This window comes from Necator americanus, chromosome IV (genome assembly GCF_031761385.1).
Source record: "Necator americanus strain Aroian chromosome IV, whole genome shotgun sequence".
NCBI classification, from domain to species: Eukaryota; Metazoa; Nematoda; class Chromadorea; order Rhabditida; family Ancylostomatidae; genus Necator; species Necator americanus.
Genome location: NC_087374.1, coordinates 15,216,749 through 15,279,506, shown reverse-complemented (window position 1 = coordinate 15,279,506; position 62,758 = coordinate 15,216,749). Strand labels below are relative to the sequence as shown.

At 41.1% G+C, this 62,758-nt stretch overlaps 3 protein-coding genes across 3 annotated transcripts in view; 2 read left to right on the top strand and 1 right to left on the bottom strand.

Annotated features, from left to right (window-relative positions):
- The window catches only part of RB195_001350 (uncharacterized protein), a gene marked incomplete at both ends in the record, with an annotated part of 8,805 nt that extends 1,568 nt beyond the window's left edge, over positions 1-7,237 (bottom strand). Inside the window, 7 exons of the mRNA XM_064198096.1 lie at positions 216-340; positions 621-731; positions 797-941; positions 1,466-1,563; positions 1,627-1,741; positions 2,706-2,848; positions 7,166-7,237. Of these exons, the coding sequence (XP_064053977.1) occupies positions 216-340; positions 621-731; positions 797-941; positions 1,466-1,563; positions 1,627-1,741; positions 2,706-2,848; positions 7,166-7,237 (809 nt within the window). The remainder of the gene's footprint in view (positions 1-215; positions 341-620; positions 732-796; positions 942-1,465; positions 1,564-1,626; positions 1,742-2,705; positions 2,849-7,165) is intronic.
- An 11,244-nt stretch (positions 7,238-18,481) lies between these two features.
- Positions 18,482-24,574, top strand: RB195_001349 (uncharacterized protein; the record flags this gene model as incomplete). Its single annotated transcript, XM_064198095.1, has 2 exons — positions 18,482-18,664; positions 24,395-24,574. 2 exons carry the CDS (start codon positions 18,482-18,484, stop codon positions 24,572-24,574), a joined length of 363 nt encoding a protein of 120 aa, XP_064053976.1.
- A 5,170-nt stretch (positions 24,575-29,744) lies between these two features.
- RB195_001348 (uncharacterized protein) lies at positions 29,745-59,745 on the top strand (the record flags this gene model as incomplete). Its single annotated transcript, XM_064198094.1, has 34 exons — positions 29,745-29,917; positions 30,245-30,287; positions 31,754-31,862; positions 32,012-32,094; positions 33,386-33,449; positions 33,885-34,031; positions 39,398-39,483; positions 40,268-40,402; positions 41,861-42,058; positions 47,189-47,226; positions 47,903-48,056; positions 48,299-48,383; positions 49,340-49,467; positions 50,214-50,302; positions 50,431-50,572; positions 50,682-50,775; positions 50,887-51,045; positions 51,126-51,210; positions 51,554-51,650; positions 52,068-52,211; positions 52,834-53,020; positions 53,333-53,413; positions 53,734-53,907; positions 54,006-54,118; positions 54,234-54,464; positions 54,541-54,737; positions 55,474-55,629; positions 55,736-56,000; positions 56,058-56,132; positions 57,342-57,451; positions 57,835-57,937; positions 58,000-58,398; positions 58,457-58,679; positions 59,495-59,745. 34 exons carry the CDS (start codon positions 29,745-29,747, stop codon positions 59,743-59,745), a joined length of 4,818 nt encoding a protein of 1,605 aa, XP_064053975.1.
- Between the last annotated feature and the right edge of the window lie 3,013 nt (positions 59,746-62,758).

The following is a 62,758-nucleotide window of genomic DNA, read 5'->3' as shown; positions in this document are numbered from 1 at the left end:
GCGCTTTGGAACTGAAATCGTGCTTAAAAAAAACCCGGGAGTCTTCCATGCCGTCTTTTTACGATCAGACAGAGATAATCGGAACCATCCCGGATCCCGTATCAGAATCGTGGTATGCTGTCCTTAACGTGATACAGGATTCCCTATTGGTCTACCCAACCATTAGGCAGAAGTGTGATGAGGAGAGAAAGACGCAAAAGGATAGAATCCCATACCTGTTCCTGCTCTGCATGCTCATACGTCGTGCCTGATCGATCGTTCGGCTGACTTTTGACCGCCGTCGAATGGTGGAACCGATCTGCACGTAGGCATAGGCGAGCGCGAATAGCGGCAGCAAATACTGAAACATAGTAGATGAAGTGTGCATGTATGTATAGCATGAACCAGGATTTGGGAGACATCAGAAAAATCTGTAACTGATCACTGCAGCTTTCCGAAACTTATGATCAGAAGGAAAAAAAACTTGTTCTTACTGATTGTCTTCACAAGTTTTTTCTCTTTGGAAGAGAATTCGTTCCAAAAACAAAAACTTGTATTGCAATGATCGCTTGCGACGTGTTTGGCAACACTGTTGGACAGAAACAAATAATCATTGCAAGGACTCAAATTCACAAATTCACCTGGATAGCCAATACGGTAATTGTGAACGTAGTCTTCGAGATGTAAGCCCGATCCCATGTGTCCTGCATTTCCACACAAATTTCTGGATAGGAGCGACCACAAATGCTCAACTATAAGGAATTAATTGAATCTCAATAAATCTGTTCTCCAAACAATCGAATAACACAATGTTCACCATAGCAGGAGTCTGAATGTCGTTCCACGGCCCAAAAGTGTCGATTTTTTTGGATCTTACAGTAAGCGAGTACGGTAGCGCAACGACTATCGACACTATCCATACTATACAGTAGCAGACTATTGGTGCTGTCGCTGCTAGACGCCTGATAGTGGTGTTCATAACAAGTGAATGAACTGATGGGTTTAAAGACACGATATCACGAAATTGAGAGTATTGGGGTCTTTCAACGAGTACATGGGGTTAAGGGGGTAGTTCAGAAGTATGAGCCCGAGCACTTTCAATTTCTCCAAATTACCCGAGGAAAACATTTTGGAGAATGACCTTGTCGCCACGGATGCTCCGACGAGGCACCTCATAATGTGTCGTGTCTACGACAGCAGGTGTTCGCGTCGCGCCTGCGAACGCGCGGCCATGGACTGCAGAAGAGGTCTTCCCCAAACGCTGCACCTTATTAGGTGCTTCGTTGGGCGGCGCGACAAGACCGTTTCTCCAAGTAATTAGGGGGAATTGAGTGCGATCGCGCTCGTAATCGTGAACTACACCTCTAACCCTATTTATTCGTGACGAGTACCAAACATCCTCAGCTCCTCAATATTCTGCCTTTTAAATTTTTGATGACGTTAACATATTCGTATCGGTTGTTGATTTCTAGTGTAAAACCGTTACCATTTCACAGGACATGTCGTCAGCAACACGCGATCCATAGCAATCAGGGCAAGCGTTAGCGACGAGACAAAGGTGTTCACCGCTTGCACGGATGCAAGCTGCAATTGCAAAATGGCGAGTGCATTTCGATTACGGGGAGGCAATGATTGTTCGAGACTCACCACTTTGCAGGACAGATTCCCAAAAGGCCAGAACAAATTAGCGCTAAGATAGAGTGTCACTGGAGCAGTGACTACGCACAGGAGAAGGTCCGAGAATGCCAGGTTTACGATGAAACTGAAAAAGGATGGGTAAGGCACATCCATCAGGCTGAGAATCACAGCGCCCTGCTTTGAGCGCGATCGCAGGAGTTAGGCTGAAGACCGCGACTCCTTCCAACACAATTGTCGGATTTTATGCTGGAAGCAGTGTTACAGCTTTATACTATATATATATATATATATATATATATATATATATATATATATATATATATATATATATATATATATATATATATATATATAGATACATATAGTCGAGTCAAAACGACACGAAGCTCGGTGCAGTTGCGTAAGCGGCTGCACTTCGCGACGGGCCCACCTCCATTTCATGCTTCATGTCGTTTCGACCAGAGTATGCTTTTACTTGTCCACTACTTCAGGAGTAGAGCCTGCAGCTCATACGTCAACCCACGCCCCACGGATAACGAATAAGTCATTTTTTCTGCACAGCTTGACTACAGTCCTTGTTACACGTGGACGTATAAGACCGCAGCGGGACAAGAAACAGCTCCAAGTTTTTTTCTTTGAAAATTTGTGGAGGCTGTCCGATTTTAGTGTTTGACCTTGTTTTTCTAGCACTATTTCCCAATTTTTTGCCCTGATCAGTAGAGTTTGCTTTAAATCTTGATTGTTGATTTTAATAGCTAAGTTCCGAAACACCTTTCTCACATGAACCTCACAGAAAAAAAATCTCCTGGGGAACTGCAACTTTGTCGTGGAACATGAGCACGAGGTCTAAAGGAGGGTCTCGAGCATAGAACTATCATGTTCGCCTTCGCGATTTGTGATAGCGGTCCTGAGTGGAACGGACATGCGCCTTGGACGGCAGAAACCTGTTTCCCTCTGTGAACGCTAGCTGAGGCAACAGGAAGATGTCCAAAGGAGTAGTAGAACAGCGATGTTGTCTCTTAGGACCCACATAAAAGTGTATTTACTGGAATCCTACAGAAATACAAATGATTGCCAGCAGTACACACCTGTTTCTCAAATTCCGCAAGTTTGACGCGCGAATAAAGGCGAACAGCACAAGCAAGTTCGCCAACGCCCCAAAAGTGCACACGATTCCATAGAGAAATACGATCGGCGAACCTTCCAGCTGAGTCTTCCAGAATATATTGTTCTGGAAATAAAACGCTCATCATATGACACAGTTGCAGATGTAATAGTAATAATAGTAATAGTAATTAAATAATAACAAACATCAATAAATAATAATAAAATGAAAATAAGTAAAACAATGACAACAATTACGATAACAAATAGTTTTCCCCTTCAGTTCTAGGATTTCACGCCTATGTGGCTGTGCCGACCCTCTCCTGGCATAAGCATTGAGAAAAAGCAGTTCTTTTTTTATTTTCACGTGGTAATCATTGAACGTCTCAAGAGCTTACTACGTCGCTTCCGCATCATGGATTTGTAACGCTGCTCATCAAATTTTTCGCCTGAAACGATCTCCATGCTTATAATTACCGTACCCGACAATAACTGGGTGGCAATGCAATAGTTGTGGAAAGATTTAAAGGATGAATAGTCAAGTCGAGCAAATCAATATTTTCGCTTGAATACAGCGTATCACAAAATTGACGTGGTGTAGATACGAGATAAAATACATAGAGGTCAGGTTGCAGATTACGAATATGAGCGTGGCAACACTCACTTCCCCCAGTCGTCCGGAAAAACATTCTTAGTTCGAGCCGCGTTCTAACGCCGCCTTATTTCCTACGAGGTACCTTAGAACGCCGCTCCCTTGTACACGCTCCAGTCCCCTCAGCAGCCGATCCGTTGCTTTTACTTGGGCAGGCCGATGAACAGGCTTCATCAACCTTCGACCGCTCGTGCACAAGGGTGGAGCGTTTTCGTGTGCCTCGTAGGAAAAAACGCCATCATTTCCCACTGCTTTTTAGCACGATTACGAGAGAACTGTGCTGGCCACACTCGTGCTCCTAATCTACATACACCCCAAACTCAATGTTTTCCATCAGGTTACTGCATTACTTCAATGTCATGCTATACTGTCTTTAAATTGGTTGCCCAATTCGGGAATAGCTTACGACTAAACCCCTAGAGTTGTTGTTTGGCAAAGTTGAACAAGTCAACGAAGAAGGTGTACGGAAATCAATAAATGGTCAAAGTCGATATTCTCAAGCAAAAGTGTTGATTATTGCTGATCAACGTGCGGCAAAGCCTTACTCTGCGCGACCGTGAGGGCTCTGGAACAAAAATATCTCAAAATCAACAAAACCAACATAATCGATGAACGGTTCAATGCTTACACGAAACAGGAGACCCTAAAATCTGAGTGCAAGGTTTGGTACTGATCCATACATTGAGATTTATGTACGGAACGTACAGATGCTCGCCTACATACAGATCCAGATATTGTCAGCACTTCGGTGGCGGCTGACTCTAGTCGTAATATTTACCAGCCTGATGTTCCCACAAAAATTTTCCGCAGTGGAGAGTAAAGTAGGTCAGAGAGAAAAGAATCAATTTCATTTTCGAGAGCTTAGCTACTTCTCACCTTGTTGTAGGATAGGAAAGCTGTTTTTGTTTGAAGTGAAACAAATCACCTGTGACTTTAGTTTTTCACACTCTGAGAATGGGGATAAAGCCAAAACGTCGCTTGTAGCTGAAGATCCGCAGCAATTCTGACCGAAATCCACAGGCGAAGTAAGTTAATCGGAGCTAGAAATGAAAGAGGAACCCAGAAATCATAGGCTGGTCAACTGCGCAGTTGAATGATTTTTAAACATATAGCCGTCATCCGTTCAGACGGAATCGATGGAATCTACTCCAAAGGGTAAGGTAAGGTTCCTAGAATGTGACCCACTGAAACTTCAAAGAATAATTTTGCCATGCATTTGCTATTTTCAAGCCTGCCCCACAAACGTTTCCGGACGAGAGTAATGAACAGCGTTGACGTGCAAAGCAATTTACTACTCTTTCGGTTCCCTCGGTAGAGTTCCGTCGGAGTCAATTACGCCTCCGTCCCAGTTTCAGCTCTCGTTAGATACTAAAGCACGTAGGTTTATCAAGAAACAAAATCGGTCATGAGTACTCTTTTTCGAACGCAAACAACGGACCCCTTCTGTAGGTCATTAATGGCCTAGGAAAACGAACTAAGGTTTTTTTTTCTAAATAAAAAATATGCTAGACACTAGATGTGGGAGAATAATAAATAGATCCCCATTAAGTTGCTTGCATTGCCACGGATCACTGTTGAACAGTAAAGTTCCAACAGAAACACCGCATCAATCATAGCTCACATATATTTGCCTCGCTCGTCCTCCGAGACGAAAGACCAGAAAACCACGACGCGAAGGTTTTTGTTAGTGTTTCCATCTTTCCCATTCCCAGCAGCAATGATGTATGATGTCCTCCCCTAATTCATCTGGTTGTCCTTACAACCTGTTTGTATTCATAGGAAAACAGAAATGAAATTGGACAACACTGAAAAAAACGGGGGATTTCTTCCCCTGGCGCAATTTTTATCGTTCATTTATTTCTACCCTCGCATGCGTATCACCAATTATTAATGAATATCACCTAAATATGTACATATATCGGATCGTAAGGCTTATCAAGGCAAAAATTAAGGAAGTTCAGCGACAACTAATGGTAGGACGAAGGCATTGCTCTGCCTTTTCATTGAAAGCTATTAATTTGATACAAATCGATTGGGAGAGCTCGGAAAAATGATGTTAAATAATCAAGGACTGAAATGTGCCTGATGATGCTGCTAACATATGCTTCAATAAAATCTTCAAACCCATTTTTTCAAATTTTTACGTTTTTCAGGTGAGAAATCTGAAGGAGCAGGCAAGAAAAATCGGCTTCACAAGATCATTGGAAAATCCTACGTAATGGACTCAAGAAGTCAAAAATTGGATGAGCAACATCCGAGTTTGCTTTCGTACGTTCCAACTCTCATGCCTAGTCCTCCTAGGATGACAGAGAATACAAGTTCACATGTAATACCATGAGGAAATTAATTGGAAAATTTTGCTTGAGTGCATAAAAAATCCAAACAGATGTAGCAAAACGTGACTGTGCTTTTCTGTTCTCCACAATAATGAAAATTTCTTTGACCTCTAATGAAAAATCCCGAGAAATTTTCGACCGCTGTGATGAGCACAAAAGTTGAAAATGAATTGAATTCGTATTCTTGCAAAAATTTGCTGTGTGTTGTGAGGCTATCCATAGAGACAAGGAGTTCCAGTAAACATAAACACGAAAACAGATAAAGAGAATAATGGGTTGAATTGCTATTACTGGAACAAATGGATTGGATTTACATCATCGTGGTATTCATAAAAAGTCCTCTATTGCATCCTTCTTCCCAACCTTCAAAAATCCGCAAAACCAATTCCATTTCCTGCTGTCGTTACTACTTAACACAACACAATGGCGATTTGTGAGAGAATCCTTAAAAAATAAATCTGATAACATGACTGTCCAAAAGAATGGAATTCATAACAGGATTTCCGAGGAAATGAAACTGTGATGGATATCGAAACTAACAGCGTGCAACCCAAAACATATAAGGTGAATTGAAACTTTCGTGCATTGTATAGGAAGAGAAAGAGACTTTCCTCAAAATTTGCGAATTTTTGTGTTCTTTTAATCCGCCTTTCAAGAGGCCATCCGATCTGCAAATGCTTCCTAAGTCTCTTCTGTAAACGGTACTCCTGCTAAACGAATGTTTGAAAATTTTGCCTGCATAAAAAAGAATTCAACGATGCATACATGGATCCGTAAAAACAACACCTCTGTAAATCTAAGTCTACGTCTTTCAATTTACTCTCGAAATTAGTCTTTGAGAAAGAGACTCCATTATATCTGAGTGTCAAGTTAATGAATTACAGCATTTTGGAAGTAACGGTTGCTGTCTCTTAGAAGTCATTTGATGATGTCAGTGAACTTTAATTGAATATCGACTCCGAAGGGGTATGCTCGATCTAAGTGCATCGCTACCTCCGTGCCTCTATCTACAAAGCCTTTTTCTTTCAGTGATGCGAAGCAGATTGGAGAGCGTATTATTAGCTAGCACTCTTCCTGCGAAAATTAGTTGCACCCTGGTCCAATTCTATTAATAAAAAAATTCTATTCACCTTATGTGGCATTTACTTCGTTATCCATTACGCTAACAATAGAAATCCTAAAATAAAAATAGAACTCGAAACACACACGTCTTTTTTTCCATCTTCCAGGACTAGTAAGTAAAAATAGCAAAGTGATTTGCTGGAATTACCTTGTTTGAGGTAAAATCAAATATTGCCGCTTTTTGCTGAACCAGGCGTCTCTATATTTAATGAAAAAAATCAATGAGCAAACAATAATTGATAATTTACTGATTTAATTCAGAATTAATAATAATTAATTACAACATGAAGACAAAGAGCCTGAGCAGGCAATGATCCACCTTCAGTTACCGTACCTGCATAGATTTCACATGATCGAACCATTCACACTCAACGACCGTCCATTCACCAGAAGAATTTGGTCGCATACCTAAAAGCTTTGCATTCGGATTAATCTGATGAAAAAACAAACAAACAATATGTAAGGCTGCGTGACGTTCCATACAGCGACGTACTACATAATTTTTAGAATAGGAAACACAGCAAGAGAAGACCACACCGTCAAATTAGATGAAATGGAGAGTTGAATTAAGATAGGTGAGGTTGCTCAGCTGGAAGCTGCACCCCATATGTGCAGTGGCAGATGAAAACAATTAACACGATGGAAATTACGCAGAATGCGACAGTTTTGCCTGGTATGCGAAGCATTGCGAACTCTTCTCTGCATTGGAAATGTTGGAGAGTTTCGAGTCTCAATGATGCAGTTTAGTCCAAGAGGAAATTAGGCTTTTTGTGGTTAAGTCTAAATCTGACTGGCATAGATTTCGTCTCATCGTGATGCCTCCTCAGAAAACTTGAAAAACCATTTCGTAGCAAAGATCATAGTAACTTCGGAGCAAATTTTCCAGAATCTGTTGATCACGTTGCGGATGAACAACAAGAGACGTCTACAACATTTCACATCAGACTGGCAGACTAAAATGGCAGTGATCTCGAGTACGATGTACCCGGAGAAGTCCTGGACCACCCAAAACGGGAAAAACTTTGGTTAAGAGAGAGTACATTAAATGTAAACTCCACTTGCATCTGTGTCCCGAGATGCTAAACGTCCTCGAAAGAACCATCGAGGAACGGACATCTTTGCTGTCCGCCTGGAGCAGCTGAGAGCTCAGTCGGATACGACCCTTAGGAATCTCACGTCACTCACGAAACTTACCGCAACGAAGGAAAGGAACGACTGTAAACGATGCGGGGAGTCGCATGTTCACTGAAATTCGTCCTTCTAAGAAAGTATCGTGCATCTGCCATATTAATTCTCAAAATACAACACCGCTACTAAGGTAATATTCTCTAAAGTGCTAAGTAGAAGCAAACCCGTGTGGAAGTTGACTAAAATGCAGGAATATATGTCAGATTTCCTCAAGTTACGTTTTTCCGGATGCGATTCTACAGTATCACTCTGCAGGAAAACCAGGTTTCTCCACATTTTTTTCAGAAATGAGAGTGAATTGTTGTTGTTGCTTCATTCTAGCCTCAGTAATGCGAAGATCTGACCGAAATTAGCATTTAGTGTAGTACCGAACGTGAGCATCCTATCGAGAGCGACTTGATTTTCCGAATAACAATGAAATTGCAAGACAATCCATATGATCCATAACCCAAAACAACGCAGAAGTATATAAGCTCTATGGTTATATGGTTGGGTTGTGTTGCAGGGCTCTGTTAAGTAGGAGTTCATCGCTTTCGCAATTTTCCTTTCATCCTGTCCCCTGTTTTCTCCAATCTCGAATACACTAACGATATGGCGGATTTCGCGACAAATTGTGGGCTAAGGGGGGACGAGAAAGAATCAAAGAGAAGAAACGTAAATAACAACATTGACGAAAAAAGCAACAATGAGAACGACTTGACTTACTTGACTTAGTCGGTATTCTAGTCTCACGCGTTTACTCTCGTGTCTCGTACTTGAGCGTAGCTCCGCCCAACCTTCTCAATGAGGAGAAAAGCAAGAAAAAAGCCTAGCAGTGAGGCCGATCCAGGAAACTGTAGGTCAACTTCGCACAAAACCACCGCTGTGACCTGAGATAACGGAAATAAGGAATGAAGCAAAGGTGTTTCTCAATTCCTCTGCCGATGGAACGGGTGAGGGAACGTAACGCAGCGGTTAGAAGTTCGATTGCGACGTCTCGAATCCGCACTAGGCTGAACTTTCCCGGAGGTCCACAAATTGGTAACAGACTTTTCCGGGAGGATAAAAACAGTGACTTGACATATTGGTGTTTCTTTGCAAGCCACTGTTTAGGACAACGTTCATAAATCTCAAGCGATAACCGCTCTGAGGTGGCCAGATATTTCGCAGACGTGACTTTGTCGTCACATTCACTTGAAACCCTTATTTTTGCTCTCTGAACCAAATCTTCAGCCATATCCAACATTCATCTCGGAACTAAGCCTAGATATGGTTGCGTTTTCATCCGCCAACCTAATGCTGACCGGAAATAGCTTCCGTCATTCAAAATTCGAAGTAACGTGTCCCCGAAATGCTCTTCATAGGCGACGCCAAGAGGTTCCCACCAAAGATAGGAATTTTTACCTGCACTCTAGTAAATTATTGGCAAGGTCATAATTTTCAAGTACAACAGCACGAAGCAGCAGAGCCAAAAAATTTCCCTTGGTTCAATGCCTTACTTCAAACTTGATTCTCATAGTTAATGCGTCCAAGAGGTTCCTTCTAAAAAGTCAACATTTCCTCTTCAAAGTCATTCGCTTCGCAGTTTAAGCCTGCGCGAATGTGAAGACTTTGACCGGATCACTATCACTGCAGATGTGACAGTACAGATGGTGAAGATAACCCAGGATGATTACCAGAGAAAAAGAGAATCCTTAGCGATTAGGATGGATACGAGGGAGAATCCGGAAGTGAATAGGATGGATGCGAAGGAGATGTCAGCGACGAAAAAACAGCATCTTTATCTGCTGCTTTCGAGACAGCTTTGAGTTGAAAGAAAACTAATTTAAAGCTCATTGCACAGAGCGTAGTCAGGAAAAACATGCGAGATAAATTAGCCGCTAATTAGTGGCGCAATGTCGAACGAAACATGCACAAATAGATTCAAAAACCCGAAGCAAAACTTATACCTGAGATCAAAGCTTTCACGAATCGTTGTTAAAATCAAACGATTACGGTGTGAGCAAACAGAACCTGCTGCACGATCACGACAAAAGCAAAGAACAGCTCAGAATTTGTGCAGCTTTCCGGGTAGGGAGGCTAACTAACAGAATGGAAACTTCCACATACATGAAATGTTATTAAAGGGATTTTTTTCTACTCAGAACGTATATGTGAGGAGAGCATATGCATGCAGTTCTCTCAAATGTGAACAGTAGGAAAGGCGAAGAGAACAACGGGCGAGGAAAGTAAATTTACAATTCATTCACTTTGTTGAGAGTATTATGGATTGGCAAGGCAATTCATCTGCAAATTTTATGGAATTCCAGATGCATAATTTCATATGCAAATATTTTGCAAATCATTTGACATCCCAGGAATTTGGCATCAAGTTAGCGCTATCTTTGTGGAGGGACGAAGAGAGCAATCTGTTGAATTGTGAATGCTACAAAAATTTTAGCTATCCTAACTTTCACCCCTTTTTTGATTTTTGCAACTAGTTAGAAATAGATGGATGCTCCGAACACTCCATTTTTCAGATTCACCAAAACTTCACTCGTGTCTAGTTCTTCTTTCTCTCCAATTGTTCTGTGTCACCATGGTGACGAAAGCCTGGAAAACACGCTAAAATCACATCGTCACGATTTCATTCCACTCCTACATACACTGAAGCAAAAAAAAAATCCAGTTTTGGAACTGACCTCAAGACATTTCTGCACTCACCGCTTGCAATAATACCGAAAAGTTAGGTGTACAAGGACAGGAAGAATAGTTTAAGAAGAGAAAGTCAGTCGAGACATACGTACATTAAAAAACAGCATCATTCAGCTATGAAGTCACTCTCCGAACCCTCCGTTAAAGGCAGCATACCACGAATCTGAGGTGGTGCGGATTTGAGGGGGAGCATCCGTATACGAGGTCGTAGATTATGGAGACCGGGGTGGTTCCGCTCATCTCTCCCAGAATCACTGCAAGTAGCATGCCGGGCCCTGAATGCTGTTTTGTACGATGCCTTCTATTGCAACGCGCCACCCTTGCACGCGTACCGTCCCTTTCTGCCTATCGGGGCAGTCCGAATTAATTTCCGACGAATCGCAGGGCGGAGGGGCGCAAAGGGTGGAGCGTTGCAATAGATGACGTCGTACAAAGCAGCATTCTGGAGACGGCTGTTTGCAGTGATGCAAGGAGAGATGGCGGAACTACCCCGTCTCCATAATCTACGAACCCGTATACGGATGCTCCACCTTAAATCCGCACCACCTCAGATTCGTGCTATGCTGCCTTTAAAATATGAATGTGTTTTTCGCCTTTGATGTAAATTGCCACGGCTGGTTCAAGCAGACGAAGAAACCAAGAGTTTTTTTTTGCAATTTCATCTGATGCTGCTGAAACTATCCGTGTTATGAGAATCAAGAGAAGTATATGATAAGAATATAAGATACAAGAAGATATAAGATATGCGACTGATCTATATCAGCTAGGTTTTCATTTAAATATTATAACCTTTAGCTAAATTTAGAATTTAGAATTCTAATTAGCCATATATTGATTTGAGATTAATTTGAAACAATGGAAGAATACGGGAGAATGCCTCATTCCCAGTCATTAATCCAACGCGTTCATGAATCGTTAATAAAGCAACGACAGATATCATGAATACTGGATTGAAAAGAATGTCAGGGTGATTCCTGACAGTCGCCACCGCATACTGAGGAGATCGCTAGGATCCTTTCAGGATTTCATGCTTTCAATAGTATCACTTCGAGGCCAACAGTGCACCTCGAAACAATCCTTCTGCATCTCTCTATCTCCTACGAGGAGTAGGAATGAGCTTTCATTATACAACGCTTAAAGGCATCACCCTACGAATCTGAGGTGGCTCGCGTTTCAGGCGAGTGATGCCTATACGCTGTCGTACATTGTGATGAAGAGGATGATTCTGTTCTTCTCTACCTGTATCAATGTAAACGGACGACCCCGGAACGCTGCTCCTCCCCACAATCTACGAACCCGTATAGGCATTACCCGCCTGAATCCCGTACCACTCCAGATTCGTGAGGTGATGTCTTTAAACGCAGCATTCCAGGAAATTGACGATGTCGGGTTCCCTCCGCAAAAAGATAGGATTAGTTGCGTAGATTAAAAGTGAATGAGTGAGCTCAATTCCCCTTTACTGTCCCGGGAAACGCCTTAACAAAATAGATCAAATTTTCCCACGAAGCAACTTATAACGCTACCTTTGTATACGGGTCAAATCTCTCAGCAAGTTATCCACTGCTATTACTTGAGTAGAATGTTGGCAAAACCTCTTTGAGTATCGTCCAGCACAACAGAAATTCAGACATAGAATTCAGACGCGCACGGAGGTAATGCGTTATAAGGTGCTTCGTAGGAAAATTCGAACCCGAGGCCGTTCCTCACGCCATTTTCTAGGCTTACTTCGTTTAAGCATGAACATGCCCATATTCGTAATCTACATCACCGACGTCTCTTTTGAAAATCCCAACATCGTCAACTTCGTGGTGTTCTGCCTTGGACAATTAGTGCTTAAACTTTGGGAAGGACTCTGTGGAGGAAGACATAATAACGTGCTACTGAACTTTGTTTTTTTTTCGAAGAAAAAGAAAAAAAAAGTAAAAATTTGAGACCAAATAACGGACCGACCAATCCCAATACAATGATACAATGCACAGACGGCAATGTTGTAATGCGGTGATGCGAAGTGTCCTCGATGAAGACGTGGGCTGAACCCTCTACAGTCCAGAAAAGCTCCAAGCTTCCTTTCTTCTCGCTTTTTCATGTTCTTCCATCATTTTTTCCGTAACAGTGCATGACTGCGATCATTTAGCCTAAGCAAAACCCTTTCCCATTACTATTATCGTTTGCTAAGCCACAATGGCGCCTCCAATGCCTTCGTTTGTATTCGTGTCCCATTTTTTTTTTTCGTGTCTAATTCTCCACGATTAGGATCTTCCACACCCCTAACACTAGGAAAACCCTTTTCGCTAATTCAATAGTTCCCCTGATTCCAGGGCATCCTCTCAAAGATCTCAGTTTCTAGGAATTTGATTTACTCTCCACTAACTGTACATAGTTAACACTATCTTCAGACGCATTTTCGGATTATTGATGATTCCGATCAAAACGATCGCTATTCACCAACACATTTACACAAGAAAATGGGCCAGAATTTGAGTTTCTACAAAATAAGATCCTAGAAGGAGCAAACGAGAAAATTAATGGAAAAGGACATTGCTGAGGCTGCATAATCCCAGCCTAGCATTATTATACAAAAAGTAATGAAAGACTACAAAAAAATGAGAAGAAACGTCGAGGAACATTTCGTTTTTCGCTTTTCGTGGAAAGGGTTCAATGCACGCATTCATCGAGCGTCAGTCAATGGCGGAGGGTCAAGCGTGCGTTGAGGATTTCTAAACAGGGAGGGTCAGGTCGTGAGGAGGGTGTCTGAGCAGGAGTGGGTCGTAAGGCTTGACAGAAGAAGAGAAAGAAATGAAGAGAGAAAGGAGAAAAGACGAGGGGGTAGTCGATGTAAGTGGATGTCGCGGAGCAGTTTTTAAACATTTTGCCGGTGTAATCGAATAAGGGGTCGAATGAGTAGGAAGGCAGCAAAAACAGGATAAGTTATACAATGCTTTGAAGAAAGTCTTGCAACCTTCCTTTAAAGTGAGCTGTTTAAAAAATTTCACCAAGAAATTGGAAAATATTCATTATGAGAGGAGGGATCTGATATCCACAGTCACCTGGCAATATGAGGATAAACCATCAAATAATGTGGCTAATTAGAAAACTTCTCCTCCTAAGAATTTAACTTGCTGGCTTAACCATTAAATCCAAGCATTACAAATTTTGGTATTATTATTTTATATAAAAGAAATGGAACTAACCAGAAGTAACTTCGTATTGAGTGCTGAGAGGTCGTTGTAGAAACACTTCATTTCTTTCATAGCTTGAAAATTGCTTCGCACTCCTTCATTACAACAAATTAAATATATAGCGTACTCTATTGAATTCCTGTTAATGAACTGAGCCAATGCTAGTCGATGGCGGAAGGCGATGTGTCGCGTTTTTTTATTAACGGAAAAACGAAACGTTTTGACTAGAAAAAGAACGAATTGAAAATGACGAACTTTCTTACTATCACCCAACAAAGGCAATTTCGATGCCGTTGCTGAGCAAAAAAAAGACGTTTATTAGCGATGAAAATAGTAAAAAGTAGGCTCTACGAGTTTCTGAATAACGACGCTCGAATTAAAATTCATGCAATGAAGCCTCAGCAGAATTGTAGAGAGAGATTTTTCCACTATGCTTACAACGTTTGGTGCTTCTATCTTCTCTAGTTTTTTTGAAACCTATTTGAGAGAAATCCTAAACTTTTCAAATTCTCGATTTTTTCTCATTTAGCTTTTAAGAGAATCAGAACACCTGCAGAGATCAAAATTTGCAGAATGAACGATTTTCCTTGATGCTCAGATTATGCGACCGAGTTCAGCCGCGCTACCGTAATCTCGCAACGGGAAAAAAAGCGAAATTTCAGATTTTCGGCTGCGCGTCAGAAACTGTATGACTTCGAACTTGGAACAGCACCACATCTGGTGATCTACAAAAATGAATTCGGTTTCAAGAATGTTGTAGAGGAGGATTTTTGCTATCAGAACTCATTTTTCAACTTCTTCCAAATGCTTTCCGTTCTGGCAAAAGCCAGTTGAGAAAAAGTTGAAATATTTACTATTCTCAACATTTTCTCAATTAGCTTTCGAAAAATACACAGCGTTCCTAACAAAGATTTTAGCAATTTCAAAGCGCAAATGTTTCCTTTGCAAAAAGCTGACACTCTTGCTCTCTTCTTTTTCTTCCTCAGTTCGTAATTCATATTTATTTTAAGCCACTAAAATCCCTAAAAATCCCTTAAATCCGACCAGTCCAGCAGTAATTTCCAATTAAGTCCTGTTTTTAATAAAATGATCTCTAAATTACATCTATATGCGGCAAACAGTGCTTTAAACACAATTTCAGAAAACTGCCGGTGAAATGTTCTTCTCAGTGATTTTTTTCCGGTAAAAAATAATACAATGTAATAAATATTAATAAATAAAAACATAGTAATATAACATAACAAATATTATAATTTACCGGTAAATCAGGTGAAAGATAAAAATCTTTCATCACTATTTATTATATTATAAGTATTTGGATTTATAATTCTGATTTATTTACTAAGCGTCAAATCTGCTTCTTTAGTTCTGTTTTTTAGAACAAATTTTTCAGTGCCTTATGAGCGGCTACACTAGGAAGAATGAGATGAGGAGGTCGTTTTCAGGAAGGTTTTTCCCAACTACACGCCTAACCGTATTTACAATACGTTTTACACCGACTGTACATGCGTAGGCGTCGAGAAATGTGAGAAACCTTTGTGTGTTAAACTGGAAAACTTCGGCAGTTCTTCCGCTTCTTCTAGGCGTGCTCTTGTTTGTCGGTACTTTTCCTCCCGCCGACATCCTCACTTCTTGTTTTTTGAACTCACCACTAGAAAAAAAGAAGAATTTACCGCAAGAAAATTTGGTTGTGACTATTCTGTCGCATAAGTAGAGTACAGAAAGGATACACTAAACACGATATGACCGTCCGAAAGCAACCGATACTGCTTTTTCCTTCGAATGCAGTACAGTATTGCGCTGTCATATGTATAGTACGTTTGGAAGAATAAATAATTAAAATTAGGTAAAAGATAATACGTTCTAAAGTGCGCATAAACATATTCAGGACGACAAGTGTTGAGAATTTTCCCTAATGGATCTATCTATGGATCTTTCAGCTTAACACCAACCTACAACATTTCTTACCGCAAATTCTTCACGAGAAGTAATGAAACAGGTTCATTGCAATGAAAAACTACGTTTACTTAGCAATCATGGCAGCCAGGAAGCAAGCAGAGCGTAAGGAAGAAAAATAGAAAACAAAGGCTAGAAAGTGCATTCTGTACACAAGTTTTCTTGCTGAACACATTAATTATTCTAAAGGTCATTCTATCGGTTTCCATACGAAAATATTTGCTGCATAAGCGCTGCTGAGCGAAAAACGAAATCAATTTTTTCAAGAATCAATAACGGGACTTCAAAATATGAAATTTTGCTTTATCCGATACCAGTAAATAGTTCGTCCGCTGATGAGCGGCTTCGCAATCTGCCCATGTCATAAACAGGTATAGGCAATACAACGACCACATTCTGAAGCGGTCAGACTTACAAATGGGCTCGACAAGTCAGCAGGAATCATTCGATTTCAAGAGGACTTTTAAAAAAATTAGGAAAAAATCAGGTTGGTGGGATTTCCAGCGACATGTGAAAGCGAAAACAACCGGTGTACGAGAATGCTGAATACCCTTTAAAAGTGTGACGAAGTAAAATGTAAATGAACTGACAGTGCCATGCTGCCGTTGATCGACGGAGGAACAGCGCTGACGACCCACTGTTTTTGACCAACTGTGGGAACACCCATGAATAATTCTATGAGCAGCCGTCAATTAGGCGAGGTAAACAGTGGATTCACAGAAAGCAACCGACAATAACTAGCTAACACTAACTAACTAACACTAGTTTTACACAAAAACGCAGATACGGAACGGTAGAGAGCTGGCGAATCGATCGAGGACGTGTTTTCTAAGCTAATGTGCAAATGTAGGATAAATATAGGATGCAAGCGTCTAACAAATGGACGGAACACAATTCGACGCCACGCAAACTGTAATGCGGACTCGCACTCGCAACAGCTGCACGATGTTTTGCCGGTCTGCTCGGCATTTTTATGGCAGACGAAACCACTTAGCTCCTTTTATCCGACACCAGAAATGTCCAAATCGCTTTCGAAGAGGATAACAAAGAGAGGGGAAAACTTGGGAGTAGTAAGGAGAAAGAGGAGTCATCGTCATGACAGAATATTTATTCTATGTAAACAAAACCAGTGACAACCGATGAGATTATTTTGAAGGGTGTTGTTGAAGCCTGAAGCAAGCTAAGAACCACAATTCTGGTGTGTCCACTAAGAATGGGGAAACGCCTACCCTACAAATTTCAATTATCGGTGAAACGTAGAGAAAGAGGGCAAGTCTCAAAAAAAAGGAAAAATGTAGAAGAAAACGTTTAATAAGCAGTAATAGCTGCCTGCGTAGAATTTTGAGCAGGATTAAGTTTACTCGGGATACTGTAGACTGCAGATCTCATTTACATATAAGCTGCTAAGCGCACTCCTTACCTACTCAATCATGGTGCTATTTTAGTAAAAGTAAATGGTAAGTGGGCGGGTGTAGCACAGACGATAAGTAGTTCGCTACAGCCGCACGGTCGATGGTTCGAAATCGCCCCAGTTCCAACTAAGCCTTTCATCCCTCCGGGGTCGATAAGTTATAAGGTCGATAGTTAAGTGGTACCAGGCTTGGCTGGGAAAATAAGAACCCTGCCTTGATTATCGACGGGATGACGGGGAAAAGGTCACTTAGGATATGGATTTCCGCCTCGTTAATCCACATATTTAAACGCTCAGACTTGTTACCCCTCTCTGCATAACATCATGTGAAAATGATATTAAGGGATGCTTTCATGCTGCTCAATGAACGCTTGAACGTTTCAAATCGAACAACAATGACGATTTACCAGCAACGGAAAAAAAAACTAATAATGGCAGCCCACGTAGAAATTCGACGAGAGCAAAATTTTGTGGGGACACAGGAGATTGGAAATCTCCATGGAATTTCATATAAATGTAAGAAAAAATCAAAATATATACATGATTAGATGTCAATCATCGTGTTCTTTCAATCATAAAAAGACATAAATACAGTAACGGAGAGCAAATTACCTACAATATGAGTTTCCGCTTCATATCCTGAGTAACCCTTGTTAACTCACGAATCAGAACGTTCAGATTTGTGCCTTACCCCTCTGCATAACATTACGTCATATGAAGACGATATTAAGGGATACTTTCGTTCTGCGTAAGGAACGTGCGAGCACCAGCAACGGAAAAAGCTGCAAATCAAATCAAGTGACTCATTGTAATCCGTCATTAGGTTCTCAGTAAATCAAGGAATCTAATTGTTTTTATTTTCCAGTCAGGAGATGTGTAATCGTTCACAAATTACGTTTTGGTGCAGCACCAGCGAATCAATGACGGCGTGCTCAAGTAGTAGCGGCTATGAAATGCTCGGAGACGAGTTTCCATTTCGACCGTTCTGTAACAGTTCCTCAATCTTGAATTTTCACAAAAGAAATACCCAGAAGCAGTTCTGCGAACCACCTTGGACGAATGGGGCATAAAATAAAATTAAGTAGAGGTCTCCCGGTAACTTACTTATCCCAGTAAACGTTACAATACAAAGGAATGTGGAACAGTACTATTTTAAGTATTCTGCACCATCTGCAGCAGATTGCAATTGATCACTAACGGAGATCACTCCGTGCCAAAGCAAGCAACGCACGCTCGAAGCGGCATGGTAGAACCAGCGAATGGAATTGGAACCATGGCAAGTTTCCCTCGAACTGCAGCTATGAGTGGAGCTAAAGGCGGTCCTATCCTTATCGCAACCGCTACCGCCGCCGCGCACGCATCCACTTGCGCTACTGCAATGGGCTCCAGGCCGTTTTGGGTCGACTATTCTTACCATAATCGTCAGGTTTCTCTAAATTATGTATCATGCTTAAAGGCATCACCCCACGAATCTGAGGTGGTTCAGATTTCAGGTGGAGTATTCGCATACGGGATAGGAGACGGCGGCGCTGCACAAAGCTGGTGCGCTCCAGCCGAACTCCCTGTAGAAAATAGTGCGCCAAAACGCCTGAAGCCGTATCTTCCGGGCCGTTTTTTACGGCAATTAGGAAGAAATGGACGGAATCACCCCCTCTCCATATTCCTCCATCCCGTATACGAATACTCCACCTGAAATCCGTACCACCTCAGATTCGTGGAGTGGTGCATTTAAGGTAATCCGCACAGTTCTGTTTATTCGCCGTCATCACACAGCACTGTTGAGCTGATTTCCTACTGAATGAACACAAATGAATGAAAAATCCGGACATGTATAGTAGGGTCAAAACGACGTGAAGCACGTACGCAGTTGCGTATGTGCTTCACGTGGTTTTGACCCCCTCGGCTTCTTTCGAGGCGCTACTGGAACTCCTGCCGGCATCATCCACCGCTGCGGTTTGCGGCGGTCCCAGCTCGGTTCCAACTGCTGCCTCCACCGCGCCATTTCGAGAGCGTACGCAAATGCACCGCAACTACACTCGTGATTCATGTCGTGCTGACCCGACTAAGGAATCACTCACGTTCCTTTAGAGACAAAATATCCAGGGCGTGATTTGATGTTTCCCTTAAGTTAAGAGTCCCATCATACTATACTGCTTCTCAGAAAACATAAACATCAGGGAGAAGTTCTATGTGTTTGTTCGTCCAAAATACCTTGCACTGAGTCCGCTTCCTAATCTCATCATAGTTCAGGGATACAAATTTTGAGAACTCATTTTCTAAGGAGTTGCTTCAACTGCACAAATAAACAACCAGTATGCATTATCACAACGAGACACCCTAAAAGCAGTATATTTGAAGAATTTGAAACTTTTTTACTTGCTTCTCTCCCTTCCAAAAAAAAAAATCCATTGATGTGGCATTAGATTAGCGATATAATAGCATTAGAACTTTTCTTACGTCAAGTTTAAATAAGCTGAAATCATGTCGTAATAAGAGAGGAAAACAAAAGATGAAAAAGAAAGAGGAGTGAGCATTTCGTGTAAGGAATATTTCACGGACAGAATAGTTCTGAATATTTTGCCAATGACTAAAAACAATGAGACTTCAGATTATTCTCAGCAGTTCGTTGTGCCATATGTATGAGCAGATGGCATTAAACCAGGAGTTCCACCTGTCTTTTTTGGGAATTTTGCAGAGGCGAACGCTAGGGAAAATTCCCAATACAATTCTGTGCGCTAGAAGTAATGAAGAGAATCTGGAAATGTCAGAAGTTTTGTTCTGAAAGGCTTAAATTCTGGATAAGTGCGCTTTTTTCATCCGAGATGGCCTCCTGCTATGTGCGCTGCTTTGTATTATATGTGTCTCATCTTTCGCGATCCACTGAGTAACAACGTAAGACACATGGGCAACGGTAGAGGTGGTGGTGTAAAGGAATTTGTACAGATAGCATTTTGAAACACGAGTTTCCACTGATACCTAGCTCACCGTCTGTAATAATTCCACTCGGGGGACGAAAACAACTATTTTACTAGCATGCAATTCACAACTACAAATACTACCGCGAATTCGTTGAGGAGCACGTGGTTAAAGTTTAGTAGTCGCCGAGGTTCTGAGCAAATCAAATTCACCAGCCTGTCTACCGCCAAATTTGTTTAGTCTACAAATGGATAATTAGCCGTCAGAACTTGTAGGACAACACTTTCATTTACATCGAATGAAAAGCTCTTAGGAAGCCCGAACCATCCCTGAAAAACGTGAAGCCTTTGAAATCATTTAGTAGTGGGATGTTTTTATAGCAACGGCGTATATTGGAGAGGGGACACAAGTGCAAGAAGGAAATAAAGGGGAACATTTAGAAATTCCGTCGCGAGACAAAAAGTTCTATAAAGCAAAAAGTGGAGAATGAAATCCCAAGAAGCTGAGCTGAATTCCTTCTAAATCGGTCGACGTTTACATGTCATGAATAAGTTTGAGTTTTTGGCGGCAACTTCCTCGTTTGAGAATAGAAAAGTGAAAAAGGTTTTGTTTTCCTTCTCGAAAAAGTTTGAAACATACTAACTGAGCTATAAACAAAGAGACTGCTCAAATCAATCTTTCCATCAGCAAGCTAGTTTTCAACTCAAAAACTTCTGGAAGGACAAAAGTCCCAAGGTTTTGACGCTGAATTAGAACGCAACGGTCTTGAAATGGGTAGTCTGGCATTACCTCTAGTTGGTCTATACGAGAAAGTACGACGAGGTTGCAGTTATCAAAATAAGCACATTTCCTGGGAAACGGAGAGAGTTGCTACGATTAGAAAAACATCGCATAATTCCCGAAAAAGTCAGATTTCCCGAGAAACTTTTGATTATTAACCTGTAATGCGAATCTTTCAAAGAACATTGAACTTTTCAGTCGATTCCCTGAAGGGCACAGTCTACTAAAACGTTGAGAGTAGTTGAATTGTAAAGTCATTATTAAATTGCAAAAAAATGTGGTTAATCGCAGAAACAAGGGATAAATGTAGAATTAATAACTGAAAAGAACAGTAATCGGAAATTCTACAATGAAACATACACATAAGAGGGACCATTACGGTAAAGGAAATGAAACAAGTAAACAGGATCTGAACGATTTGAGGAATCCTAGTACTCCTACAACATAGTCGCTCGCACTAATGTTCAACAGGACAGCAACACAGAATCCTTCGCACATCCTACTCCCTTCAGTTAAACAACTCAGAATCGTTTGAGGTTCACGAACGAGTGTCTGGCTTATGCAGAGACTTGCGGGAGCTAGGGCTGTATCAAAGCTGTATTTTTATCCTCCCAGACAGGTATGGTACCAATTTATCGACCCCGGATGGATGAAAGGCTTGGCTGACACTAAGGCTGTTTTCGAACCATCGCTTGATTGTGCAGTCAGAACGGGACCTCTTGCCGTCTGCGCTGCACCTGTCCCAAAGTATAGCGTTACAGTAATAATCATATAAGCAGTTGTTTAGACGAAACAGAATAATAGAAGGAATGCAGGAAACTTCATCGATTTTGCCTTGGAAAATAAAAGAGGATTCTAATCAAGAGGTTTCAGAGGAGGGTTCTGAAGGATGGTGAGCTTCTTGAGGAAATCTTTCGGAGACTTCTGCTCCGTAGTAGTATTCAGGTGAGCAGCGCTGAAATTGTCTGATCAAATTTCGCTCAATTGTCTGCGAGGAACGATGAGCCGGAGACGAGGAGGATGGCACATCCTGTCCCATCTCCTCCTCTTTCTGAGCGACAGTTGTTAATCTCGAATCTCCCACTCGCTCACTCACTGACACACTGGCACACTAGTACACTGACACACTCATACATTATCTTTCTCCAAAACTGGTTGGCTATTTGCTATCACACACTTCCACAGCGATTTTCGAAGAAACAGAGGAAAAAACATGACACCTGAAAAATGGAGGAACGAGAGCTCAATACATCCGAGAAACGGCATTATGCTGCATGATGCTGCACATCGATGTTATACTAGATATTAATAGGAAGAAATACATACTAAGGTGTGACCTAGTGGTCACTCACACGTTTCAACTCAGTATAGAAGGTATCCACAATTTTCTCCCCATCCGCCAAGAATAAAACATTCTAGCATGGTGACACAAATGAGCAAAGGAAAAATGGCTATTGTCATAATTTCTATGAAATAGTATTCTACCTTTTTTCTGTTACTACAATTATTACTTTCCACCATTTTATAAATCAGTAACTCGTTCATCGGTCGACCAACGCAAATTCTCACGCACACCTAAGGAACCTAGAAACCATTCTCTCCGGTTTACTTGCAGTTCGACTATATATCCTTGTACCGTATTCCGCACCAACAGTTTATCAGGATAAAGAGTGCAGCTAAACCACTGAGACCACATTCGAACGCCACAGCACCTCAAAGTTGAGCGATTAGGCAGAGGCGCTGTTGCAAGTGGTGCCTTGAGTGGTGAGATGCGCGGCAATGCGAGGAAGTGCACTGTCCGTGGTTCTTCACTTTCACTTTTCCTAACGCTGAGTTGATTTGATCTGCGGGGCCATTCAACTGGTTACCATCACGAAATCCGTGGGATATGCCACAGGCCCCCCTGCATTTACGGGTCAAGCTGATTCCGGCCTATTTTTGCTCTAAAGGCGATCAAGGAAAAACCTGATAGTTGTGTTGAGAAAGGAATATGTGGAGTTTTGCTAGTTTGGTCTTGAAATACGGCGACTACGAATATATGGCGAGAATCCTATCTGCAAGTACCAATTTTGTCGAATCATTTGTCTTTATTAAATGCTGAATGCTCAGAGGCAGCGTATCAGGAAACTGAAGGAGATCTCTCCGCGAACAGATAGGGTTAGATGTAGTTCAGGACTACAAGTGTGATCACACTCAATTCCCCCAAAATATCCAGAAAAACGGCGTCGGAAACGGCTCTGTCGACCGCTCTTCCCTACGAGGCACCTAGCAACGTGTCACGCATGCGAGCGCAGACACACTCGCCATTTTGCAACGGATCCCTCTAAAAGTGGCCAACAATGCGAAGGCAGTTTGCTGACGCTACCTCTCCCGCTGCCTGCCAGACACAGCGGATATGCCCACTCTCGCAGAAGCAGCACGTTAGAACATTTCGTAGAGGGATCCGGGGAATGGTTAAGAGGGTCCCGGCGGATTCTCCGCGAATGCCTCCCAGACATTACGTGTCCAGTGGATATGCTCGGGGGATACACGAACATATCTCGACGAGGTCACGCTCTAGTCGTTCATGGTGGCGCAGACAACCGTTTTAGAAGCTCTTTCAGCCACAGAGACGCAAAGAACTGCACAGTTACAAGAAATATCTAAAAAAAGAAGAGAACGGGTGTGAGTTTTGTCTAGATCTTAGTGTAAAAAAGAAGAGGACGGGAACAAGTTTCTTTCATATTTGGAGCTATTAAATGCATCCTTCGCTTATGTTTCACGTGGTTACTTCTCTTGCTTCTCCTACGATTACAAATTTGAGGTCATCTCACATCACAAGTTTCCAGTGGAAGTGTATGATCCTCCAAAACTACTAAGCAGCTCGGTGATCCAACGTATGAATAGCGATAAGTAAGCGGAGTCAGCTATTTAGGTAGCAACAAAAGTAAACCTCTTTCTCGCACCAGCGCTAATTGTTCTGCCGAGGCATGATCGAGGCATGGTCGAAAATCCCTCTTCACAGACCCTCTTTACACGCACCCGAGGGATCCGATGCGAGAAGGCTGTTCCAAGCCGTTTTTCTGGATAATTAGGAGGAACTGAGCTTGGTTGCACTCATACTTGTGAGCCACACTCCTACTCCTTATCTATTTTTGTCGAGATTCCAACACTCATTTTACCATATGCTGTCTTTGATGAAGCGTCACCTGCAGAGGTCTTCGTATTGAGACGGCTGTCATTTTCAATATTGTTGAGCAGTGTTAGAAGGTCATAATGCAGAAGCTACGTAGTGAGCTCTTCTGAACATCGTTGCTCTGAGCAAGCGCCCCATAGAAGCCATAGATCAGGAGAATGCGAAAGATACAGCAGTTCCTTTTGAATCGTTAATGTTGTTCAGAGTAGAGCTCAACGTTTACACTTTGTTCGCCCGTATCCATCCAAAATTGTGCAAGATTCTGAAAAATTTTACACTTCCTAGGACTACATCATGCTCGAATGCGTCCTCGCTTTGCTGCAGGCTCCTGATGTTGAATCCACTCTGTTCGCTTGTTTCGCTCCTGATCCATTGCGTTCTTTGGCAGCTGACCTCACCGCTACACCTGACGTTGCGCTTGCGCTGGAGTCAATTTATGCGTCACCATTCTGGACCTCTCGTTGATGTTACCAAATTTGTAGAATTACAAATAATTACGGATGGTCATCCGCTTAAAGAAAGGTCACAGAATACAGGAGGTCTTCCGGAAAGCGGTTCATAGTTAAAGTCGGTATAGTCCGCTCCAACGACTCAAAGTTCGGTGCATTTGCGTAAGTAGCTGTACTCAAAGCGGCCCGGTGGAGTGTAGCGGTTAGGATCGTGCTTTAACCTCCACTAGTACCATCACCGCAGCAATTAGACAGTTGGTCCCACGTGGACTCCAAACGTGCTCTTCACCGCGCCACCTCGAGCGCAGCCGCTTACGCAACCCCACCGTGCTTCATGGCATTTTGACCTGATTGCATGTCTGTCCTCTTCAGATATAAACAGCGCACCATCGGAATCCGCAGTACATCGGTGGAGCCGAATGTGGTTGCACGAATTCAGCTTTTAAGCTGGAGAACGAGATAAACTCCATGAAAGGAGGAGAGCGGGAATGGATGTTCGACTGAGCACTTTGTCCACAATACCGACCAGAGGGACACGGAAACCCGATAGATACCGCATGCATCTTCCAACCATCGCTCCTGCAATTCTAGGAATAAGAGCGCACAGGCTAACCAATGTCATTCTTTAGCATCACAAGTTTTTAAGTAGAACTGTTCCCTAGCAGCAGTAATCCTGCAGAGGTAGTACAAGTATGAATACTGTGTAATAATACTAGTAATAATACCATTAATAGTAGTAGCAATAATAATATAAGAATAATAAGATCGTAGCAACATTCAAGGTTCACACCTAATAAAACAGTAGTCATCTGTCAACTGTCAAGTTTTTTTTTCACGTGTCACTGCTTAGAACAGTATCTACTGACATGGAAAGCTGCGTCATCTTCAGGTTCTTACTACTATCTTCGAGGAGGTAAACATAAATATCAAGTGATGTCAGTACAAGGGACTGAATGATTGGATGAATATAAAAGTGAACAATGAACTTGTGTTGTTGTGAGAGCAAAGAAGTCTGCATGAATTAAGACACACCCATGTGAATTTAAACAGAAAATTCGAAACTCCTAATACAGAAGTCAGAATCACAAAAGTACACACTACTGTAGTATGGTCAAAACGACATGAGACACGGTACAGTTGCGTAAGCGGCTGCTCCCAAAGCGGGGCGGTGAAGCGTAACGGTTAGGATCGCGAGAGGATCTTTGATAGCTGCACCCATCGTTGCATTTCACGATGGTCCCACGTCGATCCCAACCGCCATCTTCACCGCGTGCTTCGAGCGCAGCCGCTTACGCAACTGCACCGTGCTTCATGTCGTTGTGACCCGACTACATATAACTATATACAACGGGCCCAAAATTACATGACTCGCGGTGCATGTGGGCACACGCTCTGCTCCGCAACCTTATTCAAATATATTCAAACAGGCAACCATCTACGCAATTGCACCACAAATCAGCTTGTTTTAAGATCACCGTGAAAGTAGCAAATATAATAGTATACAGTGTACAGTTGGGTCAAAACGACATGAAGCGCGGATCGTTGCGCAAGCGGCTACGCCCGAAGCGGTGCGGAGTAGCGCAGCGGTTGGAATCGAGGTGCGACCATGGTGAACTGCAGAGATGGGTGGCGGTAGCGAGGACTCCTACACGACACGCTCCACTGCGCCGCTTCGTGCGCAGCCGCTTGTGCAACTGTCCGTGCTTCATGTCGTTTTGACGCAACTATATCTTTTTGACCCGACTATATGTTGTCAGTCATAGCGACCCAACTTGTAGTGCACTACGGCGTGCAAGATTTCTTTTTGGTTAACGCCTAATTTGGGGTGCAATAAGCGTTTACGACGCCGCTCGCTACCAACGCGAGAACAGAGTCATGCGAGGGTTCGAACGCGCAGGCGTCTATTTTTGATCCTTCAACAGCTCTACGGAGCGCGGCATTAAACTCGGTAACTCTTCAACAGTCATTATACCTGAGGATTTCCTACCAGTTCACTTACCACTCCTGGAGACTAATTTTCCTCCCGTTCTTTTTTTTTTTCTTTTTTTGCTGATTTTTGTGCCAATGTAGTTGTAGGGAGGAGTTAGGAGCAGGCAGGTCCAGGTGTCGGAGCCTTTAGTTTTATCTTTAGTCTTTAATTTTAGATGTAGAACACGAAGAAAGCACTAACACTAGTATTGTAAAATACCAATGTGAACGCAGTTTTGGTTAAAAGAGGAACTTAGGCTAGCCATAAGAAGTAGTTTCGGCTGACTTCAATTTTTTTTTCTCGATAACCTTCCAGCAGTTCAACTTAAATGATGAATGGGTGGTTGATGTATTCGCTCTCCGCGAGTGAAATAACCGCAGAAGTAGTCTCGGACGGCTCGAGAATTTGAAAAAAGAAGGAACAATCGGACTAGTTGCTTCCAACTTTCGTTGTGCCGGGATTTTCGCATAAATGTTTTCCTGAGTGGCGTAGCAGTACCTTGGAGTTCATAGAAATGCCTGAGTCCCTGCTCGTTGAATGGTTTAATTATGGAAGAAGTTGGATTTCCTCCAGAATGACCATCTTACGTTGCAGTCTTCCATATTTTACTTTCTGCGAAGGACAAGATCCGAGATTGGGTTGGGAGGAAGGTGGAGGTGGAATCGTGATTATGTATTTTGGATGTTTTTAACAGTATTTCATGCAACAATCTGAAATCAACGGATCAAATGTGGCGCTTGCCAAAATCGCAACATTCTTATAGGAACGAAATGAGATGATGCCGTAAAGTTAGTCTCTCTGTCTGGTTCCGTCACAGTCTCTTCCAGCGAAGTTTTTTTGTTCGCAGCGGTTTCGTCCGAATCCAACCGCTGACGAATTCGCTTTCGTCAACGAGTTCGTGGTGTGTTATCAGGAAGGTCATGACGTTCAAGCACTTCAAAAGCGACTCCAGGATCCAGGAGTTCCCCGAGTTTGCAGCTAGACGTCGTTGGTTTTTCTGCGTTCGTTCGTTCCCACTTTATGTTCCAAAAGAAGAACTATGCACTCGTTGTCCTGCGCGAGTTCAGTCAACTGGTTGTTGGTCGAAGGCGTCTCGCCGATTGCCGCCTCTTCCAATCCACGATCGATATTTAGTGTCCGCACACTCGTCGTCGCCGATGAACGTGCTGTGTGTGTGTGTGTGCGAGTGTGTGACGCACGGATATGTTCATGATGTGGGCGTTTCTCTTTCCATCAACTCAGTTTTTGCTCAAAACCATCGAATATTTCTGGACTAGGAGTGGAGAAATAGAAGTTATTTTCTTCAAGTCGTTTTTGGAATAAAAACAACGTCGTTTACTCTCTTTTGCACTTGTTTGGCTTCTTTATTAATTTGTTTTCTGCTCTTATATGCAATCCATATGCATTCACAATTTTCAAAGAATGTCCTAATATGAAGCTTTGCATCACGTAAAGTGCCATCATCTAGTTCTCCATTCTTTCTTTTCTTCGCTTGCTTATTTTCTACTTTTCATTTGAAGAAGCCCCCGTATGGTGAAAATAATTTTTATTCTTTTTTCCTTGATGACTACACGATGGTTTGTACGATAAAAAAAATAAATGGATTGTATTAGGCATGGATGTGATGTGTTTTGTAATTTCGCACTCGTGTCTTCATGCGCTCTTATGTTGCCTCTCAGTTACGTTTGACTCACCTTCCCCATTGTTCTAAGAGCTGTTCTTCTCGTGATCGTGCAGTTTTCTTTTCAGTATTCGCCTATTCTCTCGTATGTGGTTCTTTCCTATCGTTTTCCAGTCTTTCGAATGAAGAAGTGTCCTGTTATTTGTATGATGTGGGTATAACGGTCATTCATTTATTCATTATGTCTATTATCAGCTAGCATTGAAAGTTATGTGATATAGATGAGCAATAGTACGACAATCGAATTGCCTAGTAAGGAGTGGAAAAAGTGAAAGGAACCCACTTAGCGCTAAAGAGCCGTAACCTGCCAACAGCGAAAGCCGTAAGCTTTTCATCACAGCTCCGGACACTAAATTAGTAGTGGGAGCTAGTATATCAGCTAATTACAACAGTTCCTGTCCAGAACGACGATGAGTATGGATGGAAGAAATCATGGGTTTGACAAAGGAATGTTAAAGGAAAAATAAAGCGACAAAAGCTGAGAAAGTCAGTTTTAGTAACACTCGAACTTGCCCATGCAAATCATATTGATAGAGGTGGTGAGTGTGATGACCACGACTTGAGAGAATGTGTGGAGGAGCATCGTTGTACCAGGATACGTCATTTTCAGATCCCGGTCCACATTTTAGCGTCACTCTTGCTTTTAATATCCATTCTCCTTTTGGGACGCAATTTGTCTGATAGGTCATCTCCACTGCTGGCTGTTTTGAAAACGCGGTTTGATTTAATATGATGATACTGGCGTTCCATGCATCTTTTTCATATACTTTTATGCAATTCGCAACAATTGATTTGAAGAGCATCTTCCTCGTTATGTATTTTAAAGATTGGCTGAAGGGACTTCAATTCTCTAATGTTGCGATCTCGGGTTTTTTTCGATGTTACCGATATCTTATCGAGCTAGTTACAGAAACGGTGTTTGATAAAGTCACAGTTGAAATCTTTCTTGAAACATTTTCTCGAAAATAGGTCTTCCGTGAGAAGGTTAATCGATAGAATTCACATACCACAGCGGCATGTCAGTTCTAGAATTTTTTTGCCACCAAATATTTGTTGTTTCGAAGCTTGAAAGGATCCACCATCGAAAGAAGATATTTTATAATATTTTTCATGTTTATTCCAGTTCTCTTATTTTTAACTCTTTTTTGCCAGTTTTTGTAGTTGTGGCTCCTTTTTTACCTGAAATCTGATTGAAATCTTCTAAGCTCGATGCAGTGTTAGGGCTCATTCCTAGAGTCAGAATGCTGTGTCGAAAAAAAAGCATTTGTGTGACATAACATTGTGTTGCTTATTTTTTTTTTTTGGGCGTGCATAATCTTTTCTCCTACTTCCTTAATTCTTCATCTCTCTTTATCTTTTGATTTCATAATATTGCTGTGTTACTTATCCAGTAGTACATCTTAGGCTCTAGAAGAGCTTAATAATTCCTAGCTTCTGACAACCGTCTAGTTCTTTCTTTGTGCGGATGGCTCGTGTTCTATTTATTTCCTTACTTTCGATTGGTCGTTGAATCAGATCCGTTTCTTTTCCGCAGAAATGCCACGAAGTGGTCCCATCAAAGAAAAAGATAAAGACAAGGAAATTTCGAAGGAGAAATTACATGTAAAGGAAAAACAGAGGGAGAAATCTCTGCGTAGAATCGGAAATGTGGATTCGGATGCTGGGCCAAGCAATGGCGGACGGGCTTCTGACGCAGACAAAGCGGGACGGTGAGTGCTGTTTTGACAGTCTTTTTCGTTGTTTTCTTTCCTTGACCTTTTTTTGATATAGTACCTTGGTTTCCATTTCCTTTTCTGTGAATTGCTTCGTAAGATATGGATGATCGGCATGTGTCCAGTGTCTTCCTCACTAAGTGTTCTCACAGGGTTCGTTTACAGTCGCAGAACGATTAGGAAAAGAATTAATCTCGTGCTTACTTCCTAGTGCGGGTGTTGTTTCACTTCGTTCAGCTGTTGTAAATTGCTGAGATCGTTTACGTGTTCCCTCAAAAATGGTTTATATACTTTCATTCCTTTAGAATAAAATATTATGTTCAGAAAGCATTCTGTGCGGCCTACAGACGAGTTGAAATTGCTGCAGGTTGGTTTCTCCATCGTTTCTATTTTTTTAAATTAAAAAAAGGTCCTAAGTTACGATTCCTGGATTTCTTTTTGTCACACTTTTAGCCCATCTGGTTATTTACTAGCAGTTGCCCCTAAAAACGTCAATTTCACTAACTTTTTTGGGTGCCCGCAGAGCAACACGCGCGCCTTACCAACTGATGATTATCAGCTGAACGCTCTGGCATGTTAGTTGCACTTCAAGACACATGCGCGCGCTTTGCCATGCAGCGCAAGTCAACTCCACGATTAGCTTTTGATAATAACTTCCGTGTTATGCTTTTACGGTGTCGTACGTTTGCTAGGAGTCTCTTTCTTTGTTTTCTGCTCCAGAATTTAGGGAATGAAATTGCATTGAGAATGGTTGTCAACAGTTGGAAATAATCTCCTCTGGGCGTACAAACTGCGCTTTTTCGAAAATATGCGAAAAACTTTACGACTTTGGTGTGCAATTTATGAGATTCTAACCACATTATCGTTGTAAGGCACGCTACTCTTATTTGTAGCTAGAAAATATCTGCGTTTCGAGCTTTAAAAATGTTGCTCAATTTCTAGAAGGGCTACTTCTGAGCATAGATGCAATATTCGGAGCCGATGCTCCGCTCCCCTTCACTTTTGGACGGTTGGCGAGTGGATCCTCATCATCTGAGCTGCACCCTATGAGCTAGACCACCTTCACCTGAGGAGGGTCCGGGTCCTCCCTATCGCAGCTATGCTTCTGAGGGGCGAAATGATTATGTATATCTCTAGAAGGGGGAAATTTTCCCTAACGTATAATTGGTGATCCATCACGATTCTAACTGCTATGCTCCACCGCGCCTCTTCGAGCGCAGCCACTCAGACAACTGTGCCATGCTTCATTTCGTTTTGACCCTAATACGGCGCGGGTGAGTACTGTGTTTATGACATTCCAGTTACGAAAGAAGCTCGAATTTTCTTTCGTAATTGGAATAAAGCTTTATATAACCTTTATACAGTGATATAAGAGATATTAGAGAATTATATATATATATATATATATTTACTTATGTTTAAGAGGTTCCGCTGTAGCTGCAATCGGATCGGAAGTTCAATTTCACCCTAGTGCAAACCTAGCGTTTGATCCCTCCAGGATCGATAGATCGGTATCATGTTAGTCGGGGAGGATGGAAATACTGACCTGACACATCGGCCAACCTCCGAAACTCACTGTATAGGCTCGTTACACGATTATAAACCTCAAAAAAAATGAAGTGAATGCAATGGCGCATCCCAAGCGGACTGATTAAAGTCATATACTTTATCCTTTATATATATATATAACATTTAAGGCATTTTATACACTCCTTTTTCTAAGCGTAGGGCGTTGCAAGTCGTGGACATGTAAATGTAAATAAATGTTACGTTCTTCTCTCTGCCTGACTTTGTATTGACTATGCGAACTAGACTAGTTCAAAGCAATTTCAGGACAGCCTTTCCCAATTTTTTACGCCGTCTGCTGGGAGAAGATGTCGGCAACCGCCTCGTAAATTCGACGAGTCCGGTGTAAACAGTGACGACAGTGTTAATCACAACAGTGAGTTTTTTTTTGTGTACTGAGTTGTTTTGAAGACACCCTCCGGGTGTTTTTCAGCTTCTTTCCGTGAACAGGTTCTTTTCTTTTTTTCTGTTGCTTTATCATGAGTTTTATTGCCTCATGGTTTATACTCGTAGAAATAGTTTTAGGTAACGTTGGATACGAGAAAGTGGAACATCTAGCGGAAAAGGTGCCGCGTAGGAAGAAGACACCTGTGGATATATCAATAATGGTAAGCGCACAAGTGTTTCTGCAAGTATCTGGAATTTTTACGGGATAATACTTACTTAAGCTGCAATTGTTTAATGCGCAACACTAAAAATCATTCTTTTAACTGAGTTAAAGGCATCACCCCCGAATCTGCGGTGATACTGGTTCCAGGCGGGTAATGCCTATTCGGGGTCGTAGATTGTGGGGAAGGGGATGATCCCGTTCATCACTCCCTGTATCAGTGTAAACGGACGACTCCGCAACGCTGTTTCTTACGGTGTTCTCTATTGCTGCGCGCCACCCTTGCACCCTCCCGCCTGCGATTCGTCGAGAATCCATTCGGACGAATCGCAGGCGGGGCGGGGCACAATGGTTGTGCTTTGCTAGAAAAGCTGTCGTAAGAAACAGCATTCCTGAGTCCGTTTACACTGATACAGGGAGAGATGAACGGAATCACCTTCTTCCCCACAGTCTATGACCCGTATAGGCATTACCCGGCAGAAACCGCAGATTATTGGCGTGATGGCTTTAAAGATAGTAATATCACTCTTTTAACCAAAGTTTGCTTCATAAAATCAAATCAAAATTCCAAGAATTGAGAGTTTGAAGAATCCTCATTGATTTATTTACCTGCAAATAAATCTCGAGAAGAGAAAGAAAAAGCAGTATTGATTTCCATTACATCGTATCCATCTTCCTCCTTACATTATGGGGTTTTGAGGTTTGGTTGGCTATGCTCTTGTCTTTTGAAGCTGTTATGCTTGGTGTTAGTTTCAATCAATTTAGGGTCAACCTTATCCCCGTACATACCTGTGTAAACATCAGAAGTCTAAATTCCTTAGTATATTACAGCCAAAAGAAGACTAGTCTGAAATTTTCTTTTGTATTGTTTGCGGACTGTTGTGATGTTGGTGTTTCTGTCAACTTCACATTTTAATTAGTTGAAACCGATGTCACACCGAAATCATCACTTTCCGTTTACTAGTAACTTCTCTACAATTTTCGTTCTGTGAATGCAGTTTTTGGCTTCTGCACTTTCGCATAAGTATATAACGGTTATGGCATGATTTTGAGCCGCCTCCAGTATTTGGAGATTCACTTCTTGTTTGTGTTGTCCCACCGATTTCATCATCTCCGGTTTTCCCGTAGAATCTGATCATTGGACCACATACCTTCTTATTTCTGCTCTTTTGTGCAAAAGGTACCCTACTTTTGGTACGACGAATTAGAGCGAGCGTCATGCGCCGTATGGTATCGTTGGGAATATTACTGGCTATTGTATACCCTGCTCTGCTTAAACTCTCTATTTTTAGAAGCCGCTGTCTGTCGATGTTGATTCTAAACCTGAATGCCCAGGTTCCTGTTCTTCGACACGCTGTAAGTTTTGCTTTTATTTTTAATCTTGGTGCTAGTTCAGTTCCGGAGGGGAGCAGTGGGTCCTCAACCAAAGCTCAGATCTTAGGGTCCATACTTTAGTAGATTTGGAGTCAAAAGTCATCCCTTCTGTGACCGCTCAGTTTCTGTCCTTGGGGTTTTAATTTACACTCATTGATTTAGTCCGTACTTGGTAGCTTTAGTCTCAAACCTTAGTCCATTTGGCTAAGGTCTGGGCTAAAGCTACAAAGTTTTAAACACTAAAACTTTACCATAAGCTTCGACCACCTACTGCTCCTCCTCCAAACTGAGTTATTATTTTAACCTTTTTTCACCTTCTTGTTACGTCTTTGATTTTTTGTTTTTTTAAGTGTTTACTTGTCTGAATTACCTTGTTAGTGCTTGACACATTCTTATGTTTGTTCCACGTCATTTTAGCGGCAGCCTCCGACCCGTCGCCGTCCAGAAGAATGTGTGAAAAATTGGTGGATTCACTTTCGCCTTACTTCAGTACGTCTTCTGAGAAGCGCCGAACCACTCTAAAGGGGGAATTCGCTCAGCTGCACAGTGGGAAAACGAGAAGTGGTACGAAATAACTGTCCCTTTATGTTTTCATGGCTAGCATTATCGGAACATTGCAGGACAGAATAATGTTCAAATGCTCAGATTTTCCCTTCCTTTGATTTCGAGCGCTTAACTTTATTGTGCATTTTTCTTTTTTTGTCAAGTTTTCGCTAATGTTCCGCTATTTCTACATTCTTTCTTTCGACATTCTACTTATTCGTTTGTCATTTGTTTTCTTGGAACTAATAGAGAAGCAGTGGGCGGGTGTGGTGTAGCGGTTAGAGGTTCCGCTTCCTGCATGATCGATCGGAGGTTCGAATCCGCCCTAGTGCTCACCAAGCCTTTCATCCGTGGTCGATAAATTGGTAACAGACTTGTCTGGGAGGATAAAAGCACTGACTTGACACATCGGCTAGCCACCGCAAGTCATTGCATAGGCCAGATACACGTTCGTAAACCTCAAACGATTCTGAATTGAATTGAACGTGGGGGCGCATCCCAAGAGGATTGATTAACGCCAGAAACTTTATCCTTTATCCTTTAATAGAGAATCAGACAAACTCTACGTTGAACTCTTTTTACTACTTTTAAAGAGCCAGTTTGGATTCTTTGCTTAAGGAACTCCGAAAAAGGAGCAAAGGGTTGTTCATCTCGGTTTAGGCATCCATCGCTTATAGTCCCGTCTCCTTTATAACCTTTATCTCCGCTGTATTTTTCTTTCAAGATGCATTCCACTGGTTCACAAGGCCGGACAGACTTCTTAAGACTTTCTAGCTTAACTTCTTAGACGATTTAACAGTATTAGCACACTGGCCAACAGAAGTCGTCGAGTAGAACGGATAAACACGAAGGCTTTGAGATAAAAATTCTGTTTTTTTTTTGATGCTGTGATTTGAGCTACGTCCTGCACAGGGTCGCAACCCTTTAAGAAGCGGAATTTACTCTTAGGTTCTCCTCAATATGTCACTGGCATTGGCATGGAGGCATCCTCTCGAGTATATAGTCTATATCACTCCTTTTCTAATCTAGTCACGATCACAGATATTCCTTTCAATGTCGTCGCTAGTTCGCACTTTCGCTCGAAGGAAAGTTTGATCAGAAACACTGAGGAAGGATGGTTCTACTGAAACATCAGGTAGACACCAACTTCGCTTGGTGAGTATGTGGTCGATCTCTACACGTGCCGTTGTGCGACTGCCATGTCCATTGGCGATTGATCTTTCTATGTGAGCGGAGAATTCCTTTGAAGGAGGTACATACAAGCCTGTCGAGGTGATTTCCCGCTCTCTAATTCATAACTTCAAATTCTGCATTCCTCTTCTATGACTCTTCCTAGTTTTACATCAAACTTGTAAAAAGAATACTTTTTGCCAGGGTCAAGGGTGGTGATGGGACACAACTCACGAAAACCACCTCACTCCCCCATCTCCACGAAATTAGGAAATTATATGATAGCAACCTGCAGGACAAACAAAGCCGCCAATAAGACTTTGCAAGTTTGGTTCTCCTAAGGCCGCTAATTTTTACAGAAGAAGAGAAAACTTGGAAGTGCAGCTAAATTGCGCGATATTAAATAGTTTCTCGTGATTTACACTGATTGAATTGAAAGTGGCTTTAACAACCAAAAGTGTTCATATTGTGTGAATATTGATAGGTTTAGATGATCGCTAATAAATTCGTGAAAAGAGCGCTACAAAAAATACTCTTGGACATAAAGAAAAAGAACCTTTGCTCAATAAAACGGTTAAATTTGTGTTTTTTTAGGACTTCTCAATTTTCAATTTTGTTAACATAGTTATGTTAAGAAAATGTGAGCATTTTTTGTTGATTAGATATTATTAAATTCACGTGTGGATTGTAAATTGTGTGGAACTCTCAAGGGCCTATTGCTTCCTCTGTGGAACATGTATTCTGGTTTAAGTTTTTTACTAGGTAGTGCCCCACTATCGTGAATTTTCTGGTTTGGTACTTGGTTCTTTCTAATAGCAGGTGGTGTGGTTTCACAGCATAGCTGCGATAGGGAGGACCCGGACCCTCCTCAGGTGAAGGGGGTCTGGCTGATGCGTACAGCTCAAGAGATGAGGATCCATTCGCCAACTGTTTAAAAGTAAGGGGGTCCTTTCGCCAACCGTCCAAAAGTTAAGAGGGTCGCAGCACCGGCTTCGACTATCGGATGTATTTTTCACAGGATGGCCATAGTTTGCACGCGTTATAATGAAAACGCAAAACACTCGCTATAAGTCCAGGAACAAAATGTCTCAGAAGCAGGAGAGCTTTCACTCTAGCCAATTCAGTCATTTTGCACGAAGGTGCCAACTTCTTCAATTTTTGCGATATAATGTTTGGAACAGGTTGACAGAAGTTACCGTGCTGTTTCCGCATTGCGGTTTTTCACCGCTGCCCGCTGTGGAGTGAATATTTTGTTCAAGATTACAGTCCATCCGTAAGCATATATCCATAAGTAACATATGCGAGAACCTCTATAGGTTAGATTTCATTATTCCTGCGGAAGATGCAAGGTAATTATCATATTTGCAATTGACATTTGCCAAGATCCCAGTTGGCAAGGCTATACTACCCAAAGTCACGTAAAAATCATCTTCAAAGGCAGCGTACGAAATTGAATTCGTGTGGAAACCTGATGGAAAACACAAAATTCAGGGCATAGATCGCGGAAATGAGCTTTCAGTTCTCCCCAGTCGTCCTGAGAAAAAAATGGGGAACGGCGTTCCTTCCTACGAGGTAAGTTGGAACGCGTCATCTTTGTGCGTACACGGCATCCTCGAGCGTGCGGTCATAAATCAATGAGATCTCCTCAGCAGCCTATTCACGCAGAAGCAATGGATACTGCTGAAGGAACGAAGCGCGCGGAATAGTGGCGCGTTCTAACGTTCCTCGTAAGAAGAAATGTCGTTCACGCACTATTTTTTTAACCCATCGCCCCACGAATCTAGTGGTGTACGGGTTTCAAGCGGGTGATGCATATACGGGATCGTAGATTGTGGGAAAGAGGATGATTCCGTTCATCTCTCCCTGTATCAGTGTAAACGACGGCCCCGGAACGCTGTTTCTTACGACATCCTCTATTGCAGCGCGCCCCCTTGCGCCCTCACGCCCACGATTCGTCGAAAACCATTTGAACGAATCGCAGGCAGGGGCGGGGCGCAATGGTTGCGCATTGCAGCAGAAGCCGTCGTAAGAAATTGCGTTCCGGGGTCGTCCGTTTACACTTATACAGAGATAGATGAACGGAATCACCCTCTTCCCCACAATCTACGACCGCGTATACGCATTACCCGCCTTAAACGCGTACCACCTTAGATTCGTGAGGTGATGCCTTTAAGGACGATTAGGGGGTGTTGAGCGCGGCCACGCTCACGGTGTAATCTACACCCCGAACTCTATGTTTTCCTCGAGGTTTCCCCACGACGTCATTTTCGTGATACGCTTGTTTTAAAACGGAAAGATCTGTTGGACGATCAATACTCACTTGCGAGGACTAGCGGATAACCTGCAACCTGTCCCAAAGTGTTATGCAATGTTTGTTGAGAAGCATACATACACTTCTGCAAACTGAAGACTCTCGTTATTGAATTCGTGGGGAATTTGGTGTAGCACTCCTGAAAGCTCCGGTCCTAACCAACCTACTATTGTAAAAGATCCAATATCGAAAATTCTCTCGAGCGCTGTTTTAAACAGAACTTGCTCTTACCTGTAGAAATGAAGGATGCACTCTTTATAATCTAACTTTGCGAGGAACATTCACGGCTAAACAGAACATTCCATTGTTTCGACCATAGGTGCGATAGGGAGGAGACAGACCCTCCTCGGGTGAAGGGGGTCTAGCTCATGGGGTGAGGCTCAAATGATAAGGATCCCTTCGCCAATAGTCCAAAAATGAAGAGGGTTCTTTTGCCAACCATCCAAAGTGAAGGAGGTCGGAGCACCGGCTCCGACTATTGCATCTATGGTTTCGACTAACTTATTTCCATTGACCATAGGTGCGATAGGGAGGAGACAGACCCTCCTCAGGTGAAGGGGGTCTAGCTCATGGGGTGAGGCTCAAGTGATAAGGATCCCTTCGCCAATAGTCCAAAAATGAAGGGGAAACTTGAAGCTGCGCAATGACCGAATGCCCAACTTTCAACTTTGAACGTTTGTTTAGTCAGGAGTGAATAATGAGTCATATATTTCTCTTAAAGATCATTCCCATAAAAATGCTAACTAAGTATTAATGGACCCACAGTTTCTTTGCCAGAGCTATGATCACAACTGGTAAGAAAGAGTCTTTTGTGTAAAAAAAACGTTTCATACAAGCTTTGTCCACTCAAGTCTCAACTTTGTATCAGATAAATTTAGTGTACGTATTCATACTGGATATCTTCGATGCTTACAGCAGTTACGATAACAAATTTGATTCGACGCAGCTTTTTAAGGATCTCCATAAGATTCAAAGATTTCTCTGCCATATTTTTCATAGTAATACTAAAGCTAGGGATATGTCTTTTGCATTTATTGTTGCAAACTACATAGACATTCACATTGAATCAGATGCTTCTTTCAATTATTCCCAGCTTTCATTTGCGTGAGAGTAAAATAATCCGCTTTTTATTTGCTTTATCTGCTAGTTTCTGCAACGTTTCTTTTTTAAAATCCCAATTTAATGTGCTTTAGTTACTTCAAAGCAGCATGTGGAAAAATGAGTGACGAATGTACTATCTTACATTTCTGAATATAAATGTTGACTTGAAGATGAATGATGATGAAATGAAGGGTTTTCTTTTTTGAGTAAAATCTGCATTGAGTGAGGCCAGTTCCCTCCGATTTCACACTCCTACAATATTAGCAGTTACTAGCTGCGTATTACGACATTCCTGTTATCACATCGAAAATTAGGTTCCATGTCTGCCTGCACGTTATTTGTTAATCAATCTATTGCACGTTATTCCATGTGGGCGCAGGAATGGTGGGATATGTTGGATGATTTTAAAATATAGGTAATTGCAAACGAAACGTTACATAAAATGGGTCCGCACAGGCAGTCTTCATGCAGTAGATGAATATTCAAATTAATGGAACATTTTACTGGAAAGATCATTCAATGATCATTCCAGTAAAATGTTTTGTGTGATATAATTTTCTCGCTTATTGAGCTATTATTAAGTTTTGAGATGACTATGGGTGCATGTTAATTTACAAGTAAAACTGTATTGAAATGTCTTCTATCTGGTGCGTCCACACCACTCCACGTCCATTATTTTAAAGATTTTTTTCGGCTCTTACGCTTGCACGTTGAGGGTACCTATTCTTGCCTCTTTGTTTGATATGCACTATTCGTTTCTTTCCTACATTTTGTTTCGGTTCGTTCAGTTTTCATCGAATTCCAGAACGATCACCACCTCATTCTCCACAAAGTCCTTCCAATTGCCGTGAAGTGAAGTTTGAGCAAGACGAAGCATCAACAAATAAACAGGTGCCCTTTTTCATTCTTTTCCACATTATTTTACTAAATATGGTTGTCATATGCAATTTCACGACTGCACAAACAGATGCAATCAAAAGCTTATATTCTGATCCTGCTGTTGAGCAGGATCTTGATTTGTTAGTTCTAGGCTAAGCGTGTCACTTTCATCGAGAAGCAACTAATATACTTTGTTTTCAATTTCGCATCTGTTGCGCTGGAACCCATAAGCTTGTTGTCAGTAATGGCATTGAGAACGAAATTGACCGCACACTGATCGTTCTTCTAAATCTTTTCTTGATAATTTCTTCGTCGTGTATGTAGCCTGAATTGGTACCGTTCCATATCGCTTTTTTTCCATGGAACATTTTAGACTGCATGCATTTTAACAGAGGCCTTTCCGCGAGGGAACTAAGTGATTCGGATTAATCTTTTTCCTAACCGAATTTTCTACTCGTTTCCTGTAATATGTCGTCTTGCGTCTTTTTACTTCTTTTCCTTCTTTCTTGTTTTCTTTTTAAGATGCAATTGAATAAAATACCCCGTGAGTTTGCCTCTATTGTCTTTCAAAATCTGATATCTCCGACAGTAGTGTGTTCGCGTAATTTCTTTTGCTTTCACTGGTCACGTTCACTTATTCTTCAGTGTACTCTAATGTCCTAACCACTATTTTATACCTGTCTGTCATATGTTAGTCACATGTCCGCTTTTCTTTTATGGTTTGAGTTATTATAAAGGTTATGTTGTTCTTACTGATGCTGTAGCAGCGCAGTCGAGACGATGTCGTGCACTTCAGATGTCGTTATCGTCGACATCACGAAGGCGTCGTTCTGAATGCGAATTGCAGCCAGTGGTGGGCGGGCGAGGAACACAGAACAGTGCCAGTGCAGCGCTTTTCAGCTCACCGTCCTCGAGGAACGGACTACAACGAGTGAGGAATTTTATGCCTTAACTTAGCTCAGTTATGTGGTGTTAGGTGCATGTCGCAACTACCCGTGGTTTATGTTCTTGGTAGTTTCGCTTCTGTAGAGCTTCACCTTATTGTTTTCATGTCGATTTTCAATTACACGCACTTTCCATCTTTTTTTTTTCTCGTCCAGAGCACATGAATTTGTCCGAGATCTAACGAGTTATCTATTCATGCTCAATCTCGTGAACCTTAGGTGAAAATTATGTCTTTCGAGTAGGACATAACAGCACTTACAAAAACTAGGCAGATTCTTCTTGATTCTAATTACATGTATAGTGTCCCTTCAGTGGTGTAGGGGTCATGTGGGCCCATCCATTACGATAAAAAAAGATCGCTGAATGTTTCGCATCCACTAAATGTGTTATATTGTTTGTCCATGTTATATTTCACTTTCACCTTTCCTTCGAGTAGTTTCCTACTTGTAGGCCGCAATAAAAAGTTGCTTGGAATTACTTTTTTGGTTATTAAATGTGCATTAATTTTCATAATTTAACTGCATAATGTGGTGCGGCCGAACTATAAAAAATAATTTGTTATATCCTGAAGGCTATGAAAAAAGGAACTGCGAGCTCGCCTCGACAAACGCGCGAAAGAGACGGTTTTTGCGCGCGAGCTCCGGGGTAGTTTTGAGTGCGCTCACACCATCAAATGATAGCTACCATTCGTTCGTTGAAAACCGTGAGAACAACTTTACAAATGAACTCTGTGGTTTGGATTTCTATGTAGAGGAAACCGAGGTTAAAGAAGGGATGGATCTCGGTAAAATGTGACTTCGCAGAAATAAATTTCACGGACAGGTCTCAGTAGCGGCCAGTTCGATATATTCGCAGAACTCTTACCCTCAATTTTTTTTTTGCATTTTTGCACATGCCCATTCGTTCGCTTTGTTCCTTTTCTTTTAGTCTTTTTTAGAATTATTGTAATACTCCGAAATTATCCGTATATTATTGGACATTCTTAGTAACACTGTGCACTCCTTCTCTAGCAGTCCCAGTGTTCTTTAGTCCGGTCCAGTGGAAGATAGAATGCATCCTTAGATGGAATGTAGTGACGAAGACTCGTACGTAACTGATACAATAAAGCAACAGAAAGAAAAGATCCACTAGCGAGAGCGGTGATGTAGCATCAGACAAGACACTTATCTGTTAATCGGACGGCACAGATTTGATGGCATTTTGCTCTTAAGAAACACTTCAGTAATCTAAAACAAGCAGTGTTATTTGTGAGTTTTTGGTAGCGCTATGCAAAATTCGCACTCTTGTGTTACCTGCTTCCAAGCAGTTTGTGCCGTGTTCATCCAAACGCTTGAAACACAGCATAATCTTTTTGTTTTTGGAAGCTTATTTGTCTCGATCCTTTCCAGTTTGTTATGCTTCTTGTTCTCCTGTTGTTTTCATCTTGTAAACTTTTTCCTTCAAGGCTCGATCATCCTCGAAAAGTCAAAGTCCCCCAGTGAAACGCGTACGAACACCAAAAATTCTACACACGCCACAAGGAAGCCCACGCAAGTCACGCGGACGCAGACGTTCGAGTTTGGCAAAAGTTAGGAACTCCGCGGGTGAGACAACAGAAGATGGTGAAACAACTGCGACAGAGATAAGTGAACGGGAAGGAAAGGTTAGTAAGAGACTCGATTTTTTTTTCTGAATTTCATGTTTGTCTTCTCGATTTTTGATGCTCGGTGTTTGATTGTGAGGAAGTATTGTTTCTGCTCAAACTTTCTTCATTTTCTCCTCCTCTTTTCTCTTATTTGCTTTGTTTCGTTTAAGTCTGTTTTAGTGATAGTGTTTCTGGATCCTCGGTTTGCTACGTGCACGAAGTGCGTTGGGATATGACTAATGTGTAGTAATAAACGATAAGCTTTCGAGTAAGGCGGCCTTATGATAAGCAATAGTCGTTTGACGCTTGCTTTGACTCCAAGAGAAGCGAGACACAACGAGACACCGCAGCTCGCTTTGAGGCATAAAAATGAGGGCGAAATCGAATTGTCAGCAGGCAAGAGGAAGAGTTTCGATTTGCTTTCTTATTTATTACCATGGCGGGTACGCTGTCAGCTAAGAATTTATTATCGGTCCTTTTATAACTATGTTGAATGTCATGATGTGGAGTTGGTTAGGCTTCCTGTCAGGCTGAACAAAAGAGAAGCCTTCAATTACTTCTTTCGGATTTTGCGTTACCACGTCCTGTGGTTTGTGTTTGGCTTTCTAGAGATTCCATTGAGTTTATCTCGTATTTTACTTATCTATTCCAAAAATTTTTCGGGCAACGGAAGAAATGTCTTGTAATTGGAGCGCACAATCGATTAGTTTCCTCATAATAGATACTGCTATGTGCATTTATGCGGTCGGCCCACTTAATAAGCGTGAGCCATGTGCTGCAGCGCATTCTTCTCCCAACAAACAGCATCGTCTTTTGTTTTCATCAGTGATACTTTGGGTAAAGGTAGTGACTATCTGCAGTGTTGTTATTCGTTTATTATGTGTAGTTGTCTATGCCTGTGTGTCCTGCGTATGTATATTCCTTTGGTTGAGACCTTCTCATTATTCTTTGCTGTTGTCGATTCTTAGCTGGTTATGATCAATTGTTAGTAGAAACGAATTAACACCACTGAATATATTATTGACTTTCGATGTTTGCTCAGATGTGTGTTGACGGCGAAGTGGTGTTGAATATGTGCGCGTCTATTGGTGTGTGCGAGCGTGTGTGGATAGCGATGCAGTCCCCACTAACCCTGTTGTGAATTTCATACTAGTAGCTAGCACAACACCGCCAGTATTCGGTATTTCTTAGAAATTTTCAGTCTTGCTCCTTATTTTGCAAATGTACACTAAAAGAACTCATCCCTACTTGCTGATGAGGACAAAGCTGATCTCTGCGCAGCGAGAATGTTATGCCCTCACTTAAGTACCCAGCTTAATAACAGATTATTGTCTTTAATCCATCATCATGTCCTTGCTTTATATCCTCGCTTGTAATGATAATCTTCGAAACAAAAAGGAAGAAATTATTTCCATTTAAAGAAAACTGCAGATAGTTCGTACTACTACTATACGTATCTACTCTGAATCTATGTTCACAGTGACTTTTTTGTTTGAAACATCTTGTTAGTATTTATTACTCTACGATACTAAATCTAATTAACTATTCTAAGTTCTACTGCCACACGAAATATTTTATGCAGTCGAAGAAATCGAGTGGCTCGCTAGTCCAAAACAAAGTATACCTTCTAAACAACTACAAAGTTTGTTCAATTAGTTGTAAATAACATACCTATCTGCTTTTTTTGAGCAACGAAGTGATTTACTGCTGGAGTTTGCTGAAAGTTCCGTTTTTTTTTCATCGGGAGTCTATTTTTTAAGTTAACGATTATGTGCAGTATCTTTGTAATTCCAAACAAGTATGGGAATTTTGTTCCATAACTCGTCCTTGTGGTCTGGAAGTTGCTTCCAGCGTTTATTATGCGTTGTCGTTCTGTTTTCATACGTTATCGTTGTAACTTTTTCTGCTAAACAATAGTTCTTGTTTAAGCTTTCGAAAAATGAAAACTAAGCCAAAAAGATATAGCGAGATCCCACAAGGAAAAATTCTAAAGCGGTGATTTTCCGCAGGGTTTGTTCCTGCAGAAAATCATTGCAAAAATTGGCTTCTCTCTTCTCATGGAGTAAAGTTTTGAAATCGACTGCGGGCTGATTGCCTTTTATTCCGCTTGTTTCTCGAAATTCTTCAAGTAGAGGAGCCACAGTAATCTCCTCCTGAAGCAGTGTTAAAATGAGCAGCTTTCGGTAAGTTATTCTCGAAAATAAACATCAATATTACGACGTAGCTTGGAAGACAGCCACAAAGCTGGAATGCTTCTAATTAGTTTAGCGAAGCGGACGAAGGCATTGCAGGCCGAAGAATCAATTATACCGCTTGTCGATATCCAACCATTGACGTGGTGTTAGCGTTTCTGGACATTCAGCCTCTCGCTAACGGCAATGCACTAACTCTGACCTTGTGTCTCGCCTCTTGAGACGCTCTGAAAATCGATGACACACAATGCTGATACTCCTAGGCGGACTTACTAGAATCCACTGCGCTAAGTATTTCTTACTGGCACGCATCTCATATCGCTTTGTCCCTCTGAATGACCCGATATATCTGCTGGAATTTCGCGAATATATGCTGTATGATATTAACGGCGAATGCAATGCTGCAACTAGTGCATAGAGTGAGACTTGCAGTTGTCGTTCGTTTCAGTTGTGTATGCTTACTTTGTCAACTGGTAAACTCTTGAATTGCCTTTTTCTCAGTGTTAACTGTTTAGCTTAGTGTTATACCAAGGCATCGCTGCAGAGAGGGAGGAGAAATCAGAAATCTCGTGGGCAGAGTTTCTTTGAGGAGATTATTACGCTCTTCATAGCATTATCCGGAAAGAAGTTCGAAGTATTAAGGTGATCAGTGATCCAATTCTCTACATTGATGAAATTAATTTATTTTGATGGTTTTCTGTAAAACTGGCTGCGAACGTTCACTGTAGCCGGACATTTTCAGAAACAAAAGTAATGTGTTGAAAGTTGCGATGAAATGAAGTAATTGACCGTTTCACGAGACCACTAACCATGTAGCATTTTCTGACAATGGTTTGTGAGAGCTTGGACTGACCTTGTGGGATAGTTACAGTTCTCGAAAATCGAAGGTTAGACTTGCGTTATTTTGTCGTGTAAAAAAAAACAATCGGGATTGCTAGTGTAGAGTAATTTGTCATTCGAAGTGACGTGGTAAAGGTGGGACCTTAATCATCTCTCCAGTCTGGAATCAGTAATGGTCCCACCTTCATCGCAACCGTCGGCTCCATCGCTCCGCTTCGAGTCCAGCCTCTTGCGCACGTGTACAGGGTTCAGATCGTTTTGACCTAGCTACAAGGTGGGGTTCGGCTGATTCTGAAAACTATTGGATCGTGTTTCTTCGTAGAGAATATTACGCGCACTCGCTGTAATAGTTGCAGACTAGGTAGTGAACTCTATCACTAGTGGAGTAAGCTGAACATTGCAAATTTCCTCGAGTAGTTCGTTTAGTAAGGTAGGTGGTTTACTGTCTTTTACAATGCCAAAATCTCGTTACAAACGTATACCGCTATGCAATCTGCGTACTCCATCTTTGTTGCAAGGTAATGTTTTAATACGATCGATTTAGTTACCATTCAGTTCTTTCAGAAAGGTTGTCCTTTCGTGTCTCTAGGAAAACAGTGGCACGTTATCTTACCTAACTCCATTATTATTAATGTCGGTGGGCACTTGTTAGCGATACATTCTTTTTTGCTTCTGTGAAGCTTCGCGAGACCAATGGTTTCAGCATCTATGAACATGATTCCTTTCACACGTTCATTTAGTTTTTCCATTCTTTGAAATGGACATTCGATAAGTGGTAAATTTTTGGCTCAAAATTAAACTACAAAACTTGCAAGTAAAGGCCAGATTCACTAATCTGTCGTACCTGTTCCGTCTACTTAACTATTTGGGTGAATCATAATTCGGTAATCTAGAGACTGCTAGAGTTCTAATACCGCTGTTCAATGCCGTTCTTTTCAGGCACTGATCAGACACCTTTTCTTACTTTTCGTCCTCCATATATATTGTTCTGTGAAAGTTAACGTTTTCGGTGATGTTAGCAAGATTTTCGATTTCATTAGTGAAACCGAAAGAGAAGGCGCTTACGAATATTTATTCCGCAGCTTCTCCTTGCCCTAGAATACAAACTTTACATTTTCTTGCTTTTAAATACGATCCTACGTTCTAGTATCTTTACTGAAGGCAGCGATGATTCATAATTAACTTTCGTGAAGTCTCTCAATAGCAAAATATATAAAATCTTTTTCAATGCTTCTAACGCACTGTAATATTCGTGACGTCGATGGCTGCTTGGTTTCACATGCTGTAAATTATGTTTATTTGCAAACTCACATTTACATACGTGTTACATGTGTGAGTCATAACTGATGGCATTTGCCGGTTTGTAGGTCCCAAAAAGTAGTGATGTTGAATATGTACATAAAAACAGCAAGTAATTGTTTCTCCGCGTTAGTGCTTGAAATATGATGATTGGCGGTATCGTCAAACGTTAGTGAGGCTTTGCTAAGAACATTTCCTGCTTCCTGCAACATTTCCTAGTTTGGTATTGATATCGTAGAAAAATTCACAGATATTCTCAATGTAATTAACAGCATTGTGTTGACCTGTGGTTTATTTGCTCTTTTCCCTAGTTTTTAAGACATTTTTTTATTATTGATTCACTGGCTTATCTATAACTTTATGGCTCGGTAATGCTGTTGTCACCTAGTTGCTCCTCGATTTTCCACATTACAGGAATCTTTGACGTTGTTGTTTTTGTATCTGGAAGTTGGACTTGTTTTACGGATCGAAATCAATAAGCTGTATTCGTAATCACGTTAACGCTTTCGTTAACTCGTACTAGTAAAAAAAACTCGTTTCATCGCTCTATAACACTGCCAGTGTGAAATACATCGTCACTATTTGGCAGGGAGCCAATAGATTGGCTTGTTTGTCATCCCTCCACTTTCCTTCGCCTCCCCAACAAGTGAACCGGTTCTCATCGCCGGATGGCCGCGGTGACGGTGACATGGCTTGTGCTTGGCGCGTGTTTTAATTCATTTTATGTTGCAACGTATATGCTATTGATTTTGAACAGTTTTGAATGTTGTATTGAGAAGGCTGTAGAAGAAATGTATCTGACTTTGGTTTGTTTCAGACGTCAAAGATGCGGAGCAAAAAGAAGGCGCTGAAAAAGTAAGGTTTCCATGTTTTGTTTGTCTGCCTTTTTTGTTTTTCTTAGTGGCTTTTTACACACTTTTGTTCATGTGACAAAGCGATGAAGTATTGACTAAGACTCTTTTATGGCGTGCGAAATACCTTATTTGTGTCAGTTGTCTATTATTGCTGATGTTCGGTACTATTTGAACAAACGCGCTATGGTTTCGGTTGGATTTCCCTGTAAATGCAGAATCACTATCGACAGTAGTTTGACTAGATCACGCTCTCTTTTCCAGATGAACTCAAATGAATTGCTGAAATTTGAGAAGTTTTGTTGTGGTTATGTATTATTGTGCATTTTCATATTCTTCTGTATTCTTCTCCTACTTATTTAATATTTCGCTGTTTTCTTTTAAAAGTTATATCAAAACATAGTTTTTTGACTTTGTAGAAATGATTTAGGATCTGTTTTTGTTAAACTGTTCTCTTTTTTCATCTGGGAAAAGATTTTTTATTCGTCGTATTAGTGGTATTGGGTATTGATGAAATACTTGAACACCACTTGATCTCATTCGAGGAGCTTTGTGAGATTATTCCGTATCTTGTACTTTATGTTACGTGCTACTTTTCCATTTCATTTCTATTTTTTTATTAGTCTTTTTCTTCTTCAAAAGAATTTTTTTTGTAAGAATACAATTTTGTTTCTTTATAGTGGTAATACGGGCGGTAATGACGATGTCCTGGCGTGCACCGCCTCTCCATCCGGTGAAAAGGAGAACTATCAAAGTGCCGATAAAGAAGGTAAAATTCCGATCACAGAAGAAGCACAACGGTTGTTTGACAACGTGCAGCTGCGGACTCAGGAGGTGCGATTTGTTTTCTTTTTTATCTATTCTTTGAAAATATCTGCGAGTCAATTAGAAGAAAATTTTCATGTTTTCGCCAGCTCCATGCTTTCATTATAAAAGCTAAATTTTCCCGGAATGCAAAGTTTTTAGTTTAGTTTTTTGGCCACATCTTTTACTATAGTTTTATGATGTTATTTAAACAGCTTACCTTTATTCACTCGCATTTTTGTTTCTCTCAGTCAAACAAATTTATTGTACAGAGCATCGACAAGGCGATCAGGGAGATTGCATCGACGATGAAGGACCCCACAGAGGAGCCACGTTGGCCATTGGCTATTCGGATAGGTACTACTTATTCTTTGTTTTAAATGTGAGAAAAGTCATGTAACAGTTTGTTAGTGTTATTGTTATTCGTGTCACGGAAGGTGCTCAGTGACTTATGTAGAAAGAGAGAATGCAAGTATAGTATGAATATAAAGGGGGAGGGGGAGGAGCACGCCTAAAGCTTCTTGAACACGAGAAATGAATCTTTAAGAGCAGTGCTCAGGAAAATTTCCGTTCCTGATTCTTCTCCCCTCGGCAGTGTGGTTCCGGTTGTTGTTTGAAATGAGTGATACAGCAAAAATCGCGCAAAGTGGATTTCCTCGTTCTGAAAACACGCAGAGGAGATTAATCAATTTGAATGTGCTTGATACATTTGATTTGTAAATAAGTAATAAGAAGTAGGAGTAAGAGGAGTCTTGTTTTACTCTGTGATACTTGCAAACTACATACCTTAAACTATATTCAGTCTTGGAGAGACCCCATCTCGAAAATTTCCTCTAAAAATTCTTTTTAAACGGATGACTAGTTTTACACCGCAGGATTGACACTCATTCTACAGTTGTTTCCTTTATGAAATTTACCTCTCAATAACTATTTTATATCGCATCTATTTTGCGGAGAATGACTTTGAATGTACAAGCTTATTGTTGTGTACCACCGTGTTTTTTTTCCTTAGAATTGCAATCTGCAGGTTAAAGTGACTTGGACGTGGAATGCTAAATCACAAATTGTACCTTAACTTCTGAATATATATATATATATATATTATATATATATATATATTATATATATATATATATCACTTAATTAAACACATGATCACTTGATTATATTAGCCCTAATACGGTGAAGTGTTCTGCGAAGTTAATAAATTAAATTACTGATTAAATTATTATTAAGTTACTGGGACATGGATTAATAGTCAGAGGTGTAGTATCTGAATTGAGCTGGGGAATCTTTCACGTAGTAATTTTCAGGCTCATACGAGATCTCCACATGGTATAGTGCCCCTTATCCTCAAGAATACGCACATGTGCCAATGTTGCATATTTGTGAGTTCTGCTTGAAATATATGAAGACGGAAACGATTCTGGTGCAACATGTTGTGAGTGCTTTCCTTTTAAAACCTGATATACTTTCTTATTTTCTGTAGGTATGTTTCAGATTTATTTTTCATTACATTCTGACAAAAGAATTTTGCAGAATTGTCAACATATGCAGCGAAAAAAAAAGAAAAAATTGATCTCGAAATTGTTCTTGAAAGATTTCGCCCTTTTGTGAAATAAAAAAAGAACACTGCCTTTCCTTTTATTTTCTGTACCCAATAGCAGATATCAACTCATCAAATTGAATTCTTAATTGTTGAACATTTTTGTCGAGGAAATAAACGTCACTTCAAATGTTGTGCCCAAGAAATTCCCATGAAGAAATTTCTGTCCATTATCGGAATTATTTGAGGTACAGATTACGAGTGCATTCTCCTTTTGCATTTTAACGACATTTTTGTAGTTGTAGCACGGATATTATGTAAACTGCGTGTTTTAGAATACTACCAGATTTCACTGTGTGACTTTTATAAAGCTACAATACATACTATATTGTGACGCCATAAAAGTTTTGTTACTAAAAGCGAATGTTATAAATGCGTAGAACAGGTTTATTTTAATGAGTTTTTGGCTACAGGTTTTCTTGGATCAGGATCCAAGAAAAAACTCACGCAAATTTCTTTAAAAAAGCAAAATAATTCAGATGAAGCGGAAATATAGTAGAGTAGAGGTACAATAGTTTTTTTTTTCTTTCTAGGAAGACCCTCAGTATTTCTTCTTCCATTTCTTTATTGAGGTGTTTCAGAAAAAATGCGAATGGCGTCACCCACCCGGGAACGAAATCTACCGGCACAATAACGTGTCGGTTTTTGAGGTGGACGGCAATGTTTCAAGGTTTGTCCTGGTTTTTTCTTCGCTTCTAATTTCTTTTCGTTTGGTTCTACTCTCTCCCTATAATATGCTCCATGAATCTATGTTCATTACAGATTTGTTTCTCATATGAGTACAAGTTGATTTTTCAGGATATATTGTCAAAACTTGTGTTTAATAGCAAAGTTGTTCCTCGATCATAAAACTCTATATTACGATGTGGAGCCATTTTTGTTTTATGTGGTCACGAAAAACGATGATTATGGGTTCCATTTCGTGGGATACTTTTCGAAGGTTAGAGAGTTTTCTTTTCTCTTTTTTCTTCTATATCTCTTTGTTGTTGTTGTTGTTGTTCTTTTTTTGTTCTTATTTGTTTACTTCGATGATAATGTCGTTGCTGCAGGAGAAATACAGCCAGCAGAAGTTCAACTTGTCATGCATAGTCACGTTGCCTTGCTACCAAAAACAGGGATTTGGTCGTTTCCTGATAGATTTTAGTATGTTGTGTACCAATGCATTGTATTTGTCAGAAGACTGTCTTTTATTTCGCTTTTTTTCCACTCTATATTCTTTTTTATTAGTTTGTATTTTTTCTTATGTTAATTTAGGTTTCCTTTTGTCACGTAAAGAACACTTGTCGGGCACTCCTGAAAGGCCGCTTTCGGATCTTGGTAGGATTTCTTATGCTAGCTATTGGCGGACATCGATTTTTGAATATATTCATGAACACGTGCCGAAAAATAGTACTAAAAAGCTCTTACTTACAGGTGAGCCCATTTCTGTCCCATTCACATTTCCTAACTACAATTTCTACACATTTCTTCCGATAACTGTTTTCGGTTTTCAGATCTTGCAAAAGGTACTGGCATAGCAGTTCATGATATTGTGGAGGTTTTTGACGCACTCAAGTGGTTCCAGAAACAGAATGGCAGGTAAGACAGTAAACCATAATCCCTCATTGTTACTGAAGCTTGCTAGATAAGTTTCGTTGAACCAAGGGTTGTTTTCTACAAAGAAATATTTCTGTTCATCCCAGCTAAAGATGGTAAACTTTCCCGCTGTAATAAAACGATTGAAAAACACTTTGCATTCAAATGCAGTGTATTTTAAGTCTGCACTGGGAGCAGTTTTATTCTTTTCGTTCATTTTTCCATCTTTTTCTCATGTACGTCTTTTTGCCCTGCTTTCTTTTTCTTTTATTCTACCAAAACTACAGAAATATCTTTCCGCTGAAACTATTATCAGTATGGTACTCTTATCATGTCAGTGATTCAGTCTTGTTCTCGTCTTCAACTGGACGATGATTGATGCACACTGGAAGAAAGCAAAAGCCGACAAGACAAGAATATGGCTGAACGAAGCGGCTCTGAGGGTAAAATGTTCTTTTCATGTTTTCTAAAATTGTCTTTTAAGCACTTAGAGTTGTCGTATCCAGTGCTCTTTTCGGCAACAGTAAAGTGCACGCTTTATCTTAAGCTGCTAATTAACTTATCATCCCTGAAGAAGATGAGATGCTGAGTTGAGCTTCATTTGACACCAGTTACCTAAATTTAAGGTTCTATACACTTCATACTGCATTTGAAGCTCTGCAAGAGATTTTTTCTTATCTTTTTTTTGGTTTTTGTAATCCTCTTTTCTGTCGGAACTTCTGTCGAGTTCACAGATACCTTGCAAGGTTTCATTCCGAATTTGCTCATTTCAGTGAATTCGCACAAAGGAACTGTGCTAAATACACCAATCCCCCAATAGCTCAGCATTGTATTAATTAGGTAGACTCACTCACTTTTAGTGGACTCCATGCGTATACACACCGTCAAAAGATTTTGGAGTTCGATCGCCCGTTGTCTCACCGACTTCGCCTAACCAAAGCTCGACAATCACAACTACACCTACTGGCGTCTCCCTTGCTGCTGTTGGTAGCACGATTAAAAAGGTAGTGATCCTTCCTGTTAATATAATATGGAGATATTCAAGATCGAATATACTTAGTATATTCGACCTTGAATATTCTGTGAAGCTTCTTGATTCCAGTTCACATTTTACAATGGTTTCTTTTAGCAGCAGGAAGTTGCGGTAAATTTTCGTTCTTTTTTCTTTTAAACAGATGTGTGTGACACAGTCGAAAAGGTTTTACACTGTATCAACCAAACCCTTAATCCCTACGTGGTCGATAAATTGTTACCATATTTGTCTGGGAGAATAAAAACACTGACTTGGCAGTCATTGTAAAGCTTCACGCGCATTATTAAACCGCGAACCATTACGAGTTGAAGTTGAACGCAGAGACGCATCCCCATTGGGATGTATCAACACCTTACGCTTTATCCTTTATCCTTTCTTCTTCTTTTTTCTTTTTTTTTTCTTCTTTTCTTTTTGAAAAAAAAACTGAATTTATTATTATTAAGCAAAATGGTAGTCATCTCTTTGTTTTTTTTTTTGAGGTTTAGCTATGGCTTTTGTCGTTTATTTTCTTCCGGTATGACGTTGCGACTGAAAAGAATAGAACGTGAATAGAATGTTTTGCTTTTCAAATTTTCTCATTGCCGAGGGTTTAGGGAGCCGCTCCGCTACGAACAACTCGTAAAGCAGCTGCTACGCGTCGTCTGAAGCTTGGCGTAGGATCAGATGGAACGATAGCATCAGGGAGACGCCAAGCTAGTAAAGTGTGCACAACTACTACCGAAGACGAGACAAGCAGTAGCAGCGAAGAAGAGGAGCAGAAAACTAGGAGGGGATGCCGAGGTAACCTTATTTATTGGATTTTGTGCTACAAGTTAGCCTTAATGTCACCTTAATATGGGCCTTTTCAAAGCGCTATTTCCAAATAGTCAATATTATTGTTTATGAGCTTTTGTTGCAGCTACCTATTTGCTTTTTTTCTCCTCTGTTGTCTGTTAAGCTCAGTACAACAGCAGCGTAAAAAAAACAGAGTAGTATCATATTGCTTGGCTCGGCAAACTTCTTTATGACCTCTGACTAAAGCAACGGGAATATACGTAAATGACTACGATTTGGATTTGTAATTGAGTAGTATTGGGGCTGAGTTTGTTTTAGATCCGTTTTCTAAACGTGGACGACGTGACGATTCGCCTGACGAAGATAACGACACAGACCGAGGAGCGCGGAGAGTGAGGCGTGAGTGATTTTCAAGAAGGTTATGGAACTTATTGTGATAATCATTTGTTCTGAGAATCATAGTTCCAAAAAAAGATAATGACAACTAGTTTGTTAGTCTTTAATATGGCTGTAACAGTGGACGTGGCCTTGAAAACTCGATACATACCAGACTGACATGCCTATAAAATATTGAGAACATCAACGGTCCCGTTAATTTCTATTCCTGTTTGTAACTATTTCAAATAGCTAATTAATTCATTATTCTTCATTTGAGGGGAAGCGTACGTGTTCTATATGTTTTCATTATTTGTGTCACATAGTTTATTTGTTTCGTTTAGGCGATGCATTGAAAACAAGTACTCCTGCCGCCCGCAAAAAGACACCAACAACTACGGCGCCTAATGGACGGAAAATCGGCAGCTCTGGAGGGTTTTCTCGAAGAGGGAAGGTGGTTTTTGAAGAGAACGACAGCGCTACGAACTCACCGTCAACAAGTTCTAGCTCCGAATCTGGTGATTATCTAAACGTTAAGAGAGCTGCAATTTACTGACATCTTTTCCCTCGCTCTCGATTTCTTTTTTGATTTTTGTTGATAGATTTTTCCTCTCAGACCTCGACGTCTCTTTTTACATTGGGAAGAAACCACCTAAAGGGAAAGTTCCTCCTACCCAGCGAAGAAAACGGTCTGCACCTCGGAAACCGTCTGGAAAAAGCCCCGGAAAAGTATGGTGTAAAACTCGTTTCATGTTGTGTTACATTACTGTTCAACTGAAAGAATAAGTTATGCAGATAACAAGAAATACAGAGGCAGCAAGCTTCCTTAAACTAATACGTTAAGGTCTTTCCCGGCAACTACGGTCAGCGTAGTCCGCCAAAGGCTGCTGCTGTTACAGCATCTCCGTTACCTTCAACCAACAGAGATGTCGTCTCCTCAGTAGTACCTCACTGTGATAGCCCGACAACTTCTGTCGGGACTGCCGCCACAGTTCCCATGCGGCTGGGTGATGCTGCGATGCGCTGTAGCCCTGGGGGTGGCAGATCACTACAAGATGTAGAAGCTGATGAGGAAGTGGGACATTTGATCGGCTTAATATACCGAAATAGGGATGTGATGCCTGACAACATGGTTGTTTGTTTTGCTTTAGGTAGCTGCAATAGTCGGATCCACACCTCCGACTGACCGACCCCTGCTCGAGCCACACCACACCGCAACACCTCCAGCGGTCCGACCAGGAGCAGAGTCTCAGATTGGGGCGAGAACAGGTCAACAGCAAAATAAAGATGGAAAGTCTACGACAGCTAGCAGTGCTGAAACAAGCGAACATAGCGATGTTGAGCCAAGGTGCGTAATGTTGAAACTAGATATCAGTATTTTTTTCTTTCCGTTAATGTTGTATGGTTGTTTTCTCTTCTCTTTTCTTCAAGTATTTTGATTATTGTACGTCAGCGCTTTAGACTTGCAGTTCTTTGGTGTGATGTAGCCGCGTCAAAATGACCTGAAGCACCTCGCAGTTCCGTAACCGGCTGTTTTCGATGTGGCGTAGTAGAGCTGGCGTTTCCGGTCGAAGCGGGACCTATGCTGAGTGTATTCTCATTGAGAATATGACCATGGGCTCACATCGATTACAGCCGCCAACTCAACCGCACCACTTTGAGCGAAGCCGCTTACGTAACTGCACCGGGCGTCAGGTCATTTTGACCCGATTGCATCGGTAATTACTAACAATTACTAACAACCCAGTTGTTTTTTCACACAAAACAACATTTCTAGTATAACCTCCCAGTTTTGAAGACTAGTACTATTCATTTTTCTTTCTATTTTTACTGGTTCTCTTTTTAGCGCTGCTTTTATTTTTGTTCTTTTTCTAAAAATAAGCTCGTTAATTACTCTGCGACAACAGTCAGACAATTGTCTTCTATCCATACTACATGCCTAACTTCCTATTTTTGAAGGCTGGAACTGCTCATTTTTATTGCTGCTTTCTTTCAAATGGCCTTTCCTGTTTCCTGTTGCCTGTTCCCCTTAAAAAAAGCTGTAACAAAAGAATCAAAACTTGCTCCCACTGTAAATCCTTAAGTCACGCTCCCTCGGAATCTTCTCGAAGCGCCTCGAGTTGTTCGAGCCGTGGAGCTGGTGGAGCAGACTCACCGCGTCCTCTCGGAGACCGCATACCAAATAATGATGAAGCGGTTAATATGGGAGGAGTTCCGGATGACGATGACGGTTATTCGAGGTAGGAGAGAATATTTACACTGTTTCTGTTTACAATTTGTTCGTCTTTTTAAAGTGTTATACGTTTTCTGAATCACAGAGGCCGACACATATTTGTGTTATTTAAGATGTGCGCCGTCAGAGGAAAGTGACCATCCACCTCAACTGCAAGCAGAAGCTGCTATAGCTGTTTCCACTGGAGGAGGTTCGAGTGACGAGGCACCGCCTCGTCTCCGTCATGATGTCCAAGATTCAGTAGGGTGTGTAACGGTAGGAGGTCAACCGCCATCGCATGATGACTATAATACGGATGATGACGATGCTCCTCCTCAATTATCTCCGGCTAACATTGAGCCAAGAGCACCGCCTCCAAGAGAAATGACTGAAGAGGAGGTAACTAAAACCAGGTGTATGTGTTTTTTGAACGTTTGAAGGGAAAGATAACTTCAGAAACAGAAATTGGCTATGGATAGACCTCCGAAAGCTCCTGCGATGTTAGATAAGGTGAACGACGAGGATAACGAGGTAAGTGACTAGAACCTTTAGATTTCTCAAAATTAATATAATCCATCACTCAAAAAAGCTCAGCGTAGTATAGTGACCTTAATAGTCAGCGAATAGTGTGCGTTATATACCACTTTCAAAAGTGGTTCTAGCCATACTTCTTTGTTGTGGTAACTAATGCTATCGATTTAATGAGATTTACTATCGATTTATTGAGATGCAAAATCAATTTAGGAAGCTATTCTGAACACCGTGTTCTATAGTGAACACCCTACACTGTTATATACTATTGTACAAAGCAATAATTTCTCCTTGTACTTGTCGGAAGTTAATTCCCGCGTTTATTTACATAGCATATGAGCATGTATCTCAAGACTGGGTAATTTAGCCAGTTTGGTCGATAATAACGGGACTGCTTGGTCCTTATTTTAAGCCACCGGAATACCGTTCATTTTATTAATTTCACTTCCGCGGTAATTTGGACCGTAGTGGGTGTAAACAAAGCTGTTTCTCACGCATTCCTAGACGAAGAATTCAGCGTGATCACGTTTGTAGTCGTTGACTACACCTACTCCTATTCCTGGACACATCTCAACACCGTCAATTTCGTGATATGCTCCTTAAAGAAGCAATCAGTTATAGGCACTGTCTATTTTGGTGAACATAATTTTGCAGATACACTTTTTACAATGGCAAGATATGGAAATTTTATAGTAATTAGAAATGGTATTTCTGGCTTGTTTATGATCTTGTATTATTGCTAACTTTTCCAGTATTTAGATATGCGAAATGTCATTCTGCGAATTTCGCGCGCAATTGAAATATCAAAATATCCAAAGTACACGATTTCTCTCGTTCTTTATTCATGTTGGGGCTGCGTGGCGCAGTCGATAAGAGGTTTCGTTGTTGCTGCACGATCGATGGGAGGTTCGAATCCACTCTAGTGCCAATCAAACATTTCATCCTTTCATGGCCGACAAATTGGTGCTAAAATCGTCTATGAGGATACGAGCATTAAACTGACACAGTAGCTCAAACCCGCAATTCATTTTAAGGTAGCGTGCGCGTTCATAAACCTCGAACGAAGTCTGAGTTGAAGACGAACGCGTAGGCGCATCCCCATAGAGATTTATCCACGCTATGCACTTTTATGCTTCATACTTATGTTTCTGTCTACCAATAAGCAGTAGAGGGTTTAAGTTTGGATTCATTTTGAAAATTCTTGTTTAGAGCATGTACGCGACGATTATGGGTGTGCAATCAATGCCACAGATGGAGCTGCAATGCTTGTCGGTGTCTAGTCAACAACAAGTCACCACACCTTTGCAGCAGTACCCAGGGTAAGTGCTGCTTTCTTGCAATTCATTCAAGATATGATTTTTTTTCCTTCTCCGATTTGTTCCTCAGCGGGGAATTTAAAAGGCAGCTACACCATTTCGATAGTTTTCTTCATTTTGAAATGATGTATTGATATGTGCAACCAAGCGTTATTTCGTGGTTCAGGGTTTTTTTCGTCTCTTTTCAATGATAGACTGAGTTGTAAACTACTCAGAGAAGATAGTAGTCCCAAACGAAGCATGCTATTTCATGCTGGTTTTTCGCCTCTATAGACTTTCTTATGAAAAATTTTTCGACATTGCTACCTTCTTTTTGTCAATCAATTGTATGTTTCCGATACCGCTTCTTTCAATACGGCTTGTCTATGTCTTGTTCTTTTTTCTAGAAGTTTGAAACAAACAACTCCTGGCAGCGTTCCTTCGTGTCAAATGCAGAATCAACACACTCCAGAGATGCAGCAGCAAACTTTTATGAGCCCTATAATGCAGGTATGATGTAATTGGTCGTGAAAGAAATTATAATCAGAGTATTGTACTGTGCATATTATCAGAATATGTGCGCCCAACCATCTTCTGTCTCTTCGGTGCACTCACAACACAACTCATCCCTGGAAATACCTGGAGGCTCTGGTACGTCCAGCCAAGCCTCCTATCCTGGCTTAGCACCACCGTCAGCAAGTGCTCCAGCTGTTCACTCTGATCCGAGTACCCCACTGAGGCCGCCTTGTCAAGGATCTGCCCCAGGATTTAGTAGTCCACCACAGGCTGCACCCATTCAACAACAGACAGCAGGACAGGAGATGCGAATTAGAACGTCTACTGAGTCTGCCGCCCAACAGTCCTCTGGAGGATCGAGGAGAAGTGGAGAGTCTTCGAGATCGAAACAAAGAACTAGTCAGCAGCAACAACAGCAACAGCAGCAACAACAACAACAACTGCAGCAACAACAGGTGGGCTGTTCTTTTCGTTTGTAACAAAAGTTCCAAAATATTGATGTTGGTATTCTAGCAACAACAACAACAACAGCAAATGGCTGCAATGCACACAATGTCTTTTGCCGCAAATCCTTACGCCGGAATGGCAGGGGCGACACATGCTCAAACTTATTCGCCTTATCCAGCTGCATATCCGACTCACTTCGATCCTGCAGCCGCTGGGTTTCCGACGGCAAATCCTTATTGGCAAACTGGGTATCCCCAATATGCGGCTGCAAAAGCGGGGCCTGGCATGGGTCAGTTGTTTTTTTCAATGTTTGCTTTCTTTTTCTTTGCATGATTTTCGAAGTTTTTTGTTGCGGCTTTTTTTTATGTCTCGATGATTGCATACGTTTTTTTTTAACGGAATACCAAGACTTTTCTGTTAAAACGCTTTCAAAATTATTTCTTCCTATGTGAAGAATTGTTAACTTTCTGTGTTTCATTTTTTTGGTTTTATGTACAGAAAGTGTTTTATCTGTTAGAAAGATAAGGATAAAGTGCAAAGCTGGTGTAGCGGAGTCGGTAAGAGTTTCGGATGTGACTGCACGATTGGTCGGTTCGAAATCGCCCTGATACTAACCAAGTCTCTCATTCCTCCAAAGTCGTTAAATTGGTGCCAGACTTGTTTAGGTGGATTGAAGCGTTGACCTGACGGTCACTGTGAGGACTGCACGCTCTTACAGTGGTCACCAACCAATGTTACAGTCAATGTTCCTGAACATCGTACGATTCTGAATTGAAGTTGAACTCATGAACGCATCTGCAAGGCGACTGTTTAACGCCTTCCACTTAATCTTTTATTCTTTGATTAGAAATGGGTAACTATGTTTTTTTTTTAACTGAAAAGACTTCAAGGAAACCCTTTCCATAAAAAGATAAGGCGTCGTGTGATATTGCTAAGAAATTGCTAAGAACGGTGCTAGCAAGACTCCTTCCTCGATTCGTACTGCTACGCTCCACCATGCCGTTTACGCAACTGCACTGTGCTTATGTCCTTCTCACCATATTATATGTTTGACCTATATGTATGGTCGTTTTCTTACAAACTCGAGTTATAGACGCATTTTAGGGTCTATGATGACAGCGAATCCTGCGACCTTCCCGTATTCCTATCCAAACGGAATGACATCTGTAAATGGTCGGTCTCAGTCAACCACAGGCGCATGGCCACGTTATCCTCAAGGTATGACCCCTTTTGCTGGAGCCGCAACCAATCCTGCAGCTTTCTCAGTAGCTCCAGCAGCCACAGATTTCATGTTTAACCCAGCAGCGGCGGGTTACTTCGGTAACAGCTCGTATCCATTTAACATAGCGAAGTAGACAATCCTGTAATTTTAACCCTTTATCTCTGTTATTTTTGCTATCAACCTTTCTAATTTTAAGTTCCTTGGTAGCTGAGCTACAATTCCAGTCACTTTTTTCATTGACTCATTCCTCGAAGATGTATCGAAGACGTAACCAAAGTGTAGTAAATAGTTTTACAAGAAAATACGGGTATTTTCAGCATAACTTATTAGTGAAGCAAGTCGGTTAATAATATTCCCTTTACATTAACCAAAATTTATCTCACCTTTGCTATTCATTTGTGTTTGTATTTTTGTAAGATTTGTTGTCATTGTAATGCATTGTCCAATTAAGACTGTATTTGTAAGTAAGCGTTTGAAATCTCAGGTGAATTCACTCACTGATATTTGTTCTTTTATGGTCCTTGTAGATCTTCTGAGCATTTAAGTGATGGGCCTTAATAATCTTTAGGTGTATGATATGTTTTATTGTTGTAAAGTTCCCCGACCTTTGTGGTCTGTGAGCCAAGTTGCGGAAACGATTTGTATGTGCTATCTTCACACTTATACGTTGTAATTCCAAAGATATCATACTATCGTCTCGTTCTTATCTTAAAACGCCGGTGAGCGCTGCGTGGCTGCCTTTTTTTCTCGGAAGTGTTCACGCTTTAAATTGCTTGTTTTTTTCAAATTTACCGCGAAATATGAATTATAAAATCTGAGTATCTTCTTGTTATGTGCGAATAACGTGACCCATGTCGAGCAAACCAGGTTAACTAGCTACTATTAGAGTATAAATGAGTTTTTTCCTGAATGCGGATTGAACTTCGAAAAAAAAAAGACTGATTGGAGAGATGAAGGGTGGAACAGATCAGGAACAGCCAGAGGAGCTGAATTCCCATCGAAGAAACCTTTCGTTAGCTCCAGCATCTTCCTTCGAACAAAACGGTTTACGAATTTCTTGAACGGTATAGAATATATGTAGAATTACAAAGATTATCTCACAGTCCCTGCGAGAGGCATGAATGATAGCTGCTGTAGATGAACATCTCTATTGAGTAACTCTTGATCCCTTGTTTGCAGAAAGGTGACGCGAAATGGTTAAGGAGGCAAAGGAGTAAGAGGTGTTGGTGTGCCAAAGAAAGGATGTAGCCACAGAGGAGATGCAAATTTAAATCCATATCACTGTATTTGTATCAAATACAAACTCCTCAGTTACGTAGGGATTGGAGATGTGTCGTTCATCTAATTTTCAAGTATACATATATTTGGAGAATGCAATGAATACTAAGCATGAATACTTCGTTCGAGAAGTTGTGGTCCGTTCTTTTTAATCGTATTGATATTGATATCATGCATTGGTGAGGTAGCTTTCTTCAATTTCTCGGTCTCTTAATCAAAGTTGAAGGGTTTGTTTGCTTGGTATTTTTGGTACAGCTAACTGCATTTGGACTTGCAGACTGTTGTTTTTGAATAGTTCCGAACCGTACGTTCGATAGGGATATTTGGATAATACAATGAATACTAAGCAACCATGAGCATGATAAATCACGAAATGAACGGACTCGCTGTAAAGTCAGATACCAGGAAAATAATGATGTTGGGATATTTCCACGGAAAAATGGCGTTATGAGTGTAGATTGCGAGTGTTTGCGTCCTTTTTTATCCTGAAAAACGGTTTGGTAAGCGGCCTTCCTATACTACTTATTCTGCGAGCCAGCTTGCAACGCGTCAGCCGTGCATATGTGTCCGCATCCATTGGTTTTACTTCAACATCATCGGTAATTGATGATATTGAAGTGAAACCAATGGATGTAGTGCTGAGGGAATCGGCGTGTTTGCAAAGGTGGCGTTATAAAGTGCCTCATTGTAAAATCCGTACTTGGAGCCCGTTTTGCACGCTTTCTCAGCGCGATTAGGGGGAACTGGGTGTGACAAACTCATACTTTCCGTGGAGACAGCGTGGTAAATTCATTAATTTCGGGCCATGCGCCTTCAAGCAGAGTTCGCTGATAGGTCATATCAACAATTATCGAAGCGTTCGGTGCAGCTCGACTAATTTCTCCGGGAAATGTTCATTTTTTCTGCTTTGCTCCTGCACTTGCACCAATACAAGCGTTTGCGTATGTACTAACAAACAATTCCGATTCTGATACGATTTTCAAAAAAATGTAAACCACGTCAAAGCGACGTGAAGCTCAGTGCTTCTATGAATAGTTTACAACTGAGTCTATCGATGAAAAGAGATGAAACAACCCGGAACCACGAAACAACGCTTGGTTGCACATAATATAGAGTTTTGTTAATCAGAATCTGAAAGAAATCAAAATGAAGAAAACTATCGAAATGGTGTAGCTGCCTTTTAAATTCCCCGCTGAGGAACAAATCGGAGAAGGAAAAAAAATCATATCTTGAATGAATTGCAAGAAAGCAGCTCTTACCCTGGGTACTGCTGCAAAGGTGTGGTGACTTGTTGTTGACTAGACACCGACAAGCATTGCAGCTCCATCTGTGGCATTGATTGCACACCCATAATCGTCGCGTACATGCTCTAAACAAGAATTTTCAAAATGAATCCAAACTCAAACCCTCTACCGCTTATTGGTAGACAGAAACATAAGTATGAAGCATAAAAGTGCATAGCGTGGATAAATCTCTATGGGGATGCGCCTACGCGTTCGTCTTCAACTCAGACTTCGTTCGAGGTTTATGAACGCGCACGCTACCTTAAAATGAATTGCGGGTTTGAGCTACTGTGTCAGTTCAATGCTCGTATCCTCATAGACGATTTTAGCACCAATTTGTCGGCCATGAAAGGATGAAATGCTTGATTGGCACTAGAGTGGATTCGAACTTCCCGTCGATCGTGCAGCAACAACGGAATCTCTTACCGACTGGGCTACACTCGCCCATTTCTTTGGTACACATCAATTTCAGAACATAGTACGAGGTAGTAGATAAATTTCTCTTTTTCTACTCCGCAATTAAGATAGAATGATGTGCAAATGTGAAACGTGACATGAACGACGTCATCATAATGCTGATAAGAA